Source organism: Sturnira hondurensis, unplaced genomic scaffold (genome assembly GCF_014824575.4).
Source record: "Sturnira hondurensis isolate 20B ecotype Veracruz unplaced genomic scaffold, ASM1482457v3 Scaffold0008380, whole genome shotgun sequence".
NCBI lineage: Eukaryota > Metazoa > Chordata > Mammalia > Chiroptera > Phyllostomidae > Sturnira > Sturnira hondurensis.
Genome location: NW_028081011.1, coordinates 1437647 through 1488515, shown reverse-complemented (window position 1 = coordinate 1488515; position 50869 = coordinate 1437647). Strand labels below are relative to the sequence as shown.

The 50869-nt window shown below is 47.6% G+C and overlaps 2 protein-coding genes across 2 annotated transcripts in view; one reads left to right on the top strand and one right to left on the bottom strand.

Moving 5' to 3' along the window:
• TRIM50 (tripartite motif containing 50) overlaps positions 1-5781 on the bottom strand; it is a 7635-nt gene extending 1854 nt beyond the window's left edge. The window contains exons 1-4 of the mRNA XM_037054719.1: positions 5374-5781; positions 2379-2474; positions 1263-1493; positions 1135-1157 (exon numbers count right to left, since the gene is read on the bottom strand). Coding sequence (XP_036910614.1) covers positions 1135-1157; positions 1263-1493; positions 2379-2474; positions 5374-5781 — 758 coding nt within the window. The remainder of the gene's footprint in view (positions 1-1134; positions 1158-1262; positions 1494-2378; positions 2475-5373) is intronic.
• Positions 5782-10676: 4895 nt separating this feature from the next.
• On the top strand, positions 10677-45814 carry FKBP6 (FKBP prolyl isomerase family member 6 (inactive)). The gene is made up of 9 exons (XM_037054717.1): positions 10677-10703; positions 10870-11023; positions 11442-11531; positions 12285-12487; positions 13898-14017; positions 23494-23688; positions 23811-23920; positions 24998-25090; positions 45345-45814. Exons 1-9 carry the CDS (start codon positions 10677-10679, stop codon positions 45355-45357), a joined length of 1005 nt encoding a protein of 334 aa, XP_036910612.1. The 3' UTR covers positions 45358-45814.
• The last annotated feature ends 5055 nt before the right edge of the window (positions 45815-50869 follow it).

Sequence of the window (50869 nt, the reverse complement as noted above, 5' to 3'; positions counted from 1 at the left end):
AGACAATCACAGAGCAGGAGACTGCACTCAAGATGGCTATCATCTCCTCCCCTCCACCCCCGTCTCGGAGGACCTGCCTCCTTCCTGGGAGGGGTACTAGTCTCTATTAGTGGTCCTCAGAGTGCAGGTCCTAGACCAGTGGCATCACCTGGAAGCTTGCAAGAAATGCAGATTTCCTTGGGTCCCACTCCAGACCTGCTGCATTCGAAACTGACCACTGGGGCCCAGGGCTGTGTTTGAACGAGCCCCCCAGGTGACTGTGATGCACGCTAACATTTCAGGACCCTGGTACTGGGGCGATCGGGTTCTCTGTCCATTTATTTAAACCAATGCTTCTAATCAAATTGTCTCTGAGACTAAAGAAAATCTGAGGCCCTGGCCAGGTAGCTCAGTTGGTTAGAGCATCGTCCTGATACTCCAAGGTTGTAGGTTGGATTCCCAGTCAGGACAATTACAAGAATCAACCAATGAATGTATAAATAAGTGAAACAACAAGTGTTTCCCCCTCGCCCTTCTAAAAATCAGTAAAATTTTTTAAAACGTAGAAAGAAAATTTGAGAAAAGGAGGAGACTCGTGAACAGGGTCTGAGGAAGGCTCGGGAACTGCATGGATCGTTCACTTCTTGGGACTAGAACGTGGGTCCAGTCCCTTTCCACACCAGCCACAGTGCGGGGGCCAAGGCCTCTCACTCCAGCCCTTACCCACCTCGTCCACTTATTTCCTGTTTTACTGCCAGCCATACTGAACTTAGAGTCCTCCCAAGCCCACATACTACTTTGCCCTTCCACATCACTCTGCTTGCCTGGCAAACTCCTGTCCTCTCCTTTCTCAGGTATCCTATCCATCCACTGTCTTTGCCAATCCCCCTCACCCCAACAGTCGCCTCCTCCTCTGTGTTACTTCTGTAGCTTCTATTGTTCCAGGTACCCACAGTGATGTAGCCATAGTTCCCTGCACTCCTCCCACCGGTCTGTAAGACCCCAAGGGAGGGACGTGACTTCTCTCTGTTTCTCCTGGCCCCAGTACAGAGCCAGATGTGGGCAGCTGCTCCTGAGGCGCTGGGGAAACTGAAGAGAAGAGATGCCATGTCTGCAGCCACCAGACCCATTCTGCGAGCTTCCCCAAGGTATTACCTGGAGGCCATGGAGTGGTATTTCTGGAAGACAAAAGAGAGGTAGTTTGGGGCACAGCAGAGGCTATGCAAAAGAGGCTCTCGGGGTCCTAGGGGCTCGGCGCAGGGGACACTCCCTTCTCCACTCACCCGGATGAACTCGTGGTAAGTCTCATTCCCAAACTGCTCCAGCACACACTTGGCTTGCACCAGCCGCTCCCGTGTGCCCTGGGCCTGCTCCAGCTGCATGTCCAAGGAAGCCACAAGGCCACGGGTATGACCTTCCACCCCTTCCAGGCAGCGGGCCTTCTCCTCCTCCACTAGGTGGTGCAGCTCCTGGAACTCACGGCGGATGACCCAGCTGAAGACATCGGACTCGTTCTAGGACAGAGCCAGCCTGTCAAGTCCGGAGCCGCACCGGAGTGGCGATGACTGACCTCCATGTCTCCAGGGCCTGGCAGCTGACGGGCTGGTCCTGGTGCCTGAGTCCCAGGGCCGAGGCCTGTCCAGGCGCTCTCACTGTGCCTGGAGGTCCCGGGGGCACCATGGGAGTGGGCAACGGTGGCAGGGCAGAGGCTGGGCCCCCAGTTCCCATTATAAAGCAATGGTTCTGCTTTCACTTGTCTTTACTACTAAGTGTGCAGGGAAGACTTTACCTTATTACAGGGTTCCATGACTGAAAAGAGTCTGAAAGATCCCAGGAAAGCAGACTTGAATTGACATAGCCCTGATTCCCCTGTAACCCCCAGTTCTGTCTCCACGGAGCAGGGTAATGCCACCTCTCTCTCAGGGGGGAGGGGTACTCAGGGGACACTGCTGCCATGTCGCCCACAGGGCCTCGACTCCATACCCGCCCCGCGCCCCTCACTGCGGAAAAGCAGAGCTCCAAGGGGACCTTTAGGCCTTCCCGTGCCCGTGCTGCAAGGCACCGAGCAGGCACCACACAGATTGTCAAGGTCAAGCAGACACATGAGACGGGGGCTGGCGAGTCATGCCCACACTTTGGACTGTTTACTTCTGGGACTTAGGTTCTGGGTTATCTCAGTCCCAAGGACAAGGGAACACAAGCCAACTTAGAGACAGTCCTGACAACTGGGTTGAATTCCCCTGAGGAGATTTGCACCTTCCCCACCCTGCCCTGGAATGCTTTGAATGCTGGCTTTATATGGAAGGCATGGATTCCCGTGCAGGACACTTTAGCCCTGGGCTCTGTAGGAAAGGGAAGGTGGCTGGTCCCAGCACAGGGGCACAGGAAAAAGCACTCACGACAATCCGGGTCCTATTGTTCACCAGCTTGGCGATGTGCTCATCCACCTTCTTCTGTTCCCGCTTCAGGTCAGAGATGAGGGCTGCAAGCTCCTCCTGGAGGCAACGTGTGCGGCCCCATGAGTGGCTGGCCCCTGGCCCATCTTAGCTCCTAGGGCCTCACCCTTCTAGGGAGCCCCCCAGTGGCTACTAGCACTCCCAGTGGCCCCAGGATAGGCACCAGAGCTACCCAGGTGCCCTTGACCTCCAACTAGCTAAGACTACTCAAGAATATTCCACATTGACTGTAGGATCTGCTCAGACAGAAGAGGACTCCAACTCATCCCTCTCCAAGATGTGAAGAAAGGCGCCGAACGTTGTTTCACCACATAACACCCAAGACAGGTGATTGCCAGTCTGAAGCCAAAACTCCCACAAAACCCACCAGGTAAACTCCAGGCACCAGGAGGTCCAGAATTAGTGGGCATTTTGATTGTTACAAAAGGGCTGTCTCCAAGTGAGGCCAGTGGTGCGTGTGGTGGCCCAGGTTATACCTGCTGAGTCCCCACACCCTAGAAAGACCTAAATCCACCCCCAGCAGGCTTGGGCCCAGCCTAGATTTAAGCGTTCCCAAGGATGAAGTAAACTCACTTCTGGGCTGCCCCAGCCCCCAATCTGACCTGTCCTTAGGGATCCAAGCAGGACCTCCTAGACCACGATCTGGCTGCACCACTTGACTGGGGCCCTGCGGGTTTATGCCCATGAAGTGTACAGACTCTGGCAAAGAAAGTTCCTGAGGAGAAGTCAGCTGCAAGAGCCTTTCAGAAAGGGAGCTGGGTAAGGAATGAATGGACGCAGAGTCCTCGCTCTGGATAAGGAGCCTTCAGATCACACAACAGCCCAGGAAAAGGCATTCCAATGGTAGTCCTCTCGAGGCAGAGAGAGTTGGGACTGGTTCTTTCTCAGCGATGGGGCCACAGTGAGAGCAAACACAATTATGAAAATAAAGTGTCTCAACATCTCAATCAATAAGAAGAAAACAGATACGCATGACAGGGATCTGGTGAAGGAACCTAAATTGGTCACGTCACATGGACGAGTCTTGGGATCACAAAAAAACATGCCCTAAACCAGGACTCAAGCTAGGCCCTGGCTCCTTGCCAGAAATGATGAGCAAGCTCCCGAGTGTTCCCTTCTCCCTGGGGCAGCCGTCTGCTAATAAAACGTGGACTCAATTCCATTGTACTGCGGTTGGGCTTCCTCCTTCCACACTCCGCTAAAACCACTCTTGCCAAGGTGACCGGTTCTTACCACTAAAGCTAACAGACGCTCACACACAAGTGATGTTCTTGTTAAAGGGCTCTGATCCTCTGATTTCTGGGAGGCCATGCTTGGCCAGTGTTCTGCTCCTTCTGTCGATTCTTTCTGTCCCCTTCTTGGGATTCTCTCTCTACCCAAACCTCAAACCCTGGTGCTCCTTGGAGCATCACTGGGGCCTTCTCTTGTCACTCAGCAGACTCTTACTCCCAGTCTGTTATCCCCAGCTTCCCCCTCCAATCTACCCCTTCGGCAGAGGGATAGGGCTACATCACAACTCTGCTTAAAAACCTCCAGCGCCCACCACTGCACTCTGCTTGAATAAACTACAAGTCCCCCCGCAAGCCACACAGGCCTTTCCATGACCTGGCCCCGCTTACCTCATCTGTCCTATCTGGCTCACACCTCACTCTCCCTTGAGCTTAATGGAATGATTTATAAATCCTCAAATGTGCCATGCTGTTTGCCTCCTGGTCTTTTGCACATGCTCTTTATACCTGGAATGCCTTCCCTCCCCTTCTTTTCCCACCAAGTCCTCCTTGTGGTTCAATTCTTAGCTTAGCAGTTCACTTCCTCCAGGAAGCCTTCTCTGACCACCTGAGACCAGGCAGGAGCCATGCTCCAGGCAGTCTCACCTGGAGACTATTCGACCTTGGCAGCAGCACCCAACACATGGGACTCTGTCAGACCACCAGATGGTAAGCCCCACCGTGGCAGGGCGAACCTCTTGCCCACTACTGCACCATGGCATCACACAGCGGCTAGTGCAGGTCAGATGCCCGGTAAATGTCTGTGGGGAGGAGGGGCTGGCCCCGCACATGTTTCCTACTCGTCTCCCAGGGCTGAAGGAGCACAGAAATGCTGCCCACAGCACTCAGCCAGGAAACTTCTGGAACAGTTTACAGGGGGCCCCTCTGCCTGCAGGTCACCATGTTCTTTCTTTTCTATGGCTGCCTCACTTGTATTTTGTCATTCCTCACTTTTATGTCCCCTTTCCCTCAAATACCATGCCACGTACCCTATAATAATTCACTTCCAAGAGCCCTTCCCGCCCTTTCTGATCTATTGCGGGTGGAAGGAAAACTGGCCTTGGTTGGAGTCCCAGCTCTGCCACTGACAAGCTGGGTGGCCTTGGGTAAGACACTTACCTTCTCCGAGCCTCAGTTTCCTCACGTGTAAAATAAAATAAAAACCCCACCCTTCTTAAATCTTAGGTCAGATCAGCATTAATTAAAGATGGTATCGTTGTTATGATTAGCTATCTTAAATGATGACCCACTAGACCCGATGCAAAGTTCCAGGGGCTCAGGAACCCATCGATTCCACAAATACATTGTGAACATTTAGTACCCCAGGCACAGCTCCAGGCACAGAAATACCCCTGGGAACAAAACGAAGTCCCTGCCCCACTGTGTCTGAGAGTGCAGCCCCAGGAGCGTTCAAAGAGAAGTACGGGGCGAGAAGGGCTAGCATGTGACGCAGTGCGCTCTCCACCTTGCCTACCCTCAGCACCTGCTCAGAACTTCAGGGATGAATGAATGCTCCGGCGGCGTTCTGCTTTAGGATAAGGCTGGAGAGAATGCCAGTCGACCCGTATTGGCCTAGTGATGGCGCCAGAGAGCGCAGGAGCTGGGGTCCGCTGGCTCCTGGGGCCCCCCAGGCGGTCTGGGTTCCCACCCCCAGCAGTTTCGCTGCCCACCTTCATGCGGCTGTGGACGGTGGAGACGGGCGTGACCCGGTGGTGCTGGTGGGAGCCCAGCAGGCCGCAGAGGCCGCAGATGAGCTCTTGGTCCTTTTCGCAGAAGAGGCTGAGCGGGTTCCGGTGGTGCGCACAAATGTTAGGCTCCGGGTCCCGGGGAAGCCTCAGGGCTTCGATCACCCGCGCCAGGGAGACGTTGGGCGAGGAGCTGCTGCCATCCACCTCCTGCCGGCACACTGGGCAACGCAGCTCAGAGTCCCTGTCCAGGTGGCAGGACAGGGACACCAGACAATCTTTGCAGTAGGAGTGGCCGCACTGCAGCATTAGGGGCTCCTTGAAGACCTCAAGGCAGATGGGGCACTGAAGGCGATCCTCCAGCTCCGTCATGCTCACCCGCCAAGCCGCCATCGACGGTGCAAGCTGTAACACAGGGCGCCTTCCTGAGCCTGCTTCCCGGACTCCCTCTGTCCACAACCCCCTGGAAAGGGCCTCAAAATTAGAGGGCCTTACAAACTCCAGTCCTGGATTCCAGTCCTGACCCCCTAAGATCTGAGACAAAGTGCTTAAATGAGGGGTCGGAGGTGGGAGAAAGTCACTTTGAGATATATGATTCTACATGTTTTTTAGTAAAACTCGGATTTGAAGGTAAATATGAAAGGGACCCTCTGCAGTGTCATTTGTTGTGACACAAATAATGCAAGCTCCAGCCTCAGCAGGTGTCCTGACCTAGGACTAGACAGCAAAAACAAGCAAAGGTCCTGCGACCTTGTAGATAAGGGTTCAAACTGGTGAGCAACTGTTGGAATCAGAGTTGCAATAGAGGTTCCTGAGTCATCCCTTCACACATCTCCAGTGAGACCCGAAATCTACATTTACAAGAGACACTCCCAGATCATTCTAAAGCAGAGAGTTGTCTTAGAACAAAATTCTTCTGAAGAGTCTGGGACTTAGGAGAGCTGTATCTTAATCTCCCACCCATTCCCCTAAGAAAACTGATAGCCTCTGAGAGAGGAGAAGCACCGAGCTGGAAGCACCGAGGTGGAAGTCAGCAGCAGACCCCCACACGGAACTACCTGGCTTCTCAGGAGCCACTAGCCTCCCACCGGGGCCTCAGAACAGCATCACTGACCTGACTGGCTTGGCCTCTTCTCCCCAGGATGGAATGGCAGGAGAGAGGACCTGGGGATTGCAGCTGGATGCCTGCTCCACCCCCTGGTCTCTGCCCCTTTCCTCCTCCCATTTCCCAGCAACACCCCCATATCCTCAATGTCACCTAGATCAGGTGGAAACTGGGCCATGTCACGGGACTGGAGACACAGCCTCCGCTGGACCAGGTCTGATAACTGTAACATTCAGGTGCATGCTTTGGCCGGGCAAGGGGAAGGGGTGGGGACAGAGAGGCTGGGCAACCAGTTCATGCCTTACAGATCGCAAATGGAATGGACTTGTGCTGTGACATCATCTTCCTGAATCTCTCTTTCTTTTAAAAAGATATTTGTAAGAATGTGTATGAATGACCCATAGACATGGACAAGAGTGTGGGGGTGACTGTGGAGGAGGACAAAGGGGGGGAAATGAGGACCACTGTAACAGAATAAAGAATAATAAAAAGAGAGAAGAGCCTAAGAATAAAAAAACCTGAAGATATTTTTATTTACTATTTAGATTTTTAAATTGGGGTATATCTTCTAAAAAGCACAGAAATCTTAACCACACACTTAATGTACACTTTATATATTCTCACTCTCCAGATCAAGACACAGAGCATCCTAGTCCCTAGAAGCCCCCCATACTGTCCCCAGGAAGAACTTCTCACAAGAACAGCCGCTCTCATGGCCCACGTCATTGCAGATTAACGGGGCCTGGTTTTAAATGTCAAATGAACAGAATCACTTAATATGTACTCTTTTTGTGTCTAATTTCTTCAATATTATTGCAGTCATAACTTTTTATATGAAGTCTTTCGACGGGTTACAAATTCAGTGACACTTTATTTGCAGTTAATAATATACATTCTGGATAATAATATACAGGGCATAAGATACTATACCTGTCTCAAGGGTGTGGTGGGAAATTATTGATCGGAAAGGACAGAATGCACCTCTGGGGTGCTAAGAAATAAGGAATTATAGAGCTTCCAGTGGCAGATTGTGGAAAGGGGCAGCAGGCGCCATGCACGCCCCTCAAAGGTGGCAAAGGCCCAAGAAGCAGGCCAAGGAGATGTACAAGGAAGATAAGGCATCAAGCAAAAGCGAAAAGAGGAGCAGAAGGAACTCAAAGAACTAAAAATGAAGGCTGTGGGGAAAGACCACCCGCCCGCCCACAGATGGAACTAACAAATCTGGCAAAAAGTGAGCTGTTCCTTGTGTCTGGGGTGGTGGTGACCATTAATGCCATTCCCGTTTTAAGTCCTGGACTTCCTGTCATACCATCTGTTGCCATTTGTAACTAGGATGAAGTGTTGTCCTGGAGCCTGTCGGTACATTTAAGAATTAGCTTTTGTAAATCATCATCGTTCAGTGGCTCATCTCTTCAGTTCTTCTCACCCGGCCATTTCAGTCTTAGCTATGAGGTCAGAGGAAACTGAGCCCAGAACCCTGCCAAACAACAGAATCACCTCGAGATCTTTGTTGTATCCTAATCCTATACCCCCTGTAATTAAACCAACTCATCTGAAAAGGAAGGAAGGAAGGAAGGAGGGGCTCTAGAACAGCAGGCCTAAGCACCTATGTCTGCCAGCAGTGACAAGCAAGACCAAGGCCTTGTAGAAACAGATAGAAAGCTATTTTTATTTGCTAAGTCAAGAAATATTCATTGAGAACCTGCTATGTGTCAAATATTGAGCTGGGCATTGCAAATATATCAAAGAACAAGACAGACAAGGTTTCTGTGCTTTTGGAGTATGGGAGTCGGAGAGGTGGGTGTAAGGTCATGAATAAACAAGCTGATGTAATGGTGTTAAATGGCACACAGGAAGTACACAGTGTGAAGAGAAAGAGGAATGGGATGACAGGTCGTATAAGGTGCACTTCAGTAAGGAGCAGGTCAATGTCTCTGAGGAGGGATGGTTGAGCTGAGACGTGAAGGATACACAGGAACCAACCACCTGAAGGGATTCAGTGTAGTAGACTACACAATTGGTCAGCAACTGCAAAGGTCCTGAGGCTGGAAACCCTAGGCAGGACTAGAGAGGAGACCTGGGTAGTTGGAGTGTAGTAAAGGAGGAGAAACATCAAAAGATGAGGCCAGAGAGGTTGGCCAGGAGGGCTGTATAGACTAGGGCAAAGGTTTGGATTTCATTTTAAGGGCAGTGGGAGCTCNAGTACACAGTGTGAAGAGAAAGAGGAATGGGATGACAGGTCGTATAAGGTGCACTTCAGTAAGGAGCAGGTCAATATCTCTGAGGAGGGATGGTTGAGCTGAGACGTGAAGGATACACAGGAACCAACCACCTGAAGGGATTCAGGGTAGTAGACTACACAATTGGTCAGCAACTGCAAAGGTCCTGAGGCTGGAAAGCCTAGGCAGGACTAGAGAGGAGACCTGGGTAGTTGGAGTGTAGTAAAGGAGGAGAAACATCAAAAGATGAGGCCAGAGAGGTTGGCCAGGAGGGCTGTATAGACTAGGGCAAAGGTTTGGATTTCATTTTAAGGGCAGTGGGAGCTCTTAGAGGGTTTTAAGGCAAGGAAATATCATCTCATTCATATTTTTAAAATATCATTCTAGCTGCTGTGGAGATAATGGATCACAGTAGCATGAGCACTTGGATGGATGGGTGGTGAAGCCAAATGGCTGATGCAGAGATGTAAACAAAATAAAAGGGGATCCAGAGTCATAGGCCAGAGGGCATCCAGGTGGAGGGACTGCATAACCCAACTGGTCTGCAGATTTCAGCAAACAGCAGAATCACCCAGAGGCTTAATTGCAACACAAATCTCTAGGCCCCAGTCCCAGAGTTTCTGATTAAGGAGTACCTGGATGGGCTCGAGAATTTGTGTTTGTAACAGGCACTGATGCCGCTGGTCCGGAGACTGAGCACTCCTTGAGACCCACTGAAAAAGGCCGTTGGACACGGTCTCCTGGGGCTCTGGTACCAGTTTATATCACACAGTTAAAATCTGTGGGAATGGTAGGGACCTCTCGGGGACTGAAAGAAGAGAAGGGCAGGGGTCCAAGAACAGCCCTAGGTTGCTAACGTTTTACAGGTCTGGAGATGGAGGACGACTGGGAAGGGACAGCCGGTGAGGCCAGAGGAACAGCAGGGGAGTGTGGCAACTAGGAAGCTGCAGGGGGCGGCCCTAATTCCTGGGCTCTGTGAATACGTCACTTACATGGCAGAAGGGACTTTGAAGATGTAATCAGTCACAGTCATGAAATTATCCAGGTGGGTCCAACTTAATCATATGACCCCTTAACAGCAGAGAACTTTCTCTGGCTGGAGTCAGAGACTGACACTACAGAAGAGGAAGCAGGAGGATTCCAAGCATGAAGAGAAGAGGGTTCACCACTATTGCTGCGTCTGAGATGCGGGGGCCCACATGCAAGGATGGGAGAGAAGCCTCTAAGAGCTAACTGTGGCTCCCCGATGACAGTCAGGAAGGACATGGGGACCTCAGCATCAGAGCTTCAAGGATCTGGATTTGCCAACAACTTGAATGAGCTTTGAAGTGGATCCTTCCCCCACAGCCACCAGTCACGCTAATGCCTTGATTTGAGCCGAGAGACTGATGTCAGACTTCTACAGAACTGTGAGAGAATAAATGTGTGTCACTTTGAACAGCTAGGTTTGTGGCAACCTGTTATGACACTGGAAGAAAACACATAGAAGCAAAGAGAAAAGTGTAAGAGAAGTCAGCTTCCTCAAATGTTGACAAGGGTCTAGAATTCTGAGGACAAAAGGTGTTTGATGAACTTGGCAACAAGAGCAGTCTTCCTGGCACGGAGCCGGAGTAAGTGGCTGCATTGAAGTGGTTGAAAAATGATAAAGAAGAAGGGTGGAAATAACCCACAGCTGGAGGTCTAACCCTTCCAGCTGGAGGCTGTTTCCGGGGCCTCGTCTCTAGAGCTCACCAGGATGCTCTAGCCACGTGACTCGCTGAGCATCGCTCCTCCCCATCACATGACCCACCACGCACGCCCACATCACGTGCTGCACAGTGTTCTGCACGCACCCTCCTACCTGCCCTGTCATGCTTCCCGCCACCACCGCCTGTCACGTGCGCTGCCACGCCCTCCCTGGCCCGAGGACCGTTGGCTGCAGTTGGGGCAAAGCCATGAGCTCTCCCTCGCGGTCCCTGAACGGAATGCCGGGGTCCGGGGCAGGAGGCCAGGTATAAAGGGGCAGCTGGGCTGCAGCCGTCGGGAAGTGCCTGCAGTCCCCAGCATGGGGCGGGCGGCCGGGCTCGTCCACGTGGCCACGGTGGGGAATGCCGGGATCCCGGGAGTCAGGCGAGGGCCCGGCGGATCAGGGGCCCCGGCACTGCGGTCGGGGTGCAGCCGGACGGCTCTGAAGCCCGTTTTGTTCCCCCCAAGTCTCCTCACCGGAGGTTGAGCCGGTGGATGCTGGACGTTTCTGGGGACCGGGGTGTGCTGAAGGACGTCGTCCGAGAGGGTGCTGGCGAGCTGGTGACGCCGGACGCGACCGTGCTAGGTACGGCCCGCGGTACCCCCACCCCCACCCCAGCGCCTTCTGGCCTCAGGGCGCTGGCAGTAGGAAGGGAACGGCGGTTCTGGCACTTTCTTTTGGGGGAGAGGAGGCTACATTCTCAAAAAAAAAAAGCATTTTTGTGGGGTAGAACATACTTTGTTAGCAGTCAGATTTTCACGGGACAGGAAGGGCCCCCCCATGTCCTCCATGTTGACGTGCTGAGGCTCACCAGTCAATTTCCTGGCGCAGAGCCCAAGGGCAGGCGTCCAAACGTTAAGCAAAGATTTGCTCCTATCGGTCAAGGTGTGGGGCAGTTGAAGGGCATCTAATTCTGTTGTTTTGGTGTGATAGTTACAGAGATGTGACGTTGTAGAGGTGAGGGTGTTGGTCCATTTTTCTGTGTCTGTTTCCTCTGTCCTAGTGAAATATTCTGGGTACCTGGAGCACATGGACAAGCCTTTTGATTCTAATTGCTTTAGGAAAACTCCTCGGCTCATGAAGCTTGGAGAAGGTAAGTTCACATTAGGAGCTGGAAAAGGCCGGGTTGTTCAGAGAAATTAGTGAGGGGCAATGCCCTGGGACTGGAAGGCTGTCCAGGATGTAGATTCTTTGAGTCGGTTTTGCTAAACAAGCTGGTTCCCTCCTTGAGAACTAGGCATTTCGGAGATGTCCCGCTGGCAAGGCTGTCTTTGCGTCCTGACTTAACCACTGGGCATTATGTTCTGTTGGTTTATTGAGTGAACAGCTGTTGAATGTTAACTATGCACAACGCATGATGAAGAGAGAGGATGTGCCCAGATGATTAGAGCGTCCTCACCAGTGTGGCAGGGGAGATTAGCTCCTGTTCAGACAACTACCATGGTGGAATCCGACAAGTTCCTGGGAAGTGTGAGCAGTGTTGTAGGAGTACTTAATGATAGCACTGTTCGTTCCAGCTGGGCAGATCAGGGAAGGCTGCATGGAAGAGGGTGCATTTGAAACCAGCACTGAAGTTTGAGTACGATTTGAATCAGGGCAGAAGCTGGGCGTGAGGGGAGGAGGACGATGCTGCAGGAAGAAAGAACCATGCAAACCAAATGCAGAGGCTAGAGCGCTGCAGAACCTAGAGAAACTAGAGTTGGAATGGTGGCCGAAAAGTGAGTTAGGACCGCGATGCTGAAGGCTTGGAATATGACGTGGAGGTATTTGGATGTAAATAGAACTTGGTAGGGTTGGAACAGGATATTGGGCAAGCTTCAACCAAATTTTTTGCCCCTTCTTTCAGATATAACACTTTGGGGCATGGAGCTGGGCATTCTGAGTATGCGGAGAGGAGAGCTGGCTAGGTTTCTGTTCAAACCAACCTATGCCTATGGAACACTGGGCTGCCCGCCCTTGATCCCCCCAAACAGCACCGTCTTGTTTGAGATTGAGCTGCTTGACTTCCTGGATTCTGATGAATCAGACAAATTTTGTGCCTTGTCAGCGGTAAGTTCTGGAGCACAAAGGTCAACACTGCACAGAAAGAGTGTTGTGTTTGTGTTTTGGGTAATTACCACCTCTGCTGGTGGTCCTCTGGCCCAGGTTCTGTCCCCGAGGCTCCTGTGTGGTGGTGGTGGTGGTCTCCCACTTCCTTGTACTTCTCTTCATATTGGCTCTTCTTGTGTGTGGGTAACTGCACTAGGCCAAGGTCAGCCTGTGGATTTGTTATGGACACCAGCAGTTTGAGCTGATTTTTTAGTCATCCTTTGCTTACTTCTCTCTGCAAGACAGTGAACATTTGCTTCTCAACATTAAGTTTGGTTTTCAGCAAGTCAAGCTTTATGGTAGCTCATAACTCGGGTGCTTGTATAATTTGTTGTCTAACCCAAGACACTTCAAGTGAAAGGAAGTATTAACTGGATAGTATTAACCAGGACATCAGGGGTAAACTAGGATAATCCCAGGCAAAGTGGGACGTATGGTCCCTGTTCGAGTGTTGCCATTTCTTTGTTGCCTCTACTTCACCCTTCCCATAGAGACAGGGCTTCTGATCTCATCAGAATGCACTCTTTGTCATTCTCTCTCACACTGACTATATATGTGACTTTAGAGGTCCACCCCAGGTTTATATCTGTATATGATGTTACCCAGCTAAACTATCAGCACCCCATGTGAGGGACCTTATCTTTTTTCATCTTTATGCAAAACAGGTTCTTGCAGATCCTGGGTCCCACCTCTGGTATACTGATTTAGAACCTCCGGGGTTGGGGCAGGGTCGGGGAGGACAGGACATATATGTTTAAAAAGAGGCTCTATGGGTGATTTTTTAAAAAAAATTGATTCTAGAGAGAAGCGAAGGGAGGGGGAGAAAGAGGAGAGACACATCAGTTGGTTGCCTCTCGTACATGCCTCAACTGGGGACCGAACCTGCAACCCAGGCATGTGCCCTGAGTGGGAATTGAACCTGCAACCTTTTGGTTCGCAACCAACTGAGCCACACCAGCCAGGTTCTGTGGGTGATTTTGATATATATACTCAAGGTAGCACGTGTGGCTCTGTAGATCGGTAAGGCCCTGGGCAGACCAAAACCTGTTAAATTCTGCTGAATAAATGGTCCTGATTTTTGTGCCTAACGAGTTCCATCAGTTTCTAATTGCATGGAAACTGCCGCTTTAGCGAACATCTCTAGGAGGACTGTGGCTCTCCCTTTGGTGCTCGGCTATCAGGTGGGGACAGCGATAACATCACTGCCATGGCTTCCGTTGGGATTCACAGAGACGAGTGCTTGGCACACACACATCGGTAAAGGAAAGTACACACTCTGAAGAAGAAAGGCGGAACCGGTGTAACTACGCTTGCACTGTGGTATTGTGGCTGTCAGTTTTCTTGCTGGATGTTCTTGTCTTTGGTCCTCAGGAGCAACAAGAGCGATTTCCACTTCAGAAGGTCCTAAAAGTGGCAGCTACTGAACGAGAGTTTGGCAACTACCTTTTCCGCCAAAATCGTTTCTACTGTGCCAAAGTGAGATATAAACGGGTAAGAATGCTTAAGAAGTATGTTTAGACCCTGAAATATTCCGTCTGAAAGAAACAGACCTGGTCTCTTTCCCTATTCTTTATATACAGCCGTTAAGAAAAATGTCATTCAGCCTCCCCATGCTAGATAGCTGGGAGAGGGGACAAGACGTTTGCGGGGAGCTTGGGGTCCTGTGTTTGGCACTTGTCTGGTACATGGGTGTGTTCAGGTTGTGAAAATACATTGATGTACACTTACTTTTGTACTTATGTATGTGTATTTCAGCAAAAAGTTTCTTTAAATTCTTATCTTAGTGTTAGCTCTTCTGCTAACTGATTTTTCCACCCCTCTGTAAACTTTGCCGTCTTCACTTCCTGTCTGACGGTGGAGATTCATCTGACTCTCTGAGGTGACTCCCTTCTCACCAAGCTCTGGATTGTACTCTGGCTTCTCCCATAGGTTATTTGGACAGGGATTCGCTGTGCTCTGCGCCTCGGTAAATACTCTGAGCACCGTGTGCGCCAGCCTCTGGGCCTTAAGTTCTAGACATAAAGGGAACAGAGTTTAGAGTCTAGGGGTAGTCTAATTTTACATCTCATTTGCATACTGAGCCTAAATCATTCTGGATTTGCACTCAGCTGCAAACAACAGAATCTTGAAAAAGTGGTCTTTAAGTAAATGAGATATTTAATTTGTCAGCACATAAGAAGGGAGGCAGTCCAAGGCTGCGTAGCAGTTCTGTGAAGCCACCAGTGATCCAGGCTCCTTCTTTCTGCTCAGCTGCCATTAAATGTGTCCTTGTTTCTTGCCCCCCATGGTGGGTGGTCATGCATCTGGTAGCATCACGTGATTATGTGGGCAGAAAGAAGAGAGGGGAGGGGAGTTCAGTGTGTTCATTACTTACCTTTATATTTCATGGACCATGTTAAATGTACACCCTTAACTGTATAGGAAGCTGGGAAAGGTACTTTTTAAATTAGAACACTGCTGCTTTGAATGGAATGGAAGCCATTAGGAGACAAGGAGGGGTATAGACACTGGCTAAGCAGCTAACAGTATCTGCCACATTTGGGTTACATGAGTATGCTTCAGAGAAAAGAGAGCATGCTCATAAAATCAGGTTCTTAAACGTGGATAGTGTGGATTTTGGCTCGCGATTAGGTTGTATTATGGGTACTGTTTGTAAAGTTCTTGAGAGCCTGCTCACTTGAAAAACATTTTTTCTTATAAAACAGGTAATTTCTTCCATCACTTATTTCCTACGTCTGATTCCCTGAGCAGTCACTTTTAAATTATATCTGCCGTTTTTCTGGTACTCTGAATTTATAAATGACATGCTTTCATTGTTCTTTTTGACATTTTTGATTTCTCACCAAAATGAGAACTAAAGCAGGTGAGGCTTTAGTTCTCACTTCTGGTTTCCCAGTATTGTCATAATTTAAAAAATCAGTATTTGGTCTTACATAATTGAGGTTATTGATACTACACCTGCTGATCCAAGGTCTCCACTGTGCTTACTTGTGCACCAGCCCCCTGCTGCCCTTTGAATCGCCTCTTTTTTGCCTAGTTTCCTCTATACCTATCACTGGTTTTTCCTAAACATCCTCACAGCAGTAGAAAGCCTCTTCCAACACTACTGTTCATGTGATTGTGCCTCTCACTGCCCGGCAGTGCCGTCTTTTCCCAGGACTTCCCCACTAGGACTCCAAGTCAAACCGCAGCTCCCGGGGGCCTGCCAGTGCCTGTCCCAGGGCTGCCTCATGGTCGGTGGATTTCCTATAGTTTTTCTCAGTTTACTCCCTTGCTTTTTTTAAATTTTATTTTATTTTTTATTATTTTTTTAATATATTTGATTGATTATACCATTACAGTTGTTCTATTCCCCCCTTCATTCCCCTCCACCCGCACACTCCCTCCCCCACCATTCCCCCCCCCTTAGTTTATAACCACGTGTCTCAAGTTCTTTAGATTCTATATTTCCCCCACTATTCTCGCCCTCCCCCCTATCTATTTTCTACCTACCATCTATGCTATTTTCTGTGCCTTCTCCCCCCTTCTCCCCCTCCCACCCCCGTTTCTAACCCTCCATGTGTTCTTCATTTCTATGGTTCCACTCCTGATCTAGCTGTCCTCTTGGTTTGCTTTTGTTTTAGGTGTGGTTGCTAATAACTGTGTGTTTGCTGTCCTTTCACTGTTAATATTTTTCATCTTCTTTTTCTTAGATAAGTCCCTTTAGCATTTCATATAATAAGGGCTTGGTGATGATGAACTCCTTGAACTTGACCTTATCTGAGAAGCACTTTATCTGTCCTTCCATTCTAAATGAAAGTTTTGCTGGATAAAGCAATCTTGGCTGTAGGTCTTTGGATTTCATGACTTGGAATACTTCTTTCCAGCCCCTTCTTGCCTGTAAGGTCTCTTTTGAGAAATCCGCTGACAGTCTGATGGGTACTCCTTTGTAGGTGACTGTCCCCTTATCCCTTGCTGCTTCTAGGATTCTCTCCTTCATTTTGGTCTTGGCTAATGTAATTATGATGTGCCTTGGTGTGTTCCTTCTTGGGTCCAACTTCTTTGGCACTCTCTGAGCTTCCTGGATTTCCTGGAAGTCTATTTCCTTTGCCAGACTGGGGAAGTTCTCCTTTATTATTTGTTCAAATAAGTTTTCCACTCGTGGCTGTTTCTTTCCCCCTTCTGGTACCCCTATAATCCGGATGTTGGAACGTTTAAAGATGTCCTGGAGGTTCCTAAGCCTCTCCTCATTTTTTTGAATTCTCATTTCTTCATTCCTTTCTGGTGGGATGTTTTGTTCTTCCTTCTGGTCCATTCCATTGATTTGAGTCCCAGTTTCCTTTCCATCACTATTGGTTTCCTGTGCATCTCCCTTCATTTCAATTAGTTTAGCCTTCATATGTTCCTCTAATTTGTGACTATAATCAACCAGTTCTGTTAGCATCCTGATAAACAGTGTCTTGAATTGTGCTTCTGAGAGGGCTGGCAATTTCTCGGTTGCTGACAGTTATCGGCTCTGGGACTTTGAGTTCTTGCACCATCTTTTGGGCTGCAGCTTCTACCGTCACCGGGCCCACGCAATTCGTCCCACTGCACGCGAGTGTGCCACCGCCGTCAGCCCTCACGCCCTGGGGCCTGTGTGGTCCGTCTCACTGTGCGCAAATGTGCGACCGCGGTCAGTCTGCCCCACACCCCGACTGGTTCCGGGCTGCCTGCGCACCTAGGTCGGGGTATCTGTCCTGCCCGACCCAGCTCCGCTGCTGGCTCCGCCTCTCTTACTGTCCCCATCGAACGGTTTGTAGTTGTCGGACTTCCGTATAATTCCATTTTCTGGTCTTTGGGTGTGTCCTAGTTCTCCAAACCTTTGTTGTGTTCAAACTTGGTTGTGGGAGAAGGCACAGTGTTTCCACCTATGCCTCCATCTTGGCGGAAGTAATCCCTTGCTTTGATGGAGCATATACATCTTTGCATGTCTAAAAATATTCTTAGGAGGTTTGTCTGGAAGGTATCCAGCCATGTAATATGAAAAATAGGCTCATTTATTGAAGATACAAGATACAAGAAACATTGTACACAGGACAAGGGTACCTCAAGTCCCTGTCAAAGTAGGCACCTTGGGGCCTCACACAGTTCTCCCAGTCACCATCAGCTACCCCGAATCTCAGTATTTTCCTGAATCTCATCAGCGATTTGAAATCTCTTCCCTTCAAAGGTGATTTTAGTTTTGGGAAAAGCCAGAAATCGCAGGGTGCCAATTCTGGACTGTTGGGGGGCTGATTTTGATGTTTCTCCAAAAAACCTCCCCATGAAATGTGATGCATGAGTGGGCATATTGTTGTGATGAAGCTGTCAATCACCATTTGCTCATAGCTGTGGCCCTCTGAGTCATCCAAATAGTTTGCACAGAGAAATGTTCAAGCTTAATGCAAAATTTGATTTAGATTTGTTGCTGTACTTGCTTAGTCATTTTGAATGTGATGGCCACACAGTACATGTGCTCACTCAGTGGTGCCTCCCACCCCCACAGACTAGCACAGTGAAGTCACCACTGTTCACACATGCGTATTCCAGTCCACTCTCCTTGGCTGCTGGGTTACATCAGACTTGCACACACTGTCCTCATTACATTAAAATGGCTGGACTTTTTCCAGACAGACCTCGTACACTTTATACTTCACACGTAACAAGTGACATAACCGAGTACAGAATTCTAGGAGGCAGAATTCAAGTCACCGTTCCTCAGATTTTGAAGTATATTGTTCCAGCTTTTAGATTCGTCCAATACCAGTTCGGTTCCTATTCCTTTATACACAACTAACTTGTTTTTCTTGTAGAGATTTAAGGATCTTTTTTCCTGTGTTATTTTTAAATTTTACAGCGATGTACCTGTGTGTGCATGTTTGTGTTTTCAAATTTGTCATACTGAGCTTTCAGTGTGTCAGTTCACTCAGGAAATCCGTCCTCAGCTCTGGGGGACTTGTGAGCTCTTTGACAATTTACTCTCATTTTGTCCTCTCTCTCTGCCTGGAACTCCTCGTTAATCGACGATCAGACCTCCCGCCCTGAGCTTCTAGATTTCCTTTTTCACTTTCTATCTCCCAATTTCTATCTTTCTCCTTCTTATTCCACTGAGAGCTTTTTCTGGACTTGATTTGCCATTTTTTCAACTTTCAAGAGCTCTTTGCTTCCTCTTTCCAGCATCTGTTCTTGTTTCATGCATGTATTATCTTCTCCTCTTTTTAGAGTATTGATTATAATTTTCAAGTTTTGTTTTTTCATTTTCTGTTTGCATCTGAATTTTTCTTGAAACCTGAATCCTTATTCTGTTTGTTGGATTTTCTGTCCGTTAGAGAGTGTGTCCATTTGCATTAGATTTGGCTGCAAGTCACAGAGACTCATAATTAGTGACTAAAAGGTAGACAACTCTTACTCATGTGAAAGGAGGCCTTCTTAGTAGCTGTGCTCCACAGTGTTCTCAGGTTCCCAGGCCTCTTCCGTCTCACTCTCTGCCTGTTTCTAGGGTGGGGCTCTGGGCCTTGTGGTCCAGGATGGTGGCCTCTAAGTTCTAGGCAGCAGGAGGGAAAAGAGGGCTGAGGGCATGTACCTGTGACACTTGTACGAATTATGCTTTGCAGGACCTGTTCCCGAGCCATAACCAGGTAGCAGGAAGGCTAGCACATATCTATATGCTGGTTGTACACATTCCCAGCAAAAAAAATCCTATGACCATGGAAGAAGGGGAAACAGCTCCAGGGAGATAGGAGGCCTCCTCTCCCACAGAGCCTTTCCCCAAATGTTTGGTGACCTTTGGCTGGCCATCAGGATTTGAAAGAGGCATCAAGAGCTGATTGGAAACTCGAAGTCTTTGGTAGGACAGGCTGCACTGTGATCAGATAGACTCCCACCTACCAGTGTATAGGCGCTTGCTCTGGGGACATTCAGTTCTCCGTCTCCTGTCCAGGGTAAATGCCTAGCTACCAGTGTCCTTAGAGCGGAACAGGGCAACAGGACAGACGGTCTCACTGGCTATTATCAAGACTGTCCTTTAATATTCCTGTTACCATCATACCTTCTTCCAGCCCTCTGCTCTGTGTGCTGTGCCCAAATCGAGAGCCTCTTCCATTCCATTTCTCTAGAAAATAGACACTCCTGATTCCTGAGGTAGTGGGAAGGTGTGGGCATCTGGACCCATAGGGACAGAGAGTAGGAGGGAATGTTTGGTGTCTCCTCCACCATCCAGCCCCACTTCTGGCTCTGATGGCTCTGCCTCCTAGTTCTAGTTCCAGTTCCCAGGGCTCTCAGGGCTCTGAACTGCAGTCCAGCCCCTTGTACATTGGTACTCCTCTCTGCCAAGTCAGTCACAACACTGTCACCCATTCTGGACACATTGGGTTTGCCACTGACCCTCTTCCTATTCTTCGTTCTTGTTGGACTATGCCTTTCTGCTACTTAGGGCAGGAGAGTAGATGGTATGTAAAGTTGTCCTCACTCAGCCAGGAGCTTTGCAAACCCGCCGTTTCTCTTAGAAATCATCTCATTGTTCAGAGCGGCAGCATTTGTTAGCACCACTATGTTTTCAGTCTTTGCTCCGCCTTGGGTGGGACACACAGATTACCAGGCAGGCCCCTGCTCTCAAAGAGTTTTATTTAGTTGTGGTAACTAGTATTGTAGCTTTTCAGGGAAAATGAATATTTTTATAGGTTAGAATATCTGGTATTGGCTTCTTGGAAGAAATGACACTTTAGCTGAGTCTAGAGGGTTGAAATGGTACAGAAAATAGAAGGGAAGAGGTTAACTCTGGACAAGAGAAAAGAGTGAGCAAAGAAATGGAAGTGAATAGAGACTACCCAGGTCAGTTGGTGGATGCCTAGTTTAAAATGCACGCTGCATTCGAAAAGTCAGGAAATAGAAGGGATCAGGTTCGGGAAGATGTTTAGATGTGTATAGATGTGTATAAAGGAGGAAGAGAATGGAAGGGACCCACTGGGGAAGAGCAGGTTGATAGAAGTAATATTTGGGGAAGAGGCAGTGGTTAGCAGTGTGCAGGTAGGGGTGTGCTGGAGCTCACAAGAGCCAATTATAAAATTCTCAGGAATTTTGCAAACTTGAATCAGCCATGGTGGGAATAGTTACATCACAGGAATAGGGAAACACTAGAGGGCTCCTCCTGCCAAGTGAGCCAGCTTTTGAACACCGTGTATGCAGCACATGTCCCAGGGACAGGCCTTCCTTAATGAGGATCTGCTCCGTGTTGGGCACTTTGCTAGGCCTTTTGCAACTAACCCTGCTACAGGGATTCGGGAATATGTTTAAGGAGGTGTGGATTGTACAAATAAAGAAAAAGTTCTGGAAATATTATACTTCCCCTGGCTGGTGTAGCTCAGTGGATTGAGCGCGGGCCTGCGAATCACATGATCGAGGTTCGATTCCCAGTCAGGGCACATGCCTGGGTTGCAGGCCAGCTCCCAGAGGGGGACTCACGAGAAGCAACCATACATTGATATTTCTCTCCTTCTCTCCTTCCCTTCCCCTCTAAAGATAAATAAATAAAATCTTTAAGAAAAAGAAATATTATACTTCAAAAAAATGAACTATTAAATTTGAAGTTTATATTTAAGTGATGAAGGAAACAAAGAGTGTTATTGCTTCAACCTTTCTGGTCTGAGAAATATTTAAAACAAGAATGGCTAGGAAAGAAGAGATTTGTTAACTTCAGTTTTGATTACTCATGAGAATCACCAGGTAAACATGGCCTGTAGGAGACCGGGTCTAGGTGGCAAATTTAGGTGTGGGACCAGAGTTCCTGTGAGAGCCCCAGGTTGGTGGTGTGAAATCCGAGTCAGTCCAGAAGGTATGAGGGCAGTAGATAGAAACCTGTGTAATGAATGACTAGGAATTAGAGGGAAAAGGGAAGGCTCCATGGCTTTCTACCTAAAATGCCATCTTCGCTGACTCGTTATCCAGTTCTTCATTCTGCTAGCATATTCCAGTGGAACCTTCTGTCAGTCACACTGATGCTGTTCAGGTTTTGCCTTCATCACTTTTTTCCTTACTGTTGTTGCAATATAATTCACATACCATTCAATTCATACTTGTGAAATGTATAGTTCATTGGTCTTTAATATGTTCACAGCGCTGTGCCACTGTCACCACTGTCTNAAAGGGAAGACAAAGGAAAGCTCATGGCTTTCTACCTAAAATGCCATCTTCGCTGACACGTTATCCAGTTCTTCATTCTGCTAGCATATTCCAGTGGAACCTTCTGTCAGTCACACTGATGCTGTTCAGGTTTTGCCTTCATCACTTTTTTCCTTACTGTTGTTGCAATATAATTCACATACCATTCAATTCATACTTGTGAAATGTATAGTTCATTGGTCTTTAATATGTTCACAGCGCTGTGCCACTGTCACCACTGTCTAATTCCGGAACACGTCGTCACCCCCAGAAGAAGCCCCATTCCCATACCCATACCCTATAGTCCAGCACAAATGTAGCCTTCCTCGTGGGTGTACAGAGGCATCTCACTGTGGTTTCAATTTACATTTCCCTGACAACTAATGATGTTAAGCATCTTTTATGTGCTTATTGGCCATTTGTATATTTTCTCTGGAGAAATGTCTATTCAATTCTTTGGCCGTTTTTTAAATTAGGTTGTATTTTTTATTGTTGAGTTGTAAAAGTTCTTTATGTATCTTGGGTACTAAGCCTTTATCAAATATGATTTGCAGATATTTTCTTCCAAACTGTGGGCTCTTTTATTCTTTTTATCTTCTCAGGGATGTACAACTGTCTTTTTATTCAAAATACAAAATACATTATCTGCAGGCATAGATGGTGACAGCAGTGAGCCACCGTGTGCTGTCAGCTTTGACCAGTGAGAGCGATTCCTCTGAAACATCAGCCGGCCTCCTCATTCTCTTCGTGCACTTTTTGGGTAGTGTCCTTGGAAGCACGAAAGTTTTTAATTTTGAAGTCCTTGATGGATAATTTTGATAAATATCCATCAAAAACTTTGATGATATTTATTTGATTATTCTTTTGGTGTCATGTGTAAGAAACCATTGTCTGATCTAAGGCTACAAAGATTTACATCTATATTTCCTTCCAGTGTAGTTTCTACGTTTAGGTCTGTGATCCATTTGAGTTCATTTTTGTGCCTAGTATGAGGCACGAGTCCAACTTTGTTCTCTCACGAGTCTTCTTTCACAAGTCTGGTATCCAGTCATCTCCGCACCATTTATAGGAATGGCAACTCTTTCCCCATGTAATGGTGCTGGCACCTGTTGGAAATCCATGGATTGTAGATGTACATGTTTGTTTTTCTGGACTTTCTGTCTGCACTGTCACTTCTACTCCATTGATCTGGACGTCGTCCTGATGCTAGTATCACACTGGCTTGGTTACTATAGCTTTGTCATAAGTTTTGAAATTAGAAAGGTGAGTCATCCACCTTCTCTTTTCAATATTGTTTTGCTATTCAGGGTTCCTCAAATTTTTATATGAATATTCAGATCAGCTTGACCATTTCTGCAAAAGAAAGAAAGAAAAGAAAAGAAAAGAAAAGAAAAGAGAAAGAAAGACAGAAAAAAGAAAGAAAGAAAAAAGCTGCTGAGATTTTGGTGTGGTTGCATAAATCTGTAGGTCCGTTGGGAATGTTGCTGTCTTACCTACATTAAATCTTCGTTCCATGAAGATGAGTTGCCTTTCTGTTTCTTTAATTTCTTCCAACAGTGTTTTGTACCTTTCATTGTACAAGACTTACACTTTAAGGTTACTGCTACTTATTTTATTTTTTTGATGATACTGTAAGTTGGGTTGTTTATTGCTATAGAAATATTGATCTTGTGTCTTGAAACTTTGCTGAACTAATATTTTAGCCTAAGGGTTTTGTTGGTGTGTGTATGTGTGTGTGTGGATTCCTAGGGTTTTCTGTATATAAGATTATGTCAGTCCTCTTGACCACCTGTCTTTCCTCCACCTGTCAGGCCTTGTTGCTTCTCCGCCGGCGCTCAGCACCCCCTGAAGAGCAGCACCTGGTGGAAGCTGCCAAGCTGCTTGTTCTCCTTAACCTCTCCTTTACGTACCTGAAGCTGGAACAACCCACTAGAGCCCTGCACTATGGAGAGCAGGCTCTGATTATTGACCAAAAGAATGCCAAAGCCCTCTTCCGGTGTGGACAGGTGAGTTGGTGGATAGTGGCTTGGGAACAAACACCTAAGAAAAGGTGGCAGTGGTGTTGAACTTGGGAACTACAAAAATGCTCTTTCCTAAGTATGCTTTTAAAAATTCTGTCCTTGGATAGGCCTGTCTCATCATGACTGAATATCAGAAGGCCCGGGATTTTCTAGTCCAAGCCCAAAAGGAACAGCCTTTCAATCATGACATCAATAATGAGCTGAAGAAACTGGCCAGGTGAGGCCTGTGTTTGCAGTCCTGCAAAAGAGGAAGAGGTGTGATGCTCCTATAGTTCTGGTCTCTCCACCTGGGTATGTTGTCCAGCACGTGTTATGAGGCAGCGCCCCCTAGAGCTAGTTTTATGAAGTGCTCAGTACCCTAAACCAGCTCTCAGTGGAGTGGAACAAATCTCCAAACTACACCCGTCTGGGTCATCTCCTACCTCCTTATTTGCCCCTGCCCCTTGAAAGCAAGCTAAAGAGGAGGGCTGATGTAATTTTTCAAAAGGGGTTGTTCTTCAGATACTGGTTCTACTTGCTACTGACACAGAACTACTCTTCTCAGCTGACTGCAGAAAGGTGCCTGGTTTGATCTGAAATGGATCTTTCAGGTCTGACTCATACCCATTGGGTGACTTTCTCATTACCCAAGTGATATATATATTTGTATCAGTCTTTCAGAAATATAATTTTTTATGATTAGAGAAGTTTCATGTTCATTGTAGGAAACTCTGAAAATATCAACATATAAATAGAAATCACTCATAATTACATCATCCCATAATATATCCACAGTTTTAGGATTTTCCTTTTTTCTTCTGTATTGGTGAATTTCTCTATTCTTATTAACATTAAACATTCAATTCAAATTGCTTAGTTAAAGCTTTCTTGACATTAAAAAAGCCTGGAGTAGGCACAACTCTTACATTTGGATCCAGCTGTTTCGTTTTGGGCCTTTTATTTATAAGTATCTTGTCAGGTTAGATGTAGAAACTCTGGAATCTGACCATTCTTTAGCAAGAAAATATCAAGGTAAGTTAGTGGCTCCTGAATGTGAGGTCTCTTTCCGCAAGACTCCGCCTTGCAGCCTCACTGACAGTGGCTCCTGGCGTTCAGGCAGCCATCTTTTCAGAAACGGGCTTTTGTCCAAGGGCTTCTTTAACAGCTCGTGGGACCCTCCCCTGTGCCCCCTACCTCTCCAGCACCGCTTCCACTCCCTGCTGATTCAGCGGACCACAGTGGAGAATTCCAGCCACCAGATGTCACCTCCTACAAAGACAGGTCTTCTCTAACTACTGTGCATGTCCCTTTACAGCTGTTACAGGGACTACACGGATAAAGAGAAAGAAATGTGCCATCGAATGTTCGCTTCTTATGATAATGGCTCCACAGTAGAAGAAAATTCAAGGTAATCAAAGGCCTAAAGCACCAAAGGCTTCAGTATTTTGTCAGGCATATATAAGAATGCAGTGGCTCCCCTTGGCCCACCAGTGGGTACTGGCTGTGTACAGTTGGGGATGGAGGGGAGGAGCAGGAAAATCCACGTCGACGCTAACAACAGGAGTCTAGTGCAGAGTGCACACTGTGATCATAGAGGAGGTCGTAGAAAAGATTGGAAAGTCCATCCGGAGCTGCTGGGTAAATTTATAGGTTTACAAAGCCTTAGGCTTTAAAATGAAAACAAAAGGTTTTTTTTTCATATTTTAGGTTAACCTCTCCCTCATAGTAGCTTGGAACGTGAAACTGTGATAATCATTAATGGGATGGTTTATCTGAGCTTTGAAATGAACAGCAATGCTTCTCCTACCTGGCTTCTCCTGAAGGCCTCCAGCTTCACTTTATACCTAATACATGATTAAAGAAGACAAAATTCAGATGCCAAGGGGCAGGGATGGGCAGTGACTCTCAAGATGTGCTTACTAGTAGAATTAGAGCTTTGACGATTCGGGAGCCGAGAGCTGCAGACACTGTCATGCGCCCCACAGCACACACCTTGTGATCTGGCAGGCACAGGGTTAAGGTTTCCCAGGAGCACGGGAGATAACCCTCTAGTCTGGTTTACTATGACTTAAGAAAATTAATGGAAACAAAATCACCTGCCTTAAACACCTGCTTAGCCCGGTAGATAACTCTGCTCTCTTGAGAGAAGTTAAACAAGGGACAACAAGAAAACAGCTGCCCAATGGGCTCCTGGAGATAAATCTCTCCTTTGTTGCTACCTACATCCCTCTATAAAAGAGGCTTGAGAGAGGAAGGCAGTGAAAAGGCCTATTCATCCCAGACATTTTCGCAGGTGATCTACAAACCGCTGCTGTCTGGCCTGTCAGAAACAACCTGTCAGTATCAGAAGTAAATGTTGCCTTCATCACTGACCCTGACCCTGTGACCCAGGCCTTCAGGTCTTTCGGGGACATTGGAGTATTTGAACTGAGATGTGAGCCAGAGGATGTATTTGGCAGCTATTAATGTCCAGGACAATTAGAGGCCTGGTGGCTCTTTGCCAGGCATTTTAGACTGTGACCTGGTAAATTCTGCCATTCAATGAATATCCAATTCTCCCAGGGTCCGTCCTGGAAACAGACCCTGGAAAACTCATCAGGGCAACCAGTTCCCATTCCGTCCTCTGCCTCAGCTTTCTCAGTCTGTCAGGTTTTGGAGCCTAGTGATCTTTAGATGTTTTCCCATCATTTCTAAATCGTGAGTGTTTGTCTTATCACAGCAAGGGCTGTGTCGGGGTCTGAAGTAGCCATGATTGTCACGCTCCCATGCTGTTGTGGCTGTAACGTATTTTGGCTTTTGTGTGTCTTTGGTGTCCTCCCTGCTCCCCTTTTTCCTCTGTTGTACTTGTGCTGAGTTAGTCACTTAAAATGTCCAGGTTTTTAGGTTCTTTCAACAGCCCTAGTTTTAACTAAGGAGGACCATTTAAAATGTATTCTTCTCAGATGTTAGATACTCCTGACTTGTCTTCATCTTGTCTTCTAAGATGTTAGACACTGACTTATGATGAGATGAGTGTTCCAAGCCTCTGACTGTAGGAGGCTGAATTCTTTGAGATCAAAGTCCATGCCTTTTTCATCTTTGTGTTTTCTGGCAACTGGAACCACGCCTGGCACATAATTAGCGCTCAGTAAATGTTGGTTGGATCAAGTGTAAAATAGCCGAAATGCTAGGCCAGTCTCTTTGAAACCATACCCTCCAGGCTGGCTCTTGTATTGGCTGTCAGGACTGCTGCCGGTGCCAGTGACAGAAGCCCATCTTTGTCTAACGTCAGCTGAAAAAGAGATTTGCAGAAGGGATCCTGGGGTAGCTCCCTGAACCAAAGGAGAAGCTGAACAACCAGTGTTCAGGTGCCTGCAGTTCCGAGGGCCCCAGGGTCCCCGTCTCACTGCTGCTTTACCTCTCTCCCACTATAAGGAGTGCCCCGGCACCCATTTGCCCAGCCTTGCTCTTTGAGAGAGGGCTCTTCCCTAGCCCGCATCTCCCTCCTTGTCCTGTACTGGCCATAGCTCCAGTTTGAAAAACCCTAAGGCAGGACTCCGGCCTGGTCTGGGGTGTGTGCAGTCCCATGAGCCGCACCCCTTCCTAGCACCACGTGTTGGGAGCTAGAGGAGCAGTGACTGTCCGAAGTGAGAAGGCTGCTGTTCCCCAAAAGCATGGGGGTAGAGACAATGGTCAGCCGGGAAGAGGCCCATCAAAGGGTATTTAGCCATTGCAACCACTCACTGTTCTGCGGAGTTGTGACCTTTAGTCTTGTTGTGATGGAGCAGTGGGTCATTTGCTAACTTGGTGAATTAGGAATCTCTTGCAGCTCCTGCTGCTGGGAGCTCAACGGTGGGAGATGGGAAGAGCAAATACATCCATAGTTCTGCCACACCGCCTTTTTCATTAGTTTGGAGTTTCAGAGGGCATGGCAAACACGCATACCTGTGGATGAGAGCATTCTTGGGGATAATCTGGAAAGGCAAGACAGAGGCCAGTGGTTTTACTCACACACATCAGAAGACCTGAAGGCCTAGCAAGCCCCAAGCTAAAATTTGATAGGCTGCTTTGAAACTGCTTCCCTGTGGTTTGCGATGCAGTGGAAGCAGTATTCCTATGCTCGGATATGCTACATTCACACTTTCGTAAATGGACATTTTCTAACTACCTACCTGGTAAAGAGCTGCCATAGCTTCATACATGGTGGTAGCGGTTTCACCACGGGCACCAGAGAGCTCTTATAACGGATGCCGTTATGGAACATTTGGAAGAGGGTTCTAACATTTTTCGTAATTCTGTTTCCATATCATTGATTATATTCTTTGGTGAGAGTTTGAGTTATGTCCTTATCCTACCACACTAGTATTCGAGGCCCTTGCCGTACTTTGTATCTGGAAAACAGATGTGGAGTGAGTGCCATAGCTATTCCCAACTATTTAAATGGTTGACATACAATAGGTGACTTTACTCTGTGGTTTTCAGCAAATGGACCTAATAGGAAGATAAAACTTGGCTTGATACGAAAGAGCTACTAATTGTCCTACCATAAGTGGCATTAAGCTCTTCCAACGTGGGGACCGCACACAGAAGACTGCCACTTGTGACTGCTTTTTGAGGGTGGCCTTGTGGGAAGCATCTGCTCCCAGGCCAAGCTTTTCTACTGTGTGAGTCTTGATTGCTGGTGCATTTCCTATTAGGGTCTGTCTGAGCAGCCCTAGGGGCCCCTTGGAGGTGGAAAAGAGACTTGTGAAATTAGATGACCTTTCTGGGCCTTCCAAATCTAACGTTTTGCCATCAGGCACTTGCAAACTTGCAGAAGATGACAGCTTCCATCCTCAGAGCACTTCTAGTGGAGATGGAGTACGAAGTCCTACACTCGGTGTCAGAAAAACCGCACAAAGACAGGAAGTGGGAGGGACCTGGTTCTGTTCAAGAGCAAAGATGTTGTTTACTGGTTCAGAACGTACCAAATGTTAGGCACGGCTGCCAATGAAAATAGCATTCTGAATGAGGGAAGAGGAGGGTCCCACTGCACCACCACCGACAAACTCCCTTCATTACTCACCCCGTTCCCAAGCACCTTTTGAGAGCTGGTGGTTGTCCGGTGCTGGGCAGCACATGAAGAGAAGTCCAGTCCTGCTCCTGCAGTGCTGGTCTGCAGGGGTGGCGCTCTGGCGGGGAGGACGGGGCAGGCAATTGAATCACAGCACACAAGTGCCAGGAGGGAAACATCCTGATGAGAGAAAAGCTTTGTAGAGGTCATCCTGAAGCTTCAAAGGGCAGCACTGGGCACAGGGAGGGAGGAGTGGGGAGGGAAGTGAACAGAGAAGACAAGGAATTCAGCACTGAGGTCAGCTGTGGACCAGGTATTGTCCTGGCATTTCAGTCATCTTTGGGGGAGTGTGGGCTGTGTTGTGTAGCATCGGGGGAGGGGAGATGTGTTTGGAGCCAAAATGGTCTGACAGGCTCATGTAAGGAGGGGCTGGTGGGCATGGCGGAGGGCGCATTGGAGCTGCCGGCCTGGCAAGTAGATGATGCCTGAGAGGTGATGACAGCCTGAAGGTAGATGCACTGGTAGAAATGGAAAGGAGACAGGAGCATGCGGCCTGCCATCTGAAATGGACGGAAGGTGCTTTCAGTCAAATAATTCAAGTGGCACGTGAGAACTTAGCTGGTAGAGGCTGACCATAATGCTAGTGGGCATACAAGATGACCTGTGGGCAATGGTGGAAGAACTGAAGCTATTTATTCTGGAGAAGAGAAGCTTTAAGTGGTGTGTGTTAGTCATGTGCTAGTGGAAAGGAGTGGCTTGGAGTGGAGAGCGTGCAGAATAAGGAGTCAGGGGTGGTTACTGTGCAGCAGGAGTGATAGGGAAATCTTCCTGCAGGAGAAGGCACAGCTTGGGTGGGTTGGCAAGGCTGATTGGTGAGGGGCTCACCCACATATGGTTGTCTTCCCTGGACAGAGTTGTAACGATTTTGCTCTCAGTTTATCATATTTTATGCCCTTCTAGATTATTTGATAGCATTTCTTATCATTTGTGTATTTCACTTTAATGTATTTTTATTAATTTTATCCAAATATTTGTTAAACCTATTTTATTAACATATGCCAGGCTTTTACATGTTTTATAATGTGGGTTGTTTTTAATATAATCTATAATACAGCTATCATCTCCATTTTATAGATGATGAATTACACATGAAGAAGCTAAGTAGCTTGCCAATATTACAAAGCAAGTAAGTGAGAGAGTCGGGGATCCCGACCCTGGCAGCCTGGCCCCAGGCTGCCAAGTTGAAGAAGCACTCAATACAAAAGGGTTTGTCAGGAGAAATCAGTGTTAACTCCTGCACCTCCTGGGGCTTCTTCCATGTAGCTAGATCTCTCATTCCACATAGTCAGACACTCTGTGTTGCCATTTCCTGGTTGTTACCAGTTTTGGACGTGTATCTGTGGACTCCCTGCTCTGATCCAACACTGTTCCATTTCTTTCCTCACTTCATAGTTCTGTTATTACTTGGAGACCCTCTATTAGATTATTATAATGAAAAATTACACTCATATTGGTGTTTCTGATTTCATGAGCTAAAGACAGTGTTTTTGGCACTCTACATTATACAGTATATGGAGAATTTTACTATCTGAAAGCCAACGCTGTGCTTTTTTAAAATTATCTTGTGCTTTTACTTTTTTCCTTTGATTTCTAATTGCATTTTTTTCTTGATCTTTTTGCCTTGATCCCTTTAAAAACTCTGTAGTACTATATAGTCTGAATCTTTCTTCTTGGGGATCTCCCTCTTGGAAATCTTCGTGTTTGTGTAGCAGTCTGCACAGATTGTCCTCCAGGCCTGATGTACAGCTGCCATTCTGGGGCTTCTTCTTTTTTTTTTCATTACGGTATTATTTATTAAAAATACATGTCTCCTTGGAAGGAGCACTGGTAAACCAACTAGTACCATGCTTACTTGGAATCTTTGCTTTGCTTCCCCGGGACCGGTAGAGGGCTGAGCGTCGCTCCCACTTGCATCACTCACTTCGCATCAGAGAGACCAACACGCCCTGCTCACCCCTCCTCGCCTCTCACCGTCACTTCACCCCCTCGCTGCCTTCCATCCAGCGCACTGCCCAGGGGATGATGCTGCCCTTTCTTTACCCTCCTCGAGGCCCGTGTGCCACAGCTGCCCTCCCTGTGCTGGGAGGAACACCATTCCCACACTTCCTCCATTGGGCTGGCAGTGCTCCAGGCGTCTTCACCTTGGCGTCAGCAATGCTCAGACCACAGTGGCCTGGGAAAGAATAGACTCGACCCTCAGGGGCCAAGCACATCTGCACTTCTTTGTGCAGTGTCGCTCCTCCTGTGTGGAGGTGACGGAGGCATGGTGACTTCAAAGGAGCCCAGCGGGAAGGGGCCTGAGCCACACCCATTACCTGCATTTGTGGTCAAAGCAAAACTCCCTTGACCCCAATAGTTGCCCCCTTATTGTGGGAAAGGGCAACGAGCTTTCACATCTCCGCAACGAGGGTGTCTTGGCTCCACAGCTCAGGTGAAGGGCATGGGAGTCTGCATCCTCTTTGAAGAAACTATACGAGCTACCAGAGGTTGCTGAGGGGGCCACCGGGGTAGGGCCTATGGAAGCGGCTGTGCAGAAACCAAATCAGACACTTGGTTAGAGGGCCGACAGAGCCCAGTTCCGCTGTTCTGGGACTTCTTTTATCTCCTGGGTTGAACCCACTATTTTCTGGATCTCTTTTAGTTTACTTCCTTGTTCTGATATTTTTGAGTAATAACCAGAAATTGGATGTATAAGAGAATTTCCGACTCCTTATATGTTCAATTCACATTTGATTAAGAATATGTAGTTAGAGTCCTGGCTGGTGTAGCTCAGTGGATTGAGGCTTGGTCTGTGACCCAAAGGTTGCTGGTTTGATTCCTGGTCAGGGCACATGCCTGGGTTGCCAGCCAGGTCCCTAGTTGGAGGCGTGCAAGAGTCATCCAGTTGGTAAATCTCTCACATCGATTTTTCTCTCCCTTTCTTTCTCCCTTTCCCTCTCTCTAATAATAGATAAAATCTTTTTTAAAAAAGAATATGTAGTTTTATATATAGATATAGCTATATGAATGTAAAGAACATTCTCCCTGCTTAGAACCTATCCCCCCTTAAAAGTTGTGCCCCTGGTAAGATCTGTCCCCCATCCCTTAGAAGATCTTCACCCCACTCAGAACTTGCCTTCCCTTTAGACCTCCTACCTCACAGCCTCCCCCTGAAGTCTTTCTCCTGCTAAGATGTCTCACCTCCCTGCTCACACCTCCACTCCCCCACCAGAACAACTCTCTCCCATCAGTACTTCTGTCCCTTTGTAGAACTTATAATCATCAACTCCAAAGGCTAATTAAAAGTGTGAGGACAGGCCCTGGCTGGTGTAGCTCAGTGGATTGAGCATGGGCTGCGAACCAGAGGGTTACTGGTTCCATTCCTGGTCAGGACACATGCCTGGGTTGCAGGCCAGGTCCCCGGTGAGGGTTGCATGAGAGGCAACCACACATTGATGTTTCTCTAACTCTCTTTCTCCTTCCCTTCCCCTCTTTCTAAAAATAAATAAATAAAATCTAAAAAAAAAGTGAGGACAAACTGTTTTTTGGATGGTCACTTCTGAGAAACCTGGGTTTTTTTCTTTCTTTCTGTCTTGAGTCTTTTAATATATATTTATTTATTTTATTCACATTTTAGAGAGACAAGGAGAGAGAAAGGGAGAGAAACCTATGTGTGAGAGAAACATTGACTGGTCGCTTCTTACATGCCCCCTACTGGGGACCTGGCCCACAACACACACATGTGCCCTGACTGGGAATCAAACTGGTGACCTTTCAGTTTGCAGGCCGGTGCTCAATCCACTGAGCCACAACAGCCAGGGCTATATCTTGGTTCTTGATTCATCTTAAATTTCATAGGAACATGTCAAGGTACTCCCAGATACTCAAGTCCTTTAGGTAGGCACCTCAGTTCTAGAGGCTCAAGTTCTTAAGAGCTAAGAAATTCTTCTGCAATATTTCTTAAATGACACTTTTCCCTTCTCTTTTCTGTTTCCTTTTGTTCCGGGACATCCTGTTGGTTGGATGCTGGGCCTCCTGCAGAGATCTTGTATATTCTTTATGTCTCTTGAAAATTTTCTCTCCCTGCACCCCAACCCCTGGAAATGAACTTTATTTTTCAACTCTTCCATTGGCTTTTTTTCATTGCAGCAATCAAATAGTTGAATCCATGAGCTCTTTTTAGATTTCCCTTTTTTGTAATATGCCACTCTCTCCCTCTTCTGTGTATAATAAAAAAACCTCAAACTTATACAAATAGAGGATAGTATAATGATTCCCTCATGTACTCAATATTTAACCTTAATAATTATCAACATAAAGCCAGTGTTTTCATCTGTGACTCCACCCATTTCCTCTCCCACCCCCAGCACTGCTGGATTAATTTGGTGCAAATTCCAGTAAGTATATAATTTCATCTACAAGTATTTCCCTGTGTATCTCTAAAAGAAAGGACCATTCTTTCACATTTTCGTTCATTCCCTGAAATATGGTGTATATTCGGGGGAGGGGGTTATTTGCTTTGACCTTTCTCTTTTCCATGTTGCAAACTTCCACAAATGGTTCGTGTTTCTTGGTTGCCTATTCACATTTAAGAATGAAAGGGCTGAGCAGATGGCAACCATCTAAAGTACTTTGAGATCCATAAGTACCAGAAAGAAGGGACTTTGCACTGAGTAGCAGCTCTTACACCAGCTTTTCAGATTTTTCCTCAGGTGGATTACTGTTCCCCAAAATAGTGGATACAAGTGCTATATCATTTCGATCTGTATTTCCCCAATTTCTAGTGAAGTTGAGCATCTCTCTGAGTATTTGTTGGCTGTCTATATTCTTTGCGCACATTGCCTATTGATGTCCTTTGCTCACCCTTGTACTGCATCTCTTTTGTTGATTCGTAAGAACCCTTTTCTATGTGAAGGTAAACCAAATGTCTGTTACATAAGTTTACAATTTTTCTTCCAGGTGTTCAGTTTTGAGTATTTATATAGCTGCATGTGTGTCTGTTTTGTGTATGGTCTCTGGAATTCACATTATGATTACATGTGATCTATCTCTGGGAGTAAATAGGTGGTCTTGTGCGAGCGCACAGGAGTGCTCAGGGTACATGGTTCCTAACAGTCCGAGCAGCATTCCCCATCTGCAGCGCGTGCTTCGTGGTGTCCATAAACCTGCTTAATCTCCCCAATATTCCTGTGAAGGACAAATAATTATTTCCACTTTACAGATCGGGGAACAGAATAAAAAGCTCAGAGAATTAGACCCTTTTACTGTGGAGGTGTTTATGCCATTCTATAAACAACTGACCATTTTCATTTGGTTTGAAATTTGAAGTCCAGGTGATATCTGCAGCTTTAAATATGTTCACCTACTTTCTTCAGAGTGTCACCCCTTGGGTGGCTGTGGGTTTTTATCTCTCTCTCAGATATTTTGGAATTTACTCCCTCTTCTCTGCTTTCCAGCCCAAGAGAAGCTGAAGCCTTTGGGCTATAAAATTAAGAGGATTGAGCCATATTGCTTGGCCAGCCTCGGGGAAGAGTATCTTAACAGACTTTTAAAAAATGTTTTCTGGGAAGTCAAAGCAGCTCCCAGGAGGCTTAGGGGAAAATAAAGGCCAGGCTGTGGAGAGCGCACTCCTGTAGTTGAGATTCAGGGGTTGAGCCCTGGTTCAAAGAGTCGGCCCGAGGTGAACACTGGAGCAGCAGGCCCCACAGAGGCTGGTGCCGGTGCCAGTGCGGGGGCTGGAGGTGTCCTCTGGGGTCAGGAGTTCCTGTGTTCCAAACAGCCTTCCTGTTTCTGCGCCCAACTGGCCGGTTGCCAGGAAACTCTAGGGAAGCAGATCATCATCTCTCATTGTGTGTGACTGGATCTAGGCATAGAATCTGTTTGGTCCTATTCTTCCCAAAGAGATAAAGAAGCAGCTCTTAGATTGGATTGAGTCTATAAAGATATTTTACTCCAATTAGACTCATCTGAGTCCTGCACACATAATAACCTAATTGTATTTTTTATTTTTATTCTGATTTGCTTTCCTTGCATCTTCACTTTTTTTTTAAATCCTCAAAATGGTGTTGTATTTTCTCAAGGGTAAGTAGGCCAGGCAGACATTCTCTTGTTGTCAGATGAGGGCCATGTCATTTTCCAGGCAAACTTTTGGACACAGTCTCTTGATCTGAATATCTGCGAAATGCCTTTTCGCCCAGCTCAGGAGGTGTCATTGAAGTCATCCCTTTGTTGTGTGACTATAAATAACTGTACTTTAAGTTGGCACTTTTTCATTATACCCCTTCCTAGGAAAGCATTTCCCCTGGTGGAGTTTCTTTGGCCCGTTCCACCCCACCACCCCGACCCCTGCATTCTTACTTGGTAGCCACAGTGAGCTCCAGACCTGCTTCCTACTAAGGTTTATGTTGGTGGATTCTGTGTTCTTTGTGGGTGAGTTATCAGTGAGGGCTACATAATTAAATTTCAGGAGATAACTACGTTCCTTTCTCTAAATTTCAAAATCAGTGATTATTGAAGTGCTTTTTACCATTTATTACAGGGTTGAAATATGGGAAATTTGTCTTCCCAGTCTTAGCTCTCTAGCCATGACGTTAACCAAGTCATTTAACCCCTCTGGGCTTCCATTTCGTCATCTGTAGGATGAAGTGACCAGCTCTTTCAGGTTGTTGGACACTTTCTTAGGTTCCATGAGATGTTCTCTCATTCTGTTTTTAATTTCTTGGGCTCATAATTAGGCACATAAACCCTGCCTCCAAGCATATGTAATCCCAGACAATGACTTAGGTAAATAGAGAACAGGCAAATGGTGAAGAAGAAAGGGAGCCTAAGCAGTGAGTAATTAACAGCAGGTGAGTGCCTTAGTGCCTTGAGACACATGAGGGAAAAGATAAGGAGTCTTAGCCTGGTCTTCCCGGCTGTGCTCTGTGTGGTTCTGCCAGAGAGTTCACAGACCTAGGATGAAGCTGAAATGAAGTGTGATGAGTCTGAGAGTTTCAACAACCCAGAGAAAGTTTTTCAGATCTCTTAGGCAAAGGGAGCAAATAGGTGTGAGCAAAAATTGTCCCTGGCACAGAGAACAGGTGTGTGTTCACAAGGATGACTGCTCTTCCCTGCTACTGTGACGGCATCTACAGTGGTCGTTGTCCCAGTTTGAACAGAAAAGGCTGTGAGAGACGGATGCAGGCCTTTGTTTTGTAATCCTTTTTGATGCCCTGATATATAGGTGAGCTGAATCAGTAGGTGTGAATGTAAGCAAACCCCTTTGTACCAGTCCTATTGCAGCAGTAGTAGATGGCCCAGAGAGGTTGCCTGCATTCCGTGGCTGGTGGCCCCGTCCTTCCTCCATGTTTAAGGCCAGCAGATAGCATCTTCAAATTCCCCCCTGCTCTCCTCCCTCCAATATTTCTTAATTCCTCCCTTCCCTGTGCTCCTGACACCATTTTTCCTTCCCTTTCTCTGACCCTCCTGCCTTCCTCTTGGAAGGACCCTTCTGAGTGCATTGGGCCCACCTGAATAAGACAGGATAACCTCCCATCTCAAGATGCTGAATTTAATCACAAAGTCTCTCTTTCCGTGTGTGGCAACATAGTCACAGGTTCCAGGAATTACAACATGACCATCCTTGGGTGGGTCCACCATTCTAACATATGTTCTTACATATCAACATTTCTAGGCACTAACATCTCTTTAATTAAAGAGAACTCAGAACCATACATTTTAAATGTTCTCCACTTATCCTTTCTGTTTCAGATGAGATAATCATGCAACCTTCTATGGAATATTTCCTCTCTCATAATAATGCCTTCTGGTGACTGGAAAAATAACTGGGTATAAAGGGATAGGCCTGGAACCAGGAGGCTATCGCATCCTATAGATGAGAGCTGAACACAGGTGTGGGGCAAGGGGAAAGGAGGGCAGAACTCAGGGACTGCTTTAGATGGCAGAGCCGTGCGATTTGGGATTGGGATGGGGAAAAGAAGCAAGAATAATCCCCAGATTTCCAGATATGATAGCTCTGTCCATGGAGGTATTTCCAACTGGCAGAAGTTTTGGGACTATTTTAAGTTTGGGGCTTGAGAATTTCAGGTGCCTACAGGACATTTAAGTGGAAGTGACTAGCAGACAGTTAGATGTGAGTCCCAGGGTCAGAGAACAGGCCCATTTGGAGACCATGTAGCAGCCATGAGTATATGGAGGGCAGTGACATCCAGGGGTGTGAATAAAGTCACCCAGGAGGAGGCACAGAAAGAGGAAGACAGTAGGCCGGGGGGGGACCAACATAGGGACCATGGGAACACCAACATAGAACTGGAAAAAAGAGGTCAGGAACCAGGAGAGTGAGCCGCCACGAAAACCAGGAAAGTAGAATAGGGGGTTTAATTGGGGGTCCATGGTGGGTGTCAGGTATCCTGGACCCCTGCAGAGCTGTGTATATATACAGATTCCATGGCTGCCACCAACTTCCCAAGCGGGGTCTCCGACACCAGAAGAGGTAAAGAACCTCTACAGGGTCCAATTGCAAAGATAACCAGCACTGCGAATCCAGTGGTACCAAGGATTTGAAAGATGAGGTCTGAATAGTATTCGTTGGGCTTGCCAACGTGCATCTCATGGTGACCTGTGACAACAGTAGGGCAGTGGGGACAGAGACATGGCTGCCCAGGTGAGCAGGGAGCAGGAAGTGAGAAACAGGGCGCGTAAGGCAGCGCTGCTGGAGTCTCAGCCCCACCAGAACCTCCAGGAGGGCTTGTTAGAGCACGGCTTCCACGGTCTCGCCCCAGGGATTCCGACTCAGCAGGGGCCTAAGAATTTATGTTTCTAATAAACTCTCAGGTGATAACAGACATAGCTAATGTGTGGACCGAAATAATGCAGGCTACTTTATCAAGGTGTTTTTATCAGAAGAAAAGGCAGGGTTGTATGTAACTAGAAACATTAAATAATGTAGACTTTGTTTTGAAATAGGGTAACAGGTGGGGGGCACTTTTAACCCCTGTTTGACTATATACATTTCCTGCTGCCTTGGCTGTGGCACTGTGGCAACTGATGTAAGCTGACAGTTGTCATCAGCGTAAGTGCAGAAAGTCTGCTGTGAGTCCTGCCTACCCCCTAGTCAGGGTGGTGGCCCGGAGTGCTCTCCTGTTCGCTTTCAGCCTAGAAAGAGGTCGTTTCAGGGACCACTCAGGTTGATGCGTGTTCCCAACACATAGGGAACACCACTGTGTGACACATGTCAACGTGAAAGGAGGTAGAGGGACGTGGCACAGGGGGGCTGAGTCAGTGTGGAGTGGGCCACCTGACAACCAGCGCCAAGCTGGAGAGAGGCAGGTGAAGGGAGGGACTCGCAAGTGAGGGTCAGCTTTGCACAGCAGCCTGGCGGGAGTGGGAGGAACAGGATGGAGGACCAGATCCGCCAGAGGGCACAGCTGACGGGTGGGACAGCCAGAACGTCACTGGTGGGAGCACAAATGGTCTAGGGCTCCTTCTAGAATTCTTCTCCCTCAGTTGGAATTATGTGAGGTACTCAGACTAGGTTCTTCTGTTTGAATAATGCATTTTGAGAAAGGGAACCAGTTAAACACCTTGGGAGGGGTCTGTGAATCTCTGCCTTTATGTACAATGTTCGTGCATTTACTGGGATTTGAAAGAGCGATTCCTTGGTTTCGTCAGTTATTCCAAAGGGCTGTATGACCGTAAAAGGTTAAAACCCACTGTTCCTGGAACAGATCTGAGAGTTCGCTCGGGTTCACTGTGGTAGGACTGGAGGAAAGGGCTGTAGGATGGGGCCGCGAGGGCAGGCAGGGCTGGTACATGACGCCGTGGGAACTCTGCTCACCCTGCCCTGATTCTCAGTTCTTTGTCCTCAGGTTTCCAACATAAACATCCTGCGCTCTGCTGCCTCCGGCTCTTGGTTCCAGGATTACATCACTGCTCTGTCTTCTCTGTTACATTTTCACACTCTTCTTTGATTACTTCTCATTATTGCGGACATTGATCATATCATTGCTCGAGTTTCAATTTCACATTGACTGTGCCTTTTCCCCAGGCCGGGGTTTGCTCTCATTGGAAGCAGCTTGTTTAGTATTAATGTATTCAGCTGGCATCTGCCCTGTTGGACCTTCCGCTGTGTTCCTGGCCTGAGTCCGACTGCTTTTGTCTTTGTAGGTCTTCGGGCTTATCTTTCTGTGAGCCGTGGTGCAGGACAGCTTTTTTTGCCCTGTCTTTGCACTTCAGTGTGCTGATTGTCGGATTTTCAAAATGAAGTGTAAACCTTTTCTATTTTGATACATTTTCACCTATGCTAATGTATTACTTTTTATTAGTTTCAGTTTGAAAGTTCAACTAACTGGACCTCATACAATTCCAGTGTCTGATCTTGGAGGTTATCTCTGCCCATCTGCCTTCCTGGGAACATGTTCCAGCTGAGTGAATGTTGATTACAGGGTTTGTCTAAAGTCATTTTGTGGGACACAGACTAGATTGAAACAGTTTTTCTTTTCTCACTTGGCTATTACTAAACTTTTTAATGCAGGCCTTTCTGAACCAGTCCCACAGCAGAACAGCGTGACAGTCTGCCCTTGTACCCATTACCCGTCTTTGACCATCACCAGCGCTCTGCTTCCTCTCCCTCTCCCTGCAACTTTGCTTCAGTCTTTCAATTTAAACTATGAAATTGCTATGTGCAAGGTTCTTTAAAAAGTAAAATGCTACACACTTATACTTCAAACAAGCAAGGTAAAAGTGAATGTTCCCAGTCTCCAAGCCCACTTCCCAAGGTAACAGCCACTGTTGACGTTTCATGTGTGTCCTTCCTGAAAGGATTTTTGGTGAATATTTGAGAATGTGAGTGTATACGTCATCTTACCCATAAATGAAATCACGTATTTTGTACTATGTTTTAACACATTTGGAGTGTTTTCTAAGTCAGTACACAAAGAACTACCTCATTTTTAAAAAATGCTTGAGTAGCAGCCCATCCTAGGAGGGCATCATAATATGCATTCTTAACAATGATGTGTAGCTAGGAAGTAGTATAGTTATCTCCACACCTGAATGTTCTGTGATAGCTACTTAAAGGTCACGTCACTGGGTGGTGATGTGTGTATAACTGAGGTAGGCGTTGCTGAATTGATGTCTGAAGCGGCTGTATGGATTTATGTCTCCTTTGCTCGTGTCAGAGACTGTGTTCCCTGCTTTGCCATCATCTTGCCGTCAGGCGTTTCAGCCTTGCCCGTTCGGTGTATCTGAAATGGAATCTCATTACTCGAATTACCACGTTCCTGATGGGTCATCTTTCACACCCTTCCAGAGTCAGGTGTTCTCTCTGTGAATTGCTGATTGTTTCTCTACAACAAAACACCTTTCTGAATGTTTTAGTTTTTGATAGTTATGTCAGTGAGGTTACGTTAGTGAGGTATGTGGATATCATGTACAAGTAATGGGAAATTTGCCTCCTCCTCCTCCATTTAATCTCTCGCAATTTACTCAGAGCCCGTGTGATCACGTGGGCTTGCGCTTCCAGAACAGTGTCAAATAGTGGTGATGACTGAGCACCTGCAGCTTTGATGGCCGTGCCGGGACTGCCACTGTCACACTGTTAAGTGTGATGCTGACTTTTGATGGAGAGAAATTCGTTTTTATCATGTTAAGGAAATTTTTTTACTAAAGCCTTTCATGGGGGATGATTGTTATCAGGTACCTTTCTGTCAGAAAGATAAGCTTTTATTTTTAACCCTTGACCCAGCATTCTGGTTGACAGTATTGGCTCTTTGATGCATCTTTAATTGGGTGCTTCGGGAGAGCGGCGGAGTTCCTCTTACACAAAAGCACAGTTCCTTCCCCGAGGAAATGTGTTGATGGCACATTTTGTAATGAAAGACCTTTAAACCGAGTAGGAAAATTTGAGGCAAAAGGGAACCAAATTTGTTCTTCATCATAGGTTAGCAGTGATTTTTTGTTTTCCTCAGGCTGCTTAATGCTTGATGGGGAAGAGTTTGAGGGGACTTTGGGACTTGGGAAGAGAGCGAGCGAAGGAGGGGAGCCCAAGAGCTTGGTGAACAGGGGCCGAGGGGGCCAGCGCACAGCCATCCTGCTGGGTGCAGGTCCACCCAGTGATTGCATTTCTCCTCCCTAACTGACCACAGTGTTGTGTGTCCTTCTAGTACTTTTATAGTTTGTTTTTTGTGTGTTTAGATGTTTAAGCTCTCAGCAGTTTATTCACATCCTTAATTTGAAATAGGGGTCTAACTTTTATTCAGATATCTAGACCTTTATGCCCAAATCTTCTGTTTACTAACTTAACACACATAATACCCTGAACAAAGGTTAAAATTTATATAGGGTAAATCAATTCAGTCTTCACTTCAGTGGTAGAATGAATATTGCATGTGTAACACAAAGTTGGCGTGAGTGGTGGGGTAATTGAATCCCATCAGTAGTAGCATGATTATCCCACACCTTCTTCCGCCCTGACCCTGTGGCTGAGCTCTGTCTCAGTTCGCAGTAGGTTCTGGCCTGAACACTGCAAGTCCTGTGGGAACTCGCATTGGACTGCGGTTGCAAGGGAGCAGGGGGAATTCCAGGTTGGCTTTGGCCCCATGGCTGGGCATTTCTCAGGATGAATGCATCAGAGGTCATTGTAAAATGATTGCCAGCACATTGTTTCTCCATGGGTTTGCTTGGGGTTGACCAGGAAGGTGTCTCTGACGTTCCTCCCTCACACATTCTGTGTGGTTGTGCCCACATCCCCTTCTCTTCTGGATGCCCAACAGAACACAGGAAACACTTCCCGCTCCAGTGACTGGGTGGCCCTCATTCTAGTCTGACACGTGAATGGACTGTCTACTGGAGCATGGGAATAAAGGGAATAACGCATGGCCTCTCTAGTGTGGAGGTCTTAGAATAGTTGAACTTACGTGGCAGCTTGGGTTTGTAGACAGATGGAAGTGAGGTGCCAGCTTCTGAAAGCCTGGACTGGGAAGCTGGCACAGCATCACGACTTAGTGTTGGGGGCAGAGCAGTCTATGAACCGGCCCAGTTAAAGGGGCTGCTTTCACTGCCACTGTTCTTATGCCCCTGCAGTCTCTTTTTCACAAAGCAGCCAGAAAAAATCTTGTTTTAAAAAGTCATTTCTTGCCCCGGCTGGTGTGGCTCAGTGGATTAAGTGTTGGCCTGTGAACCACAGGGTCACTGGTTCGATTCCCAGTCAAGGCACATGCCTGAGTTTCGGGCCAGGTCCCCAGTAGGGGATGTGTGAAAGGCAACTACATGCTGATGTTTTTCTCCCTCTCTTTTTCCCTCCCTTCCCCTCTCTCTAAAAATAAATAAATAAAATCCTTTTTTAAAAGCCATTTCTCTGTTCAGAATCTCCAGTGGCTTCCATTGCACTCTTTGAGTATAAACTAAGCTCTTTCTTGATGCCTCTGTGGCCCTATGTGACTTGACTCCTTGCTGTTGCTCCAGTGTCATTTCCTACCTTTCTTCCTGGTCCCCTCATCCACACTGGTTTCCACACACACTGTTTTTCACACACTCTGGTCATGTTCCTGACTCTTAGCCTTCGCCTCTATGTTTCTACAGCCGGGTGAGCCTTTCGGATCTTTCGCAGAGCACAGTCTACTTGAGGGTCTCCTCCTCCTCAGAGAGGTTCTTTCCAGCTACTTTACTTGAGACAGAAATCTGTGTCATTCCATCTCCCCATAGCCAACTTGTTTTTCTTCATAACATGTATTTTTTTGTTTATTCATCTCTTTATCCCACTAAAAAGAGTTCCATATGGGTGGCGACTTTAAGACTTGTAAGATGAATTTCACTAGTGCCGTATTTTTTTATAATTTGTGATAAAGGCCAGACAACAAAGGCTTCCTCAGCAGAGTGCCGTGTGTTTAGAGGCACAAGAGAAAGCATTCTTCACACTAGATTTAAATGGGAAGCTTGATGGACGACTCGAGGAGGAAGCATTGCCCTGCCCTGCACGGTGCCCGTGCCCACCTGCTGCTGCCGCTGCTCAGCGGGTGGGGAGCGGGGAGTGTCATGGGGCAAGTTCCTCCCCTTACCCCAGGAACTATTCTGCAAGAAGGGTATGAAGGAAGTACTCCTACTTAGACCCCAAGCCCCCAGGATGGCCCAGACCACTGCCCACACCCTTCCGCCAGTGGCAGGAAGGCCCAGCCAGGTAGCACCCTTTTCGGGTCGTTATTTTACCTGACACTCTGGCCAGCACTGGGTGCAGAGGAACTGGGCAGGAAGGGCGGTGAGCAGGCAGTAGCTGCAGAACTACCAACAGATTCTTACATAGCTTCCATCATGTACCCTCGTCAGATAGCGGTCACACTGGTCTTGTAACAGCTCCGTGAAGGACCTGCGCACATTTTCTAGATGAGGAAACGGGACATGCAACTCACCCAGAATCACAAAACAGAACATGGTGAGGCCTAGAGGACTTTTGGGTTTTAGATAAACTACTGTTACAGAACAGGTACACGTACAGGGCCAGGGGGGTCACTATTTGGCCCACCCAGGGTTGCCAAAAACTGTTACTGCACAGAGGGGGCCGAGAACAGTATGCTAATACTGAAAGGACCCCCCACATTCGTTATGTCCACCGCCTTATAGGAAAGACATTTCTCAATGCCAGAGATTTGTGAAAAGGAAAGGAAATGTTTATTTAATGCTATACAGACTTAAAGTAGTGACCAAACATCCTCACCAAAATATGAAAGTCCTTTTGGATACCCCTAGACGCCCACAGTGCTTCCTTCTCCCCCTGCCCTAATTCAGGGTACCATAACTCAGGAAAAGAAGCAAACATCCGGGATCCAGGCTCCTGGCACCGTCAGCTGTGTTGCCATCCAGGCAGGATCTCTAATTACTCCAAAGCCATGTGGCACCTTCTCATGGTCTACTGGCAATAGTTCTTTCACCCTTTTTCCAGGCAGAGTCTCTCCTGCTCCCCAGGCCACGTGCCCAAAGGGAGCACCCCGAAGCTGCATGGTCCTCCTCTACCAAAGCTGCACGGGTCTGCACTCTGGCCAAAACCGCATGGATCTTCTCTCCACCACAGCTGTGGGGAGGGGAGGGTCGACACTCTGGCAAAGCCGAGGGGCAGTTCTTTGCCAAAGCTGCATGGTGATTCTCTCTGCCCCCAGCTGTGGGGGTCCCCACTCTGTCCAAAAGCGTGTGGTTCGCTCTCTGCCACAGCCCTGTGGTCCTCTCTCTAATGGCTGTTGAGTCAGGGTTTAAATCCCCACACCAATCCTCTGCAGCTCTGTTTCTAACTCCCCCCACAGTCGGCTACACTTGCCAGCACTCCCGCATCCTTCCATCTTTACTGGGCTGCCATAGTGAGTCTGAGCAGGTGTGGCCCCATGGCATGGAGCTGATCTTCTCCAAGCTCCCACCAGGCGCTGTAACTCCGGACCTGCCCCCCACTGACATCTTGGTGGGGAGTGACTTCCATCCCCCTGGCTCCAAGCATGGCCATAGCTATTTAACATATCCAAGTGACCCGCCAAAGGCTGTAGATATATTAAATGACTATGCCGTGGATTAGCTGCAAGGCTGTGGCTGTACAAAACAGCTCTGCATGTTCCTGTCCCATGTGTCCTTTCCCCCAACTCACACCTGTGGGGGAAGGGGGAAGGACATCTTATATGTCTTTCTAATATTTCCTAGACACCTTGAGTTCTGGACCCCATTCCAAATCCCTTTTTCTGGGGCCCCCTTCTTGGCTGCACCCTGTAACCCTACCACACTGTCTCTGTGTCGTCAGCATGGGTGTGTTGTCTGTCTGTGTGGTAAGATGCCAGTTGTGCATAGAGCTGCCTGTGAAAAGTTTGTCCAGTCTTCCCACCTGGTTACATCCTGAGTGGCTTGTGCTGCCCCAATGTTTGTCACAGCTCGTTGTGGTAGCCCACTGAAAGGCAGCTGCTTACATGTTTGATTCTTTGGAGGTGCTTTTCATATTTAAATGGTTAAGGAAGTCATGCCTTCCTATGGAACAGTTGAGGAAGACTAATAAATAAAGCTCTGTCTGCATTCACAAATTAGTCACTGCCCTGGCTGGTGTGGCTCAATGGATAGAGTGCTGGCCTGTGAAACAAAGGGTCGCCGGTTTGATTCCCAGTCAAAGTACATGCCTGTGTTACAGGCCAGGTCCCCAGTGGAGTGCATGCAAGAGGCAACCACACATGGATGTTTCTCTCTTTCTTTCTCCCTCTAAAAATAAATAAAATATTTTTTAAAATTTGTCACTTATTTCAGGGCCTCATCTGAAAAATGAAGTTGAAGTGCATAATTTTAGGGGCCTTTCTGTTCTTTCTGCAACTGTTCTTGCAGTTGAAACTTTCTTGATTTGAAGTTTCAAAGCCACCATATTAATTGTCGATGATTTCCCAGAATCCATTTAGTAGGGGATGTACAGTGATGGCATCTGTCCCCAGTTCCCTTCCAGTGTTGTCACTGCAGAACTCGGACTGCCTTGGGCCCCTGTAATGCTTGCCTGTGACCTTGAGCAGCACCTTCAGGTTGCAGCTGCTCCTCTCCGGGAGGACTGAGTCCCGTTGTGTTTCTAATTGCTGGGTTTGATTCCTAGATTCTTCAACTAACTGCAAGCAAGAGAAGCGAGGCTGCTGGAGTTCTCCCTGGTACTGGTGGGAGTTGGGGGCGGAAAGAGCTCCCCAGGGCGTACTGTGTCACAGTGGCCTGCTTGGAAGAGAGGCTGGAATTCCACAGCCCTGGCATTGCCTCATCTCTGACGCTGCTGAACTGTGTTTTCACAGGTGCTGTTTTCTGTTTCACATTTTCATACACGTAGTAGGGGGAAGTACTGCTACTGACAAGTAGTACAATGCTATTCCTTTTAAGGCAGTTTCTTCTTTTTTTTTCTTTAATGGAATTAGTCCTTGGCTTTTCTCCCAGTCCCAGCTCTCCTTCCAACTGCTTAATGGCCCTGGGTAAATACAAATAGAGATCGCTATGTGCATTTTATAGAGTTCTCTGTTTTTGAAGAGGGAGAATTATGTTACAAATGTTTTTGTTGTAAATAAATAAAATACTTCCTTGTCCTTGCAAGATCCAGTATACATTTAATTGTGTGAATTCAACTAAACTTGTAAAGTCACTAGGTGGGGTGAGGGACAGCTGTTCATTAGACCAGTCGGGTCAGCAAGGGGGGTTATTGCATGACTTTCTAGAGCCAGAGTATTTCTTTTCTATTTACCTAATAATAAAATGCTTGTGCATTTGGATTTGGGTTCCCTTGAAACCAGGTCCCTTCTGTGGGGAGCTGTTTCAAGACCGTTAATTGGAAACCTTGGTGCCAGTCAGTCTTCCTGCACTTGTACACCCCAGGCCTCCCCACGACACCTCTCAGGGCTTCGGCCTGCATCCTGGTGGGGAGGCCTCTGTGCCTCCCCTCTGCTGTGTGCCCTTGCCCCAGGCTGGCCTCCACACCCCCGGCAGCCCTGCTTCTGGCCCTGCCATCCACCCCCACTATCCACCCCCATTGTGCCTTCCCATCAGCAGGTGAACTGCCCATTCTTTCCCACAATACCTACCCTGCCCTCGGATCCTTTTATCAGCCCCATGTCCTCCATCTTTATGCTTCCTGACCCTTGTCTTCCTTCCTGGCCAACCTTCTTCGAGGGTGCTGCCTACACTGGCGCTGTCCGCTCTCACTGCCTTCATGCAGTCTCACCCAACCCCCTTGGTGGTCTAATCCAGTGGGTGTGTCTCTGACTTGACTGTACTTGACGTTTTTCTGCTTTGAAGCTTCCTCCGCCTTGGGACCCTATCTCCCCTGAATGTCTAACCTTCTACACTCTTGGATTTCCTCCTCCCCTGGGCCGCCCTTTGGTTTCACTCTTCTCGTTGCCGCCCCTCCTACGTCTCACCCTTCAAAAAACACTTCAGAGCTTTTCATCTGTAATTTAGACAATCAGTGGCTGAGGTGTAGACAAGTGCGACCCAACCCGACCTCAGGCTTTGCCGGAAGGCTGGGGTGTCCTCTGACTGGGGAGGGACGTGGCCTGGCCCCCACCTTTCAGTGCCTCACTTTCTGACAGGATCTTCTTGGAGGGCAGAAACCAAGTCGTTCTGGAGCAGGCTTTTCCCTGGGGAGGGCGGGCGAGGGCGGTGCTGCCCAGCACCGGGGCACGCAGAGGCTGCCCGGGAGGCTCCTGCCCTTCCTGGTGCTCCCTCCCCTTCACGTTGCTGGAATGATAGCCCCAGAAGAGTGGTTTTCTTTAGAGGTGTGAGACCCTGACTGACGGTTCCCAGGTGGTCACCTTCTGACCTCAAAACCACAGCTCGGGTCCACCTAGGGTCAGACGTCCCTCAATTCCCTCTAGACTCAGAAGGACCCAGATCAGAACCATCTCCTTACTCCACACTCCACCCAGTCGGCTCTGCCACTCCCTTTTCCAGCAGCCGGCAAGGCTCTCCACCCAATGGCTGTCTGTCTTCCTTCTTCAGCTTCTGATGTGGCTGTACAGCCAAAGCGGTGTAAGAATCAGCCCTGCGTCCTTCCGTGGCACTCCGGGGTCTTCACTGCTTAGCCTTCACTGACCTCCTTTGTCTCAGTTCTGGCCTCTTGACTCATCTCCCCAGCCTTGCTTCCAGCAGTGGCAGGAGCTGACCCACCACTGCCCAGCCTCCGTTTGGCCTCCTTTCCAGGCTGCATCTTGGAGAAGAGTTGTTGATGGAACTTAAGCAGAGGAATGTCGTGAGATTGGTGTTTCTAAAGGATTCCTCTGGGGTTAAAGTTTTGGGAAGGCAGTTTGAAAGTATTAAAAGTTTAAAAACATACACTCTTCAACCCAGCAATCCCACTTAGAGGACCCTGTCCTTCAAAACCACTTACACTTGGGAACTAAAAGTGTTGCGCCCCTGTTGATGCCGTGGTACAACCGGAGACAACTGAGTTCTTTGAAGGGGAGTGGTGGGAGAAGGCACAGTGCAGCTATCCTGGGAACACGTGGTGGCTTTAAAGTCTAAGCTGGAACCTGGAGAATAAATGACACATGGGACTTCCAGCCAAGATGGAGGCCTAGGTGGAAACACTGTGCCCCCTCCCACAACTAAATTTAAAGACAGCAAAGTTTTAGAAAGAAAAACACAGCCAAAACAGTGAAAATTGAAGTGTATGGAAGTCTGACAACAACGAACCACTCAGCCAGACCGGTAAGAGGCGGGGAGTAAGCGGCGGAGCGGGGTCAGGCAAGAAAGATCCTTCGGTCCAACCGACCCAGAAGCAGAGAGGGAGGCGGTTAGTGGATCCCAGGTGTGGGGTGGCAACGGGTGGACCCAGCGAGGGTGCAGGGTGGCCAGCTGACTGCAGTCACACATTCACACGCAGATAAACCAAACGAAGGAGTGAACAGTGAGACAGACTGCTCAGGCTAGGGCCCCAGCGATGGGAATTAGAGTCTGAGAGCACCAACTGGAAAGACTTTCTCAGGGTCCAGGGGCCGGGAGAGATCCCAGGCTCAACAGAGTTTGTTGGAGAGACCCACAGGGTCCTGGAGAGTACACGGGCCCACACACCCAGGAACCAGCACCAGAGGGGCCCAATTTGCTTGTGGGAAGCCACAGAGGGGACAGAAATCTGAGAGAGAGAGTGGAGCGGAGCAAAGCGTCATTTTTTCCCCTCTCTGACCCCGCCCCCACATACAGCATCACAACCCAAAGACTGGGTCGCCCTGCCCTGGTGAACATCTAAGGCTCCGCCCCTCATACATAACAGGCACGAACAGACCAAAATTATGACTCAAGAACACCTCAAAGCCCCAGAGCCTATAATTCTAAGTGACCAAGAAATAGACAACCTTTCAGATGCACAGTTCAAAATACTGGTGATCAGGATGCTCACAGAATTGGTTGATTTTAGTCACAAATTAGAGGAACATATGAAGGCTAAACTAATTGAAATGAAGGGAAATGCACAGAAAACCAATAGTGATGGAAAGGAAACTGGGACTCAAATCAAGGGAGTGGACCAGAAGGAAGAAAGAAACAACCAAACAGAAAAGGAAGAAACAAGAATTCCAAAAAATGAGGAGAGGCTTGGGAACCTCCAGGACATCTTTAAACGTTCCAACATCTGAATTATAGGGGTATCAGAAGGGGAAGAGGAACAGCCATGAGTGGAAACTTATTTGAACAAATAATAAAGGAGAACTTCCCCAGTCTGGCAAAGGAAATAGACTTCCAGGAAATCCAGGAAGCTCAGAGAGTCCCAAAGAAGTTGGACCCAAGAAGGAACACACCAAGGCACATCATAATTACATTAGCCAAGATTAAAATGAAGGGCAGAATCCTAGAAGCAGCAAGAGATAAGGGGACAGTCACCTACAAAGGAGTACCCATCAGACTGTCAGCGTATTTCTCAAAAGAGACCTTATAGGCAAGAAGGGGCTGGAAGGAAGTATTCCAAGTCATGAGATCCAAAGACCTATAGCCAAGACTGCTCTATCCAGCAAAGCTTTCATTTACAATGGAAAGGCAGATAAAGTGCTTCTCAGATAAGATCAAATTCAAGGAGTTCATCATCACCAAGCCCCTATTACATGAAATGTTAAAGGGACTTATCTAAGAAAAAGAAGATAAAAAATATGAACAGTGAAAGGACAGCAAACTCACAGGTATTAACAACCACACCTAAAACAAAAGCAAACCAAGAGGACAGCTAGATCGGGTGGGGAACCATAGAAATGGAGAACACATGGAGGGTTAGCAACAGGGGAGTGGGAGGAGGAGAAGGGGGGAGAAGGTACAGAGAATAAGTAGCATAGACGGTAGTTAGAAAATAGACAGGGGGGAGGGCAGGAATGCTATGGGAAATACAGAATCTAAAGAACTTGTGACACATGGACATGAACGAAAGAAGGGGAATGGTGGGGGAGGGGTGTGCAGGGTGGAGGGGAGTGAAGGGGGTGGAATCAGACAACTGTAATGGCATAATCAATAAAATATATTTTTAAAAAAGTAAAAAATAAAAGACCATCCCAGCTCAAAAAAAAAAGAATAAGTGACACATGGAAGCTGAGTGCACCAATGTGTATGAATAGAGAGAGGACTGGAAGAATGGGCTCCAAACCTAACTGTGGCCACTTCTGGCGAGTGCTGCAGGGGAGATAAAGGCGACGTCGGTGTTTTGCTCTGAGGGTTTCTATACAATGTTTAAGATGTATCTGTGTGTTATTGGTGCAATTTAAAATTGGAAAAGTAACTGGCTGTTGTGTAAACTGTGAGGATAAATTGGAGAAGCCAGACGGGGCCGGGCCTGCAGGGGTGTGGCGGGCAGCACGTATGAGGCACACCTTAGGCTGCCCCTAACTCACCACACACGTGTCTGGGTGGGACAGCGGTGTCTTCTCTTCTGCTAGGGAGACATGTGGCTCCTGAAGAACAAGGAAGCCAGCTTTTTACTAAGGGTCTTCAAAAAAGAATTTCTGGAAAGACTCTCCCCTCAGCGGGGCAGCATGTGGCAACTGCGGTGGCTCTCAGGTGGCACTGGCCTCATCCAGCCGCATCACACAGTTTGCTTTCAGTAAACCACTTTTCACCTCACGTGGGTTCGGATGTTTATTCTCCCTCTCTAACCTCCTTTCTTACCCCACCCCCACCCCGCTGCACTCGCCGGAGCGGCTGCTGTTGAGTGTAGAGCCCTTTGTGCACATGTGTGTGCTCAGCGTCCAGGTTCTACCTTAGCTGTTGAAGTCACCTAGGTCCGCAGGGGAGCTGCACCGCAGAGACAAGCGTTAACGTGCTCCCAGCCCTGGCGCAGCCCCACCACCAATGTGTGCAAGGCCCTCCTGTTAAGTCGCTCCCTTGTACCCCCAGGTCCTCTCCCATGGGCAACCACGTTCGTGTGTTTCATGTATGTCTTTGTCTTGGGTGCATTTTAGCAAAATGTGTGTCATGAGGCACCATGAAACCACCTCCCTCTGGCATCCCAGGCAGCGTGGTGTCAGGGGAATGTCAGCTGCTGTCCGTGGGGCCTGCCTGGTCCCTCCCAGCATTGCTTCAGGTCACTCCCCTGACCGCTCTGTGAGGCAAATGGTAGCACATGCGCTTACCAAAGAAGGAAAAGGTTGGGTTATAGGGGTGAAGAAACTG

Excerpts from the sequence above, each read along its gene's own strand:
- FKBP6 (XM_037054717.1), top strand. The coding sequence starts at position 10,677 with ATGCCGGGGTCCGGGGCAGGAGGCCAG. Across the intron at positions 10,704-10,869 it reads GGTCCGGGGCAGGAGGCCAG|CCGGACGGCTCTGAAGCCCG; the intron begins GTATAAAGGGGC and ends GTCGGGGTGCAG. Across the intron at positions 12,488-13,897 it reads AATTTTGTGCCTTGTCAGCG|GAGCAACAAGAGCGATTTCC; the intron begins GTAAGTTCTGGA and ends TTTGGTCCTCAG.